The sequence below is a fragment of the Silene latifolia genome, chromosome 8 (assembly GCF_048544455.1).
Source record: "Silene latifolia isolate original U9 population chromosome 8, ASM4854445v1, whole genome shotgun sequence".
NCBI classification, from domain to species: Eukaryota; Viridiplantae; Streptophyta; class Magnoliopsida; order Caryophyllales; family Caryophyllaceae; genus Silene; species Silene latifolia.
This window is the reverse complement of record NC_133533.1, coordinates 2,159,595-2,230,927: the sequence shown is the minus strand read 5'-3', so window position 1 is coordinate 2,230,927 and position 71,333 is coordinate 2,159,595. Positions and strand designations below refer to the sequence as shown.

The 71,333-nt window shown below is 40.4% G+C and overlaps 6 protein-coding genes across 6 annotated transcripts in view; 1 reads left to right on the top strand and 5 right to left on the bottom strand.

Moving 5' to 3' along the window:
• Window positions 1–28,558: 28,558 nt before the first annotated feature.
• LOC141597511 (putative cysteine-rich receptor-like protein kinase 20) lies at window positions 28,559–31,528 on the bottom strand. The gene is made up of 7 exons (XM_074417979.1): window positions 30,814–31,528; window positions 30,465–30,584; window positions 30,154–30,275; window positions 29,686–29,896; window positions 29,364–29,601; window positions 29,113–29,263; window positions 28,559–28,998 (listed from the first exon to the last, which is right to left on the bottom strand). Exons 1-7 carry the CDS (start codon window positions 31,526–31,528, stop codon window positions 28,702–28,704), a joined length of 1,854 nt encoding a protein of 617 aa, XP_074274080.1. The 3' UTR covers window positions 28,559–28,701.
• A 1,968-nt stretch (window positions 31,529–33,496) lies between these two features.
• LOC141597510 (putative cysteine-rich receptor-like protein kinase 20) lies at window positions 33,497–36,330 on the bottom strand. Its single transcript, XM_074417978.1, has 7 exons — window positions 35,604–36,330; window positions 35,255–35,374; window positions 34,944–35,065; window positions 34,504–34,714; window positions 34,160–34,397; window positions 33,908–34,058; window positions 33,497–33,793 (listed from the first exon to the last, which is right to left on the bottom strand). Exons 1-7 carry the CDS (start codon window positions 36,328–36,330, stop codon window positions 33,497–33,499), a joined length of 1,866 nt encoding a protein of 621 aa, XP_074274079.1.
• Window positions 36,331–36,524: 194 nt separating this feature from the next.
• Window positions 36,525–42,254, bottom strand: LOC141597509 (cysteine-rich receptor-like protein kinase 19). Its single transcript, XM_074417976.1, has 10 exons — window positions 42,113–42,254; window positions 39,463–40,305; window positions 39,222–39,347; window positions 38,962–39,083; window positions 38,593–38,803; window positions 38,263–38,500; window positions 38,028–38,178; window positions 37,633–37,923; window positions 37,540–37,546; window positions 36,525–36,571 (listed from the first exon to the last, which is right to left on the bottom strand). Exons 1-10 carry the CDS (start codon window positions 42,252–42,254, stop codon window positions 36,525–36,527), a joined length of 2,178 nt encoding a protein of 725 aa, XP_074274077.1.
• A 4,427-nt stretch (window positions 42,255–46,681) lies between these two features.
• LOC141597508 (putative cysteine-rich receptor-like protein kinase 20) lies at window positions 46,682–49,626 on the bottom strand. The gene is made up of 7 exons (XM_074417975.1): window positions 48,915–49,626; window positions 48,678–48,803; window positions 47,994–48,115; window positions 47,650–47,860; window positions 47,311–47,548; window positions 47,080–47,230; window positions 46,682–46,981 (listed from the first exon to the last, which is right to left on the bottom strand). Exons 1-7 carry the CDS (start codon window positions 49,624–49,626, stop codon window positions 46,682–46,684), a joined length of 1,860 nt encoding a protein of 619 aa, XP_074274076.1.
• A 1,473-nt stretch (window positions 49,627–51,099) lies between these two features.
• Window positions 51,100–54,697, top strand: LOC141597506 (cysteine-rich receptor-like protein kinase 25). The gene is made up of 7 exons (XM_074417974.1): window positions 51,100–51,835; window positions 52,134–52,244; window positions 52,368–52,489; window positions 52,567–52,777; window positions 52,862–53,099; window positions 53,637–53,787; window positions 54,187–54,697. Exons 1-7 carry the CDS (start codon window positions 51,100–51,102, stop codon window positions 54,484–54,486), a joined length of 1,869 nt encoding a protein of 622 aa, XP_074274075.1. The 3' UTR covers window positions 54,487–54,697.
• A 16,388-nt stretch (window positions 54,698–71,085) lies between these two features.
• Window positions 71,086–71,333, bottom strand: part of LOC141597505 (cysteine-rich receptor-like protein kinase 10) — a 5,125-nt gene continuing 4,877 nt past the window's right edge. Inside the window, exon 6 of the mRNA XM_074417973.1 lies at window positions 71,086–71,254. Coding sequence (XP_074274074.1) covers window positions 71,086–71,254 — 169 coding nt within the window. The remainder of the gene's footprint in view (window positions 71,255–71,333) is intronic.

Below are 71,333 nucleotides of genomic sequence, written 5' to 3'. Positions count from 1 at the left end.
TTCCTGAAATGAGCTCGGACGCGTGATTGAAAAACAGGAAGAAAAAGCAACCAGGTCCGGTACGACCGTACGACCTTCCGAACGGCTGAAATTGAAGTGTATAACACAGTTTTTCGGGATTCCGGGGACCCGGAACAAAATTCTCCGGAAATCACATAGAAAGTTCCTCGGGTCAGATTAAGCGGCCACGCAAAGTTTGAGCACCAACGAAAGACATTTGGGGGTGCCGGTGTGCCACAAACCAAAGATTCGCCGAAACTCGGATTATCGTGAAAAATGTGTTAAAGCTCGTTATTTGAGGCTGAAATCGAACAGGTTGATTCCTGAAATGAGGTCGGACGCGTGATTGAAAAACAGGAAGAAAAAGAAACCAAGTCCGGTACGACCTTCCGAACGGCTGAAATTGAAGTGTATAATACACGGTTTTTCGGGATTCCGGGGACCCGGAACAAAATTCTCCGGAAATCACATAGAAAGTTCCTCGGGTCAGATTAAGCGGCCGACGCAGAGTTTGAGCACCAACAGAAGACATTTGGGGGTGCGGTGTGCCAAACCAAAGATTAGCCGAAACTCGGATTATCGTGAAAAATGTGTTAAAGCTCGTTATTTGAGGCTGAAATCGAACAGTTTGACTCCTCAAATCGAACAGGTTGATTCCTGAAATGAGCTTGGACGCGTGATTGAAAAACAGGAAGAAAAAGAAACCAGGTCCGGTACGACCTTCCGAATGGATGAAATTGAAGTGTATAATACACGGTTTTTCAAGATTCCGGGGACCCGGAACAAAATTCTCCGGAAATCACATAGAAAGTTCCTCGGGTCAGATTAAGCGGCCACGCAAAGTTTGAGCACCAACAGAAGACATTTGGGGGTGCCGGTGTGCCACAAACCAGCATTCGCCGAAACTCGGATTATCGTGAAAAATATGTTAAAGCTCGTTATTTGAGGCTGAAATCGAACAGTTTGACTCCCGAAATCGAACAGGTTGATTCCTGAAATGAGATCGGACGCGTGATTGAAAAACAAGGAGAAAAAGAAACAGGGTCCGGTACGACCTTCCGAACGGCTGAAATTAAAGTATAATACACGGTTTTTCGGAATTCCGGGGTCCCGGAACAAAATTCTCCGGAAATCACAGAGAAAGTTCCTCGGGTCAGATAAAGCGGCCACGCAATGTTTGAGCACCAACAGAAGACATTTGGGGGTGCCGGTGTGCCACAAACCAGCATTAGCCGAAACTCGGATTATCGTGAAAAATGTGTTAAAACTCGTTATTTGAGGCTTAAATCGAAGAGTTTGACTCCTCAAATCGAACAGGTTGATTCCTGAAATCGAACAGGTTGATTCCTGAAATGAGGTCGGACGCGTGATTGAAAAACAGGAAGAAAAAGAAACCAGGTCCGGTACGACCTTCCGAACAGCTGATATTGAAGTGTATATAATACACGGTTTTTCGGGATTCCGGGGACCCGGAACAAAATTCTCCGGAAATCACATAGAAAGTTTCTCGGGTCAGATTAAGCGGCCACGCAAAGTTTGAGCACCAACAGAAGAGATTTGGGGGTGCCGGTGTGCCACAAACCAGCATTAGCCGAAACTCGGATTATCGTGAAAAATGTGTTAATGCTCGTTATTTGAGGCTGAAATCGAACAGTTTGACTCCTCAAATCGAACAGGTTGATCCCTGAAATGAGCTCGGACGCGTGATTGAAAAATAGGGTGAAAAAGAAACAGGGTCCGGTACGACCTTCCGAACGGCTGAAATTGAAGTGTAATACACGGTTTTTCGGGATTCCGGGGTTCCGGAACAAAATTCTCCATAAATCACAGAGAAAGTTCCTCGGGTCAGATAAAGCGGCCACGCAAATTTTGATCACGAACGGAAGACATTTGGGGGTGCCGGTGTGCCACAAACCAGCATTCGCCGAAACTCGGATTATCGTGAAAAATGTGTTAAAGCTCGTTATTTGAGGCTGAAATCGAACAGGTTGATTCCTGAAATCGAACAGGTTGATTCCTGAAATGAGCTCGGCCGCGTGATTGAAAAACAGGAAGAAAAACAAACCAGGTCCGGTACGACCTTCCGAACGGATGAAATTGAAGTGTATAAAACACGGTTTTTCGGGATTCCGGGGACCCGGAACAAAATTCTCCGGAATCACATAGAAAGTTCCTCGGGTCAGATTAAGCGGCCACGCAAAGTTTGAGCACCAACAGAAGACATTTGGGGGTGCCGGTGTGCCACAAACCAGCATTCGCCGAAACTCGGATTATCGTGAAAAATATGTTAAAGCTCGTTATTTGAGGCTGAAATCGAACAGCTTGACTCCTGAAATCGAAGAGGTTGATTACTGAAATGAGCTCGGACGCGTGATTGAAAAACAGGGAGAAAAAGAAACAGGGTCCGGTACGACCTTCCGAACGGCTGAAATTGAAGTGTATAATACACGGTTTTTCGGAATTCCGGGGTCCCGGAACAAAATTCTACGGAAATCACAATGAAAGTTCCTCGGGTCAGATAAAGCGGACACGCAATGTTTGAGCACTAACGGAAGACATTTGAGGGTGCCGGTGTGCCAAAAACCAGCATTCGCCGAAACTCGGATTATCGTGAAAAATGTGTTAAAGCTCGTTATTTGAGGCTGAAATCGAACAGGTTGATTCCTGAAATCGAACAGGTTGATTCCTGAAATGAGCTCGGACGCGTGATTGAAAAACAGGGAGAAAAAGAAACCAGGTCCGGTACGACCTTCCGAACGGTTGAAATTGAAGTGTAAATACACGGTTTTTCGGGATTCCGGGTACCCGGAACAAAATTCTCCGGAAATCACATAGAAAGTTCCTCGGGTCAGATAAAGCGGCCACGCAAAGTTTGAGCACCAACGGAAGACATTTGGGGGTGCGGTGTGCCACAAACCAAAGATTCCGAAATTCGGATTATCGTGAAAAATGTGTTAAAGCTCGTTATTTGAGGCTGAAATCGAACAAGTTGATTCCTGATATAGAACAGGGTGATTCCTAAAATGAGGTCGGACGCGTGATTGAAAGCAGGGAGAAAAAGAAACAGGTCGTGCACGACCTTCCGAACGGCTGAAATTGAAGTGTATAATACACGGTTTTTCGGGATTTCGGGGTCCCGAAACAAAATTCTCCGAAAATCACATAGAAAGTTCCTCGGGTCAGATAAAGCGGCCACGCAAAGTTTGAGCACCAACAGAGGACATTTGGAGTTGCCGGTGTGCCACAAACCAGCATTAGCCGAAACTCGGATTATCGTGAAAAATGTGTTAAAGCTCGTTATTTGAGGCTGAAATCGAAGAGTTTGACTCCTCAAATCGAATAGGTTGATTCCTGAATTGAGCTCGGACGCGTGATTGAAAAACAGGGAGAAAAAAGAAACTGGGCCCGGTACGACCTTCCGAACGGCTGAAATTGAAGTGTATAATACACGGTTTTTCGGGATTCCGGGGTCCCGGAACAAAATTCTCCGGAAATCACAGAGAAAGTTCCTCGAGTCAGATAAAGCGTCCACGCAAAGTTTGAGCAGCAACGAAAGACATTTGGGGGTGCCGATGTGCCACAAACCAGCATTCGCCGAAACTCGGATTATCGTGAAAAATGTGTTAAAGTTCGTTATTTGAGGCTGAAATCAAACAGGTTAATTCCTGAAATGAGCTCGGACGCGTGATTGAAAAACGGGGAGAAAAAAAACAGGGTTGCACGACCTTCCGAACAGTTTGAAATTGAAGTGTATAATACACGGTTTTTCGGGATTTCGGGGTCCCGGAACAAAATTCTCCGGAAATCACATAGAAAGTTCCTTGGGTAAGATAAAGCGGCCCCGCAAAGTTTGAGCACCAACGAAAGACATTTGGAGGTGCCGGTGTGCCACAAACCGGCATTCGCCGAAACTCGGATTATCATGAAAAATGTGTTAGAGCTCGTTATTTGAGGCTGAAATCGAACAGGTTGATTTCTGAAATCGAACAGGTTGATTCCTGAAATGAGCTCGGGCGCGTGATTAAAAACAGGGAGAAAAAGAAACCAGGTCCGGCACGACCTTCCGAACGGCTGAAATTGAAGTGTATAATACACGGGTTTTCGGGATTCCGGGGTCCCGGAACAAAATCCTCCGGAAATCACATAGAAAGTTCATCGGGTCAAATAAACCGGCCACGCAAAGTTTGAGCACCAACGGAAGACATTTGGGGGTGCCGGTGTGCCACAAACCAGCATTCGCCGAAACTCGGATTATCGTGAAAAATGTGTTAAAGCTCGTTATTTGAGGCTGAAATCGAACAAGTTGATTCCTGAAATAGAACAGGGTGATTCCTGAAATGAGCTCGGACGCGTGATTGATAAACAGGGGGAAAAAGAAACAGGGTCCGGTACGACCTTCCGAACGGCTGAAATTGAAGTGTATAATACACGGTTTTTCGGGATTCCGGGGTTTCGAAACAAAATTCTCCGGAAATCACATAGAAAGTTCCTCGGGTCAGATAAAGCGGCCACGCAAAGTTTGAGCACCAACAGAAGACATTTGGGGGTGCCGGTGTGCCACAAACCAGCATTCGCCGAAACTCGGATTATCGTGAAAAATGTGTTAAAGCTCGTTATTTGAGGCTGAAATCGAACAGTTTGACTCCTGAAATCGAACAGGTTGATTCCTGAAATGAGCTCGGACGCGTGATTGAAAAACAGGGAGAAAAAGAAACAGGATCCAGTACAACCTTCCGAACGGCTAAAATTGAAGTGTATAATACACGGTTTTTAGGAATTCCGGGGTTCCGAAACAAAATTCTCCGGAAATCACATAGAAAGGTCGTCGGATCAGATAAAGCGGCCACGCAAAGTTTGAGCACCAACAGAAGACATTTGGGGGTGCCGGTGTGCCACAAACCAGCATTCGCCGAAACTCGGATTATCGTGAAAAATGTGTTAAAGCTCGTTATTTGAGGCTGAAATCGAACAGTTTGATACCTCAAAACGAACAGGTTGATTCCTGAAATGAGCTCGGACGCGTGATTGAAAAACAGGGAGAAAAAAAACAGGGTCCGGTACGACCTTCCGAACGGCTGAAATTGAAGTGTAATACACGGTTTTTCGGGATTCCGGGGTTCCGAAACAAAATTCTCCGGAAATCACATAGAATGTTTCTCGGGTCATACAAAGCGGCCACGCAATGTTTGAGCATCAACGGAAGACATTTGGGGGTGCCGGTGTGCCACAAACCAGCATTCGCCGAAACTCGGATTATCGTGAAAAATGTGTTAAAGCTCGTTATTTGAGGCTGAAATCGAACAAGTTGATTCCTGATATAGAACAGGGTGATTCCTAAAATGAGGCCGGACGCGTGATTGAAAGCAGGGAGAAAAAGAAACAGGGTCAGGTACGACCTTCCGAACGGCTGAAATTGAAGTGTATAATACACGGTTTTTCGGGATTTCGGGGTCCCGAAACAAAATTCTCCGAAAATCACATAGAAAGTTCCTCGGGTCAGATAAAGCGGCCACGCAAAGTTTGAGCACCAACAGAGGACATTTGGAGTTGCCGGTGTGCCACAAACCAGCATTAGCCGAAACTCGGATTATCGTGAAAAATGTGTTAAAGCTCGTTATTTGAGGCTGAAATCGAAGAGTTTGACTCCTCAAATCGAATAGGTTGATTCCTGAAATGAGCTCGGACGCGTGATTGAAAAACAGGGAGAAAAAAGAACCGGGCTGGGCGACGACCTTCCGAACGGCTGAAATTGAAGTGTATAATACACGGTTTTTCGGGATTCCGGGGTCCCGGAACAAAATTCTCCGGAAATCACAGAGAAAGTTCCTCGAGTCAGATAAAGCGGCCACGCAAAGTTTGAGCAGCAACGAAAGACATTTGGGGGTGCCGATGTGCCACAAACCAGCATTCGCCGAAACTCGGATTATCGTGAAAAATGTGTTAAAGTTCGTTATTTGAGGCTGAAATCGAACAGGTTAATTCCTAAAAGGAGCTCGGACGCGTGATTGAAAAACAGGGAGAAAAAGAAACAGGGTTCGGTACGACCTTCCGAACGGCTGAAATTGAAGTGTATAATACACGGTTTTTCGGGATTTCGGGGTCCCGGAACAAAATTCTCCGGAAATCACATAGAAAGTTCCTTGGGTAAGATAAAGCGGCCCCGCAAAGTTTGAGCACCAACGAAAGACATTTGGAGGTGCCGGTGTGCCACAAACCGGCATTCGCCGAAACTCGGATTATCATGAAAAATGTGTTAGAGCTCGTTATTTGAGGCTGAAATCGAACAGGTTGATTTCTGAAATCGAACAGGTTGATTCCTGAAATGAGCTCGGGCGCGTGATTAAAAACAGGGAGAAAAAGAAACCAGGTCCGGCACGACCTTCCGAACGGCTGAAATTGAAGTGTATAATACACGGGTTTTCGGGATTCCGGGGTCCCGGAACAAAATCCTCCGGAAATCACATAGAAAGTTCATCGGGTCAAATAAACCGGCCACGCAAAGTTTGAGCACCAACGGAAGACATTTGGGGGTGCCGGTGTGCCACAAACCAGCATTCGCCGAAACTCGGATTATCGTGAAAAATGTGTTAAAGCTCGTTATTTGAGGCTGAAATCGAACAAGTTGATTCCTGAAATAGAACAGGGTGATTCCTGAAATGAGCTCGGACGCGTGATTGATAAACAGGGGGAAAAAGAAACAGGGTCCGGTACGACCTTCCGAACGGCTGAAATTGAAGTGTATAATACACGGTTTTTCGGGATTCCGGGGTTTCGAAACAAAATTCTCCGGAAATCACATAGAAAGTTCCTCGGGTCGATAAAGCGGCCACGCAAAGTTTGAGCACCAACGGAAGACATTTGGGGGTGCGGTGTGCCACAAACCAAGATTCGCCGAAACTCGGATTATCGTGAAAAATGTGTTAAAGCTCGTTATTTGAGGCTGAAATCGAACAGTTTGACTCCTGAAATCGAACAGGTTGATTCTGAAATGAGCTCGGACGCGTGATTGAAAAACAGGGAGAAAAAGAAACAGGATCGATCAACCTTCCGAATTTGAAATTGAAGTGTATAATACACGGTTTTAGGAATTCAGGGGTTCCGAAACAAAATTCTCCGGAAATCACATAGAAAGGTCGTCGGATCAGATAAAGCGGCCATGCAAAGTTTGAGCACCAACAGAAGACATTTGGGGGTGCCGGTGTGCCACAAACCAGCATTCGCCGAAACTCGGATTATCGTGAAAAATGTGTTAAAGCTCGTTATTTGAGGCTGAAATCGAACAGTTTGATACCTTAAAACGAACAGGTTGATTCCTGAAATGAGCTCGGACGCGTGATTGAAAAACAGGGAGAAAAAAAAAAGGGGTCGACCGACCGAACTATTTGAAATTGAAGTGTAATACACGGTTTTTCGGGATTCCGGGGTTCCGAAACAAAATTCTCCGGAAATCACATAGAAAGTTTCTCGGGTCATACAAAGCGGCCACGCAATGTTTGAGCATCAACGGAAGACATTTGGGGGTGCCGGTGTGCCACAAACCAGCATTCGCCGAAACTCGGATTATCGTGAAAAATGTGTTAAAGCTCGTTATTTGAGGCAGAAATCGAACAGGTTGATTCCTCAAATCGAACAGGGTGATTCTTGAAATGAGCTCGGATGCGTGATTGAAAAACAGGGAGAAAAAGAAACAGGGTCCGGTACGACCTTGCGAACGGCTGAAATTGAAGTGTATAATACACGGTTTTTCGGGAATCCAGGGTCCCGATACAAAATTCTCCGGAAATCACATAGAAAGTTTCTCGGGTCATACAAAGCGACCACGCAATGTTTGAGCATCAACGGAAGACATTTGGGGGTGCCGGTGTGCCACAAACCAGCATTCGCCGAAACTCGAATTATCGTGAAAAATGTGTTAAAGCTCGTTATTTGAGGCTGGAATCAAACAGGTTGATTCCTGAAATTGAACAGGTTGATTCCTGAAATGAGCTCGGACGCGTGATTGAAAAACAGGGAGAAAAAGAAATAGGGTTCGGTACGACCTTCCGAACGGCTGAAATTGAAGTGTATAATACAAGGTTTTTCGGGATTCCGGAACTAAATTCTCCGAAAATCACATAGAAAGTTTCTCGGGCAGATAAAGCGGCCACGCAAAGTTTGAGCACCAACGGAAGACATTTGAGGGTGCCGGTGTGCCACAAACCAGCATTCGCCGAAACTCGGATTATCGTGAAAAATGTGTTAAAACACGTTATTTGAGGCTGAAATCGAACAGGTTGATTCCTGAAATCGAACAGGTTGATTCCTGAAATCGAACAGGTTGATTCATGAAATGAGCTTGGACGCTTGATTGAAAAACAGGGAGAAAAAGAAACAGGGTCCGGTACGACCTTCCGAACGGCTGAAATTGAAGTGTAAACACGGTTTTTCGGGATTCCGGGAACAAAATTCTCCGGAAATCACATAGAAAGTTCCTCGGGCAGATAAAGCGGCCAGGCAATGTTTGAGCACCAACAGAAGACATTTGAGGGTGCCGGTGTGCCATAAACCAGCATTCGCCGAAACTCGGATTAACGTGAAAATTGTGTTAAAGCTCGTTATTTGAGGCTGAAATCGACCAGGTTGATTCCTGAAATCGAACAGGTTGATTCATGAAATGAGCTCGAACATGTGATTGAAAAACAAGGAGAAAAAGAAACAGGGTCCGGTACGACCTTCCGAACGGCTGAAATTGAAGTGTATACACGGTTTTTCGGGATTCCAGGGTCCCGGAACAAAATTCTCCGGAAATCACATAGAAAGTTCCTCGGGTCAGATAAAGCGGCCACACAAAGTTTGAACACTAACGGAAGAAATTTGGGGGTGCGGTGTACAAATCGAGAATTCGCCGAAACTCGGATTATCGTGAAAAATGTGTTAAAGCTCGTTATTTGAGGCTGAAATCGAACAGGTTGATTCCTGAAATCGAACAGGTTGATTCCTGAAATGAGCTCGGACGCGTGATTGAAAAACAGGGAGAAAAAGAAACAGGGTCCGGTACGACCTTCCGAACGGCTGAAATTGAAGTGTATAATACACGGTTTTTCGGGATTCCGGTGTCCCGGAAAAAAATTCTCCGGAAATCACATTGAAAGTTACCCGGGTCAGATAAAGAGGCCACACAATGTCTGAGCACCAACGGAAGACATTTGGGGGTGCCGGTGTGCCACAAACCAGCATTAGCCGAAACTCGGATTATCGTGAAAAATGTGTTAAAGCTCGTTATTTGAGGCTGAAATCGAACAGGTTGATTCCTGAAATCGAATAGGTTGATTCCTGAAATGAGCTCGGCCGCGTGATTGAAAAACAGGGAGAAAAAGAAACAGAGTCCGGTACGACCTTCCGAACGGCTGAAATTGAAGTGTATAATACAAGGTTTTTCGGGATTCCGGAACTAAATTCACCGGAAATCACATAGAAAGTTCCTCGGGCAGATAAAGCGGCCATGCAAAGTTTGAGCACTAACGGAAGAAATTTGGGGGTGCCGGTGTGCCACAAATCAGCATTCGCCGAAACTCGGATTATCGTGAAAAATGTGTTAAAGCTCGTTATTTGAGGCTGAAATCGAACAGTTTGACTCCTCAAAACGAACAGGTTGATTCCTGAAATGAGCTCGGACGCGTGATTGAAAAACAGGGAGAAAAAGAAACAGGGTCCGGTACGACCTTCCGAACGGCTGAAATTGAAGTGTAATACACGGTTTTTCGGGATTCCGGGGTTCCGAAACAAAATTTTCCGGAAATCACATAGAAAGTTTCTCGGGTCATATAAAGCGGCCACGCAATGTTTGAGCATCAACGGAAGACATTTGGGGGTGCCGGTGTGCCACAAACCAGCATTCGCCGAAACTCGGATTATCGTGAAAAATGTGTTAAAGCTCGTTATTTGAGGCAGAAATCGAACAGGTTGATTCCTCAAATCGAACAGGGTGATCTCTGAAATGAGCTCGGATACGTGATTGAAAAACAGGGAGAAAAACAAACAGGGTCCGGTACGACCTTGCGAACGGCTGAAATTGAAGTGTATAATACACGGTTTTTCGGGAATCCGGGGTCCCGATACAAAATTTTCCGGAAATCATATAGAAATTTCCTCGGGTTAGATAAAGCGGCCACGCAATGTTTGAGCACCAACGGAAGACATTTGGGGGTGCCGGTGTTCCACAAACCAGCATTCGCCGAAAATCGGATTATCGTGAAAAATGTGTTAAAGCTCGTTATTTGAGGCTTGAATCAAACAGGTTGATTCCTGAAATCGAACAGGTTGATTCCTGAAATGAGCTCGAACGCGTGATTGAAAAACAGGGAGAAAAAGAAATAGGGTCCGGTACGACCTTCCGAACGGCTGAAATTGAAGTGTATAATACAAGGTTTTTCGGGATTCCGGAACTAAATTTACCGGAAATCACATAGAAAGTTCCTCGGGCAGATAAAGCGGCCACGCAAAGTTTGAGCACCAACGGAAGACATTTGAGGGTGCCGGTATGCCACAAACCAGCATTCGCCGAAACTCGGATTATCGTGAAAAATGTGTTCAAACTCGTTATTTGAGGCTGAAATCGAACAGGTTGATTCTTGAAATCGAACAGGTTGATTCATGAAATGAGGTTGGACCCTTGATTGAAAAACAGGGAGAAAAAGAAACAGGGTCCGGTACGACCTTCCGAACGGCTGAAATTGAAGTGTAAACACGGTTTTTCGGGATTCCGGGGTCCGGGAACAAAATTCTCCGGAAATCACATAGAAATTTCCTCGAGCAGATAAAGCGGCCAGGCAATGTTTGAGCACCAACAGAAGACATTTGAGGGTGCCGGTGTGCCATAAACCAGCATTCGCCGAAACTCGGATTATCGTGAAAATTGTGTTAAAGCTCGTTATTTGAGGCTGAAATCGAACAGGTTGATTCCTGAAATCGAACAGGTTGATTCATGAAATGAGCTCGAACATGTGATTGAAAAACAAGGAGAAAAAGAAACAGGGTCCGGTACGACCTTCCGAACGGCTGAAATTGAAGTGTATAATACACGGTTTTTCGGGATTCCGGTGTCCCGGAACAAAATTCTCCGGAAATCACATAGAAAGTTACCCGGGTCAGATAAAGAGGCCACGCAATGTTTGAGCACCAACGGAAGACATTTGGGGGTGTCGGTGTGCTACAAACCAGCATTCGCCGAAATTCGGATTATCGTGAAAAATGTGTTAAAGCTCGTTATTTGAGGCTGAAATCGAACAGGTTGATTCCTGAAATAGAATAGGTTGATTTCAGAAATGAGCTCGGACGTGTGATTGAAAAACAGAGAGAAAAAGAAACAGAGTCCGGCACGACCTTCCGAACGGCTGAAATTGAAGTGTATAATACAAGGTTTTCGGGATTCCGGAACTAAATTCTCCGGAAATCACATAGAAAGTTCCTCGGGTCAGATAAAGCGGCCACACAAAGTTTGAGCACTAACGGAAGGAATTTGGGGGTGCCGGTGTGCCATAAATCAGCATTCGCCGAAACTCGGATTATCGTGAAAAATGTGTTAAAGCTCGTTATTCGAGGCTGAAATCGAACAGGTTGATTTCTGAAATCGAACAGGTTGATTCCGTAAATGAGCTCGGACGCGTGATTGAAAAACAGGGAGAAAAAGAAACAGGGTTCGGTACGACCTTCCGAACGGCTGAAATTGATGTGTATAATACACGGTTTTTCGGGATTCCGGAGTCCCGGAATAAAATTCTCCGAAAATCATATAGAAAGTCCTTTAGGTCAGATAAAGCGGCCACACAAAGTTTGAGTACCAACGAAAGATATTTGAAGTCTTGGCGTGCCACATACCAAAGATTCGCGAAACTCGGATTATCGTGAAAATGTGTTAAAGCTCGTTATTTGAGGTTGAAATCGAACAGGTTGATTCTGAAATCGAACAGGTTGATTCTTGAAATGAGCTCGGACGCGTGATTGAAATACTGAGGAGAAAAAGAAAAGCGGTCGATGACGACCTTCCGAACGGCTGAAATTGAAGTGTATAATACACGGTTTTTCGGGATTCCGAGATCCCGGAACAAAATTCTCCGGAAATCACATAGAAATTTCCTCGAATCAGATAAAGCGGCCACGCAAAGTTTGAGCACCAACGGAAGACATTTGGGGTGCTTGGCGTGCCAAACCAAAGATTCGCTAAACTGGATTATCTTGAAAAATGTGTTAAAACTCGTTATTTGAGGCTGAAATCGAACAGGTGGATTCCTGAAATCGAACAGGTTGATTCCTGAAATGTGCTCGGACGCGTGATTGAAACCAGGGAGAAAAAGAAGCAGGGTTCGGTAGGACCTTCCAAACGGCTGAAATTGAAGTGTATAATATACGGTTTTTCTGGATTCCGGAACTAAATTCTCCGGAAATCACATAGAAAGTTCCTCAGGAAGATAAAGCGGCCACGCAAAGTTTGAGCACCAACGGAAGACATTTGAGGGTGCCGGTGTGCCACAAACCAGCATTCGCCGAAACTCGGATTATCGTGAAAATGTGTTAAATCTCGTTATTTGAGGCTGAAATCGAACAGGTTGATTCCTGAAATCGAACAGGTTGATTCCATAAATGAGCTCGGACGCGTGATTGAAAAACAGGGAAAAAAAGAAACAGGATCCGGCACGACCTTCCGAACGGCTGAAATTGAAGTGCATAATACGCGGTTTTTCGGAATTCCGGGGTCCGGGAACAAAATTCTATGGAAATCACATAGAAAGTTCCTCGGGCAGATAAAGCGGCCACGCAAAGTTTGAGTACCAACAGAAGATATTTCGGGGTGCCGGCGTGCCACAAACCAGCATTCGCCGAAACTCGGATTATCGTTAAAAATGTGTTAAAGCTCGTTATTTGAGGCTTAAATCGAAGAGGTTCATTTCTGAAATGAGCTTGGAGGCGTGATTGAAAAACAAAGAGAACAAGAAACAAGGTCCGGTACAACCTTCAGAACGGCTGAAATTGAAGTGTATAAATACACGGTTTTTCGGGATTCCGGTGTCCCGGAACAAAATTCTCCGGAAATCACATAGAAAGTTCCCCGGGTCAGATAAAGCGGCCACGCAAATTTTGAGCACCAACGGAAGACATTTGTGGGTACCGGTGTGCCACAAACCAGCATTCGCCGAAACTCGTATTATCGTGAAAAATTTGTTAAAGCTCATTATTTGAGGCTGAAATCGAACATGTTGATTCCTGAAAATCGAATAGGTTGATTACTGTAATGAGCTCGGACGCGTGATTGAAAAATAGGGAGAAAAAGAAACATGGTCCGGTACGACCTTCCGAACGGCTGAAGTTGAAGTGTATAATACACCGTTTTTCGGGATTCCGAAGTCCCGGAACAAAATTCTCCGGAAATCACATATTGCGCATCAACGGAAGACATTTGGGGGTGCCGGTGTGCCACAAACCAGCATTCGCCGACTCGGTTATCTTGAAAAATGTGTTAAAACTCGTTATTTGAGGCTGAAATCAAACAGGTTGATTACTGAAATCGAACAGGTTGATTCCTGAAATGAGCTCGGACGCGTAATTGAAAAACAGGTAGAAAAAGAAATAGGGTCCGGTACGACCTTCCGAACGGCTGAAATTGAAGTGTATAATACACGGTTTTTCGGGATTCCGAGGTCCCGGAACAAAATTCTCCGGAAATCACATATTGCGCACCAACGGAAGACATTTGGGGGTGTCGGTGTGCCACAAACCAGCATTCGCCGAAACTCGGATTATCTTGAAAAATGTGTTAATGCTCGTTATTTGAGGCTGAAATCAATCAGGTTCATTTCTGAAATGAGCTTGGAGGCGTGATTGAAAAACAAAGAGAAAAAGAAACAAGGTCCGGTACAACCTTCTGAACGGCCGAAATTGAAGTGTATAATACACGGTTTTTCGGGATTCCGGTGTCCCGGAACAAAATTCTCCGGAAATCACATAGAAAGTTGCCTGGGTCAGATAAAGCGGCCACACAAAGTTTGAGCACCAACGGAAGACATTTGGGGGTGCCGGTGTGCCACAAACCAGCATTCGCCGAAACTCGGATTATCGTGAAAAATGTGTTAAAGCTCGTTATTTGAGGCTGAAATCGAACAGGTTGATTCCTGAAATGAGCTCGGACGCGTGATTGAAAAACAGGGAGAAACAGAAACAGGGTTCGGTACGACCTTCCGAACGGCTAAAATTGAAGTGTATAATACACGGTTTTTCGGAATTCCGAGGTCCCGGAACAAAATTCTCCGGAAATCACATATTGCGCACCGACGGAAGACATTTGGGGGTGCCGGTGTGCCACAAACCAGCATTCACCGACACTCGGATTATCGTGAAAAATGTGTTAAAGCTCGTTATTTGAGGCTGAAATCGAACAGGTTCATTTCTGAAATGAGCTTGGAGGCGTGATTGAAAAACAAAGAGAAAAAGAAACAAGGTCCGGTACAACCTTCTGAACGGCTGAAATTGATGTGTATAAATACACGGTTTTTCGGGATTCCGAGGTCCCGGGAAAATATTCTCCGGAAATCACATATTGCGCACCAACGGAAGACATTTGGGGCTGCCGGTGTGCCACAAACCAGCATTCGCCGAAACTCGGATTATCTTGAAAAATGTGTTAAAGCTCGTTATTTGAGGCTGAAATTGAACAGGTTGATTCCTGAAATCGAACAGGTTGATTCCTGAAATGAGCTCGGACGCGTGACTGAAAAACAGAAAGAAAAAGAAACAGGGTCCGGTACGACCTTCCGAACGGCTGAAATTGAAGTGTATAATACACGGTTTTTCGGGATTCCGAGGTCCCGGAACAAAATTCTCCGGAAATCACATAGAAATTTCCTCGAGTCAGATAAAGCGGCCATGCAAAGTTTGAGCACCAAAGGAAGACATTTGGGGGTGCCGGTGTGCCACAAACCAGCATTCGCCGAAACTGGATTATCTTGAAAATTGTGTTAAAACTCGTTATTTGAGGCTGAAATCGAACAGGTTGATTACTGAAATCGAACAGGTTGATTGCTGAAATGAGCTCGGACGCGTGATTGAAAACTAGGGAGAAAAAGAAACAGGGTTCGGTACGACCTTCCAAACGGCTTAAATTGAAGTGTATAATACACGGTTTTTCGGGATTCCGGAACTAAATTCTCCGGAAATCACATAGAAAGTTCCTCGGGCAGATAAAGCGGCCACGCAAAGTTTGAGCACCAACGGAAGATATTTGAGGGTGCCGGTGTGCAACAAACCAGCATTTGCCGAAACCCGGATTATCGTGAAAAATGTGTTAAAGCTCGTTATTTGATACTAAAATGGAACAGGTTGATTGCTGAAATCGAACAAGTTAATTCCTGAAATAAGCTCGGACACGTGATTGAAAAACTGGGAGAAAAAGAAACAGGGTCCGGTATGACCTTCCGAACGGCTGAAATTGAAGTGATACACGGTTTTTCGGGATTCAAGGGTCCGGGAACAAAATTCTCCGGAAATCACATAGAAAGTTCCTCGGGCAGATAAAGCGGCCACGCAAAGTTTGAGCACCAACGAAAGACATTTGAGGGTGCCGGTGTGCCACAAACCAGCATTCGTCGAAACTCGGATTATCGTGAAAAATGTGTTAAAGCTCGTTATTTGAGGCTGAAATCGAACAGGTTGATTCCTGAAATCGAACAAGTTGATTCCTGAAATGAGCTCGGACGCGTGATTGAAAAACACGGAGAAAAAGAAACAGGGTTCGGTATGACCTTCCGAACGGCTGAAATTGAAGTGATACACGGTTTTTCGGGATTCCGGGGTCCGGGAACAAAATTCTCCGGAAATAACATAGAAAGTTCCTCGGGAAGATAAAGCGGCCCCACAAAGTTTGAGCACCAACGAAAGACATTTGAGGGTGCTGGTGTGCCACAAACCAGCATTCGCCGAAACTCGGATTATCGTGAAAAATGTGTTAAAGCTCGTTATTAGCGGCTTAAATCGAACAGGTTGATTCCTGAAATCGAACAAGTTGATTCATGAAATGAGCTCGAACACGTGATTGAAAAACAGGGAGAAAAAGAAACAGGGTCCGGTACGACCTTCCGAACAGCTGAAATTGAAGTGTATACACGGTTTTTCGGGATTCCAGGGTCCCGGAACAAAATTCTCCGGAAATCACATAGATAGTTCCTCGGGTCAGATAAAGCGGCCACGCAAGTTTGAGCACCAACGGAAGACATTTGGGGGTGCCGGTGTGCCACAAACCAGCATTCGCCGAAACTCGGATTATCGTGAAAAATGTGTTAAAGCTCGTTATTTGAGGCTGAAATCGAACAGGTTCATTCCTGAAATGAGCTTGGAGGCGTGATTGAAAAACAAAGAGAAAAATAAACAAGGTCCGGTAAAACCTTCCGAACGGCTGAAATTGAAGTGTATAATACCCGGTTTTTCGGGATTCAGGTGTCCCGGAACAAAATTCTCCGGAAATCACATAGAAAGTTACCGGGTCAGATAAAGCGGCCACGCAAAGTTTGAGCACCAACGGAAGACATTTTTGGGGGTGCGGTGTGCCACAAACCAAAGATTCGCCGAAACTCGGATTATCGTGAAAAATTTGTTAAAGCTCGTTATTTGAGGTGAAATCGAACAGGTTGATTCCCGATATCGAACAGGTTGATTTTGAAATGAGCTCGGACGTGTGATTGAAAAACAGGAGAAAAAGAAACAGTCCGTGCGACCTTCCGAACTAGGTGAAATGAAGTGTATAATACACGGTTTTTCGGGATTCCGAGGTCCCGGAACAAAATTCTCCGGAAATCACATATTGCGCACCGACGGAAGACATTTGGGGGTACCGGTGTGCCACAAACCAGCATTCGCCGAAACTCGGATTATCTTGAAAAATGTGTTAAAGCTCGTTATTTGAGGCTGAAATCGAACAGGTTGATTCCTGAAATTGAACAGGTTGATTCCTTAAATGAGCTCGGACGCGTGATTGAAAAACAGGGAGAAAAAGAAACAGGGTCCGGTACGACCTTCCAAAAGACTGAAATTGAAGTGTATAATACACGGTTTTTCGAGATTCCGGAACAAAATTCTCCGAAAATCACATAGAAAGTTTCTCGGGCAGATAAAGCGGCCACGCAAAGTTTGAGCACCAACGGAAGACATTTGAGGGTGCCGGTGTCCCACAAACCAGCATTCGCCGTAACTCGGATTATCGTGAAGAATGTGTTAAAGCTCGTTATTTGAGGCTGAAATCGAACAAGTTGATTCCTAAAATGAGCTCGGACGCGTGATTGAAAAACAGGGAGAAAATAAAACAGGTCCGGTACTGTAACACTACGGATTTCCTTTGGAGCCTACTCGACCGAGTAGAGCCTACTCGGCCGAGTAGTGCTCTTTGTGTGAGTTATTTCGGTTCTTCCGAGGAACACTCGGCCGAGTATAGTGAATACTCGACCGAGTGTAGTCCACTCGGCCGAGTGTCGTCACACTCGACCGAGTGTCCGGTTTGGCGAAGTTATATTTCGACGGTTTGATTAAGGAATGATTAGGGTATTTTATAATTCCGCGTCAGTTTCTAATATCACTTTTCACAGCGTTAACATTTCTACGTACCCTAATCCTACCCAAATCATTCCCTAATCATCCCTTTGAGCATTTCGTAGCATCTTTGTGGCGTTAATTTGCGGTGATTCTTGCGTAAAGGTTCTTGTTGCACTGTTGGTAAGTACATCTTTGTAATTATTGTATCGTTTAGGGTTGCTATACATTTATATGGAAGGGGATGTTGGGAATTGTTCAAAGTGTAATTGTGTTGTATGATCTTTGTATAGGAGAAGACTTCGTAGAGGAGCCTTTTTGATTGTCCGTCTTGCATCTCTTTGTGATTGCTAAGGTAGGGTTTCCCTACTCGATTCTTTGTGCTTTACATGACATATTGTTGTATTTATCGTTGTCTATTGATCATCGTTATATGGAGATTGTTGTGACAGTGTTGGTGTGAGGGGATTGAGATGACAGTAATGTCATGTGATTGTGATTGTGGTGGAGTCACTTGCGGGAGTGGCTTCACACCCTAGTTCGCCCTCCGTGGAACCCGCCACGGGAGGGGATGTGCACATTAAGGGACAGGGGTTATTGTCGCTCGTTGAGGAGCTGGACTAGGTGGGATCGGCTGCGGTCACCCACTGGCGGCGAGGATTACCTGTTGCGATGGGTAATCTGGCAGGGCTACACACTTTAGTGTGTAGTCGGTTACTATGTGAAACGGGGTGATTGGGAGTTGACGATGATCAGACGAGTATTGCGTTTGTTTGTTTTGTTGTTGCATAATACTGACCCCGTTGTTGTTTGTGTAATCTGCGGTGATCCATTCGGGGATGGTGAGCAGGCTTGACAGGTTTTGCTAGTGAGAGCTTGGGGATTTCGTTGGGAGAATTGCCACCACGAGTCATAGCTTCACTGTCTGAGTCTTAGCGAGTTTTCTTTTATTAGTAAGACTTTGGAGTTGTATTTCATTAAAGATTTGATTTCGGATATTGTAAACCTTGCATTTTACATTACTTTAATAAATGTGCTCAGTTCAGACGCTTTTGATATGTACTAACCTCGGGTAACCGAGACGGTAACGCACCTTCATGGTAGGGTGGTCCTAGTAAGGCACCTTGGTATGAGGGGGTGTTACAAAGTGGTATCAGAGCCGAAGATTCCGGCACCTAAACAAAATGAACTAATGAACCTTGGGAGTCTAAATAAAATGAACCCGGGGAGAGTTGTCTGGAGCTACCGCAAAGACTCGGGAGACGTCCCGGAGTCGCAACTTGGCCCTCACTAACTCAAACCGGTAACATGGGGAAAAGTGGTGAGAGTAGGTTTTGCATGTACATGTATGTGATGATGAAGGCTAGTAAAAGTTGATAGTTGAATATATATATGTGTTAAAGTTGTGAAGGTGATGAAGGGAGAAATGATGGAAGAAATGGATTGTAAATGATTGTTATGTTAGAAATCGAATAAGCATGAATAGTATGCTGATATGTTTACAATGTGGCATTAAAATTTTGATATATGCACTGCATGTTGATATGTTTATAACATGGCTTTTGCTTTCTTACGTATTGTTACGAGAATACTGATCATGATAGAGGGATCGTAAAGTGTTAACCTGTAAATAGTGTTACTCGGCCGAGCATGATAGGCACTCGACCGAGTATTGAGTACTCGGCCGAGCATACGGGAACTCGACCGAGTGTTGTTTGAAGGAAAGTAGCAATCGCATGTTTATAGTGACTCGGACCGAGCATGGGGGTACACTCGACCGAGTATGGTCCACTCGGCCGAGTGTTGCTATACTCGACCGAGTGCTTCTTTTTGTGTTTTGATGTTTGTCTCTGGAGTCGATACTCGACCGAGTATCTGAGAGGATACTCGACCGAGTGATCTTTACTCGACCGAGCATGATTTATACTCGGCCGAGTGTTCTTATGGCGGAGGGATGTTATATTTTGAGCATGTGTTTACGTTTCTTTCATTCTTACCAGCTCAAAATGCCGCCCAAAAGAACTCCCGCGCAGATCCAAGCTTCGGAGATGTCTGTTGATGAGGTTGCTCGCATGATTGAGCAACAAGAGGCTCTCCTTGAAGCTCTCAAAAATGTGGGAAAAGGAAACGAGAGAAATGTGGATGCAACCCGACTTAGCATCAACATCGCTCGTTTCCACCCTCCCACGTATGACGGGGTAGGCGAACCAAAGCTGCTCGAGAAGTGGCACCGTGAGATTGAAGCTCTCATGGAAATGGTTAAGTGCCCCGAGGATATGATTGTTGAACAGGTTGTATACTACCTAAGAGGAGAAGCTGAGTTTGGTGGCGAACGTCAAGGATGATGCTAGAGCTTACTACCGAGGAGGAAGGGGCGATCCGTGGTCCAGGTTGAAGAGTGCTATGAGGGAACGTTTGTGCGGAGCATATCCGACACAAGATGAGATCGACTTTGAATCTTTCACTATGTCTGAGGAGATGACGGTCACTGATTACTATCATCGGTTTATGGAGCTTTCTCGTTATGTGGAAGATTTGCAGCTCGGACAGAGAGGTTTGGCTCTCCGATTTGAGAGGGGTTTGTCTGCTAAGATCGTGAGTCGTATGCCGGCTGGGGTTGCTACTGACCTCAAGGAAGTGTATCTGAGAGCGGGTCAAGCTGAGAGAATGGTGGATCTCTCAAGGGAGATTGAGGAGAGGACTGCTACCGAAAAGAGGAAGGCTGATAGTGGGAACAACAATCAGCCAACCAACAAGAAAGGGAATTTCAATCATGCCAAGGCTTTCTCTAGTGGAGCTGGTTTCTCGGGAGGTTCTCGTGGTTGGGGAAAGAACGGAGGTCGGGCTGTGAGTGACAACACCAACCTTACGTGTTTCAACTGTGGTGGTATAGGCCACAAAAGGCGGGAATGCACGAGCTACAAGCCCGGCAATGGTTCAGGAGCTCGATCAGGAAATTTCTCTCAGGGGCCGACTCAGAGTTTTGCTAGTAGCCGACCGGGAGGTTCATGGGGCAACAGAGGTGGACAGGGTAACCAGGGCGGTTACAACCGCGGTGGTGGTGGATCTTATCGCCGAGAATAACGAGTGTCACCCAGATTCGGCGGCTAAGCCAAGTACCTCCAATGCTTGATTCGGGGTGGAGTACGAGAAGAATAGTGGGAAGCTCTTCATGATGGATAAGCGGGAAGCACAGGATGATGCTCATGTAGTTACCAGTACCTTCCTTGTTAATAATGTACCGTCTTTTGTTTTGTTTGATTAAAGGGGCTACACATTCTTTTGTGTCTAAGAGTCATGCGGTGTCTATGGGTTTGGGCAAGTTTGAGGTTGTAAAAGATGATGTGTTCATACCTTCGGGGAGTCGTGTCGTGTCTCAAGTTATATAAGGGTATATCTATGGTGATTGGAGGGGTAGATTTACCAAGATAAACCCGTTAGAGTTTCCTAAGGATGGGTTTGAGGTGATTGTCGGGATGGGTGGGTGGGTAGGTATGATGCCGGGATAGATTGTAGACAGAAGAGAGTGTCTTTAAAGAGTCCCAAGGGTGTTAAAGTGTCCTATAGAGGGTTTATGGTAAAGCCTAAGTGTAGGTTTATAGCAGTTATGACTTTAAAGTCATGTTTAAGGAAGAAGTGTCCCTTAATCCTTTGTCATGTGAGAGATCATCGAGTAGAGCCGCCGACAACTTCGAGAGATTTCCGTGGTGAAGGAATTTGAAGATGTATTTCTGACGAGATACCGAGTTTGCCTCCCAAGAGGGATGTCGATTTCAGCGTGGAGCTTAAGCCGGGAACGGGTCCTATATCTAAAGCACCTTATCGTATGGCACCTAAAGAGTTGGTTGAGTTGAAGAAGCGATTACATGAGTTGTTAGACAAGGGTTATATCGGGCCTAGCGTGTCACCGTGGGGAGCTCCAGTTCTTTTCGTAAAGAAGAAAGATGGGAGTATGAGATTGTGCATTGACTACAGGGAGCTCAATCGGGTTCTGATGAAGAACAAGTATCCGTTGCCGAGGATTGATGATTTGTTCGATCGGCTTAGTGGAGCGGTGTGTTCTCTAAGATTGATCCGAGGTCGGGGTATCATCGGTGAGGATAGCAGGACGAAGATATTCCTAAAACAGCGTTCCGATCTCGCTATGGTCACTACGAGTATGTAGTGATGCCTTTTGGGTTGACCAATGCGCCCAGCGACTTTTATGGATTTGATGAACCGGATCTTCACACCGTTTTTGGATAAGTTTGTGGTTGTTTTCATCGACGATATCCTAGTATATTCCAAGACTAAAGAAGAGCACGAAGAGCACTTGAGGATAGTTTTGCAGACTTTGAGGGAAAATCAGCTCTATGCCAAGTTATCCAAGTGTGAGTTCTGGTTAGAGGAAGTGGCTTTTCTAGGCCATGTAATATCCAAGAAGGGGGTATCTGTGGATCCTAGTAAGATTGAGGCCGTTACCAAGTGGGAATCGCCGAAGAATGTTGCTGAGATTCGGAGTTTCTTAGGTCTTGCCGGCTACTACAGGAGATTTGTGAAAGATTTCTCTACCATAGCACAGCCTATGACATCCTTGATGAGGAAAGAAGTCAGATTTGTTTGGGATGAGAGTTGTGAAACGGCGTTTCAGACCCTAAAAGAACGCTTGACCACAGCTCCTATCCTAGCCTTACCAGAGGGTTGTGAGAACTTTGAGGTCTATACCGACGCTTCAAAGAACGGTCTTGGTTGTGTCTTGATGCAGGGAGGGAGAGTGATAGCTTATGCTTCGAGGCAGCTGAAGCAATATGAGGAAAACTACCCTACTCATGATTTGGAGTCAAAAGGTGCGTTGTGTTCGCACTTAAGATTTGGAGGCACTACCTTTACGGCGCAACTTTTAAGGTGTTCTCTGATCATAAGAGTCTAAAGTATATCTACACTCAGAAGGAGCTTAACATGCGACAGAGGCGGTGGATGGAGCTGATTGGAGATTATGATATGGAGATCATCTATCACGAGGGTAAAGCTAATGTTGTCGCAGATGCTTTGAGTAGGAAGAGCGTTCATTCGCTATGCACAGACTATGTCCTTCTTGAAGTTGAGAGATGAGATGTCTAGATTGGGGATCTTTATGATTCGAGAGGGGAATACCATCGGGATTTGACGATCGAGCGAGTTGTATGAAAACATCAAAGGTAAGCAAGAGCTTGATCCTAAGATCCAGGAGTGGAAGTCAACGGTGGAGAGCGGAGCAAACATCTAGGTTCTCTATACATCCGGATGGGAGTGTTCGTTTTGATGGGAGATGGTGTGTTCTGACGATGCGAGTTAAGGAGAATGATCTTGTCCGAGGCTCATTGCACTCCTTATTCAGTTCACCCGGGTGGTGACAAGCTTTGAGAGACCTTAAGAAGACTTTTTGGTGGCCGAACATGAAGAGGGAGGTAGCTGAGTTTGTGGCTAGATGTTTGACTTGCCAAAGGGTCAAAGGTGAACAAAGGAGACCTCAAGGTAAGATTCAGTCCCCGACGAGTGCCGAGTGGAAATGGGAGTCGATCTCCATGGACTTCATTGTGGGGTTACCTAGGTCACGTGCAAGGTAACAACATGATTTGGGTGATTGTTGATCGGTTAACCAAGTCAGCCCATTTTGTTCCAATGAAAGATACTTGGTCTAAGATGCGGTGGCTTTGGGCTACAGAAAGCATGTGGTTCGGTTACATGGAATTCCGAAAGATATTGTTTCCGATCGTGATGCGAGGTTCATATCAAAGTTTTGGCAAGAACTGCAAGAGTTGATGGGCACAACGCTGAAGATGAGTACTGACTTTTCATCCCGCAACCGATGGTCGACAGAACGGACCATCAAGACCTTAGAAGACATGCTAAGGGCATGTGTTATGGACTTTGGAGGCAGTTGGGAAGACAGACTTGATTTGATCGAGTTTTCATACAATAATAGCCATCATACAAGCATTGGGATGGCACCATTTGAAGCTTTGTATGGCCGGAAATGCCGAAGTCCAGTTTGTTGGGATGATAGTTCGAGACAAAGTGGTTCTAGGGCCACGTTGGTTCAGGATATGGTTGAGCAAATCCAGTTGATTCGCCAAAAGATGAGAGTAGCTCAAGATCGTCAAAAGAGCTACGCCGACTTGCACCGCAGGGACATTGAGTTCGCGGTAGGTGACAAGGTGCTTTTGAAAGTGTCACCTATGCGAGGTGTTATGAGGTTTGGGAAGAAGGGTAAGCTAAGCCAGAAGTTTATAGGCCCTTATGAGATTCTGGACCGTGTTGGCGAGGTAGCCTACAGGTTAGCTTTACCACCAGCTTTGGATAGAGTGCACAATGTTTTTCATGTGTCTCAACTCCGGAAATATGTGAGTGACCCGTCACACATTCTCGAAATGGAGAACATCGAACTTGATGAATCCTTGTCATATGCCAAAATTCCAAAAGAGATTCTTGATCGCAAGGTTCGTAAAACCCGGACGGGTGAGACGGTCTTACTCAAAGTTCTGTGGTCTAATCATAATGTGGAGGAAGCCACATGGGAACCCGAGGAAGCTATGCGAGACCGTTTTCCTAACCTTTTTGATCAGGTATGTTTGGTTACGGGGACGTAACCGTTGTCTTTTAAGGGGGTAGGAGATGGTCGCGATAGTGTTTTGTGTTTTCGTTGCTTTGTTTGACTCGTGTCGGGAGATGTGTTTGGGGTAACTTGTAGTGATGCTTGTGTAGTTCCTTGGAGTTGTCTCATGTGTTTGTTAGAGTCTTGTGTCGTGGTGTTGTGTTTGTGTGTAGTTGAGTGTGAACTTCGGGACGAAGTTCTTTTTAGGGGGAAAGATTGTAACACTACGGATTTCCTTTGGAGCCTACTCGACCGAGTAGAGCCTACTCGGCCGAGTAGTGCTCTTTGTGTGAGTTATTTCGGTTCTGCCGAGGAACACTCGGCCGAGTATAGTGAATACTCGACCGAGTGTAGTCCACTCGGCCGAGTGTCGTCACACTCGACCGAGTGTCGGTTTTGGCGGTTATATTTCGACGGTTTGATTAAGGAATGATTAGGGTATTTTATAATTCCGCGTCAGTTTCTAATATCACTTTTCACAGCGTTAACATTTCTACGTACCCTAATCCTACCCAAATCATTCCCTAATCATCCCTTTGAGCATTTCGTAGCATCTTTGTGGCGTTAATTTGCGGTGATTCTTGCGTAAAGGTTCTTGTTGTTGCACTTGTTGGTAAGTACATCTTTGTAATTATTGTATCGTTTAGGGTTGCTATACATTTATATGGAAGGGGATGTTGGGAATTGTTCAAAGTGTAATTGTGTTGTATGATCTTTGTATAGGAGAAGACTTCGTAGAGGAGCCTTTTTGATTGTCCAAATCGCTTCTTCTTTGTGATTGCTAAGGTAGGGTTTCCCTACTCGATTCTTTGTGCTTTACATGACATATTGTTGTATTTATCGTTGTCTATTGATCATCGTTATATGGAGATTGTTGTGACAGTGTTGGTGTGAGGGGATTGAGATGACAGTAATGTCATGTGATTGTGATTGTGGTGGAGTCACTTGCGGGAGTGGCTTCACACCCTAGTTCGCCCTCCGTGGAACCCGCCACGGGAGGGGATGTGCACATTAAGGGACAGGGGTTATTGTCGCTCGTTGAGGAGCTGGACTAGGTGGGATCGGCTGCGGTCACCCACTGGCGGCGAGGATTACCTGTTGCGATGGGTAATCTGGCAGGGCTACACACTTTAGTGTGTAGTCGGTTACTATGTGAAACAGGGTGATTGGGAGTTGACGATGATCAGACGAGTATTGCGTTTGTTTGTTTTGTTGTTGCATAATACTGACCCCGTTGTTGTTTGTGTAATCTGCGGTGATCCATTCGGGGATGGTGAGCAGGCTTGACAAGTTTTGCTAGTGAGAGCTTGGGGATTTCGTTGGGAGAATTGCCACCACGAGTCATAGCTTCACTGTCTGAGTCTTAGCGAGTTTTCTTTTATTAGTAAGACTTTGGAGTTGTATTTCATTAGACAGTATTTGATTTCGGATATTGTAAACCTTGCATTTTACATTACTTTAATAAATGTGCTCAGTTCAGACGCTTTTGATATGTACTAACCTTGGGTAACCGAGACGGTAACGCACCTTCATGGTAGGGTGGTCCTAGTAAGGCACCTTGGTATGAGGGGGTGTTACAGGTACGACCTTCCGAACGGCTGAAATTGAAGTGTATTCACGGTTTTTCGGGATTCCGGAGTCCCGGAACAAAATTCTCCGGAAATCACACAGAAAGTTTCTCGGGTCAGATAAAGCGGCCACGCAAAATTTGAGCACCAACGGAAGACATTTGAGGGTGCCGGTGTGCCACAAACCAGCATTCGCCGAAACTCGGATTATCGTGAAAAATGTGTTAAAGCTCGTTATTTGAGGCTGAAATCGAACAGGTTGATTCCTAAAATGAGCTCGGACGCGTGATTGAAAAACAGGGAGAAAAAGAAACAAGTCCGGTACGACCTTCCGAACGGCTGAAATTGAAGTGTATTCACGGTTTTTCGGGATTCCGGGGTCCCGGAACAAAATTCTCCGAAAATCACACAGAAAGTTTCTCGGGTCAGATAAAGCGGCCACGCAAAGTTTGAGCACCAACGGAAGACCGGTGTGCCACAAACCAACATTCAAACTCATATTATCGTGAAAAATGTGTTAAAGTTCGTTATTTGAGGCTGAAATCGAACAGGTTGATTCCTGAAATCGAACAGGTTGATTCCTGAAATGAGCTTGGACGCGTGATTGAAAAACAGGGAGAAAAAGAAACAGGGTCCGGTACGACCTTCCGAACGGCTGAAATTGAAGTGTATAATACACAGTTTTTCGGGACTCCGGAGTCCCGGAATATAACAAGTATTCATCTATTTTTAAGAACTACTCGTTTTTGTAAGAGATAAGTTTATCGCGTACCGGCTCCCTTAAATGTTATTTGTTGTTTCTCAAAATTTGTATGACTGCTTTATCTGACCCGAGGAACCATCCGTATGATTTACAAACATTTTTGTTCCAGGTACTGAAAGCTCAAAAACCGTGTATTATACACTTAAATTTGAGCCGTTTGGGAGGTCGTACCAGGTCATGTTTCTTTTCTTACTAGTTTTTCTACCACGTGTCTGAGGTCGATTGATGAGTTACCGTATTCGATTTCAGGCTTCGGTATTTGATTTCACCCCTAAATAACAAATATTCATCTATTTTAAAGGACTACCCGATTTTCGTACGAGACTAGTTTATCGCGTTCGGAACCCTCAAATGTTGTTTTTTGGTTCTCAAAATTTGCGTGACTGCTTTATCTGAACCGAGGAACCGTTCGTATGATTTACGGATATTTTTGTTTCGGGTCTTGAAAGCTCGAAAACCGTGTATTATACACTTATATTTGAGTCGTTTAGGAGGTCGTACCGAGTCAAGTTTATTTTTCTCTGAGTTTTTCTACCACGTGTCCGAGGTTGCTTCATGAGTTACCGTATTCAATTTTAGCCTTAAATAACAAGTATTCATCAATTTTTAATGAGTACTCGATTTTCGTTCGATAATCGTTTATCGCGTACCGGCACCCTCAAATGTTATCTGTTTCTTTTCAAAATTTATGTGGCCGCTTCATCTGATCGAGAAAGCGCCCGCATGATTTACGGATATTTTTGATCCGGGACCCTACAATCCCGAAAACCGTGTATGATACACTTCAATTTGAGACATTCTAAAGTCGTATAGTTTTATGTTGCTTTTTCTCCCCTTATTTCTACCATGTTTCTGAGGTCGTTTCATGTGTTACCGTATTCGATTCTGCCCTAAATAACAAGTATTTATTTAATTTTAAGGAGTTCTCGCTTTTCGTGCGAGACTCGTTTATCGCTTACCGACATCCTCAAATAGTCAAATGGCCTATGTTGCTTCTAGACCTAGAAAATGGATCAAATAGGCCGGGGTTGGGCTGAGATAGTTCGGGTCGGGTCTTTCACTACTTCCGGGTTAATTCAGATCGTGTTGGGTCATTTCGGTTTTCAGGTTTATTGGTCGGGTCTGCTTCGGGTTACGTGAATTGGGTTATTTCGGGTTGGCTCATTTTCGCGTCAATGTATAAGAGAGGAAAAGCCATTTCAAGTCCTTTCTGTTCAAATAAAGTTATGTTTTATCGGGTCATTTTCGGGTTGGGTGGTTTCGGATCGGGTCATTTTCGGGTCAAGTTAGTTATAGGTCAAGAAAGTTCGGGTCAGGTCGGGTCACATTCGGGTGATGTAGTACGGGTCAATTTTGGGTCTCAGGTCAACCTTTTCTGGTGGGGTCAATCGGGTGAGATTGCTTTTAACAAGTCTACCCATGGGTAGGTTTGCACTTTTTTCCTTTCCCAGAATAACTTTAACGGCTTGTATTTCCTAGTTATGAGTTCATAAAGTCGCGATTTTTTTTTCTGAATCGTAGTTCTCGGAAAGATAAATCATTTTAGGAAATTTTTTTTTTTTGATTGGGTGATAGAACGTTCTAATCAGTCAAAGGTTCTTAAACGAATAAATTTGACTAGTGGTAACACCAGTCTAAGATATCAGAAAAAAGCGATTTTTTTCAAACTCAAGATCTCGTAAAAGACTATCAACTTAGGAAAAAAATCGTATCTTTCTAATACCGTATCTAAGAGATATAACCAGTCAAATGTTTTTTTTTTTTTTGACAAAAATAGGATGTTTGAGGGAAAAATACAAATCTCTTGAATTCAAGAATACCATGAGTATTATCCCTAAATGAAATTCATCTATGACCAATTGACCATAGTCAAGATCTGAATTCGTATCAAATTTAGCATTTAAAAAGTCATCTCCTTGCTCGACACCTCTAGTCGACCTATTTGGGGACTTTGGGGGTGTCATACGGTTCTCGATCCAACCTACTTTATCTCATCGGGGACGAGAGTTTTTACGACACTTGATAATTTTTTGTGTGGTATTGTTAGATAAATAGCTGTGAAATTATAGTGCTTCTCTCATCAGATAATAGAAATTTCATAGTTACATAGTTATAATACATATGACAAGATTTCAATCATGTACAAAAAATAGTCGTTTATAAACATTCAAATTAGCTCGTAAATTTGTCAATGCGACTCCTCAGTGAAGTTATCTAACATTGACATCAGTAAAGACCCCTGTGAAAACCGCGTTACTATTATCCAAGTGTTTGGACATGTTTCTCTGGTATGGAAGAGCTGGAGGGGCTTCCGGAGGAGGAAGAGCAATTGATTCGTTGCTCATCATGGAAAAAATTGATGCCATTGTCGGCCTTCTAGCAGCGTCTTCTTGGATGCTCAATAGACCAATGTGGATGTATCTGGTAACCTCAGTTGTTGAACACGCTTCTTTAATATTTGGATCCGCCAGTTCCGTGATAGAGCCTTCATTCCATAGCCTCCATGCCTGTGTATTTAAACAAGCAACTTTCATTACCAAATGCATATTCTGTTGTTACTTGCTCGGACTCAAGTATGTGTTGGTTTATCGTGGACTAATTACTCGAATATATAAGCTTACATAATTTAGTAGGTTTTCATCATCATCCTCAATAATTGAGACACTATTTCTGCGTCCACTGACGACCTCCAAAAGTATGACACCAAAACTGAAAACGTCAGACTTGACAGAGAAGTGCCCTCTTGCTGCATACTCTGGCGCCATATATCCGCTGCATCTCGTCAATTATAAGTCGCATCCATTACAAATGTCAAAGTAAGTCTTGGCATTTATAAAGTGCATAGGTTAAGTTTGCAGGGAACTGAACTTACAATGTTCCTGCAACTCGGCTGGTATTTCCTTGAGTCTGGTCATTTCCAAACAGTTTCGCCATCCCAAAATCTGCAATTTTTGGGTTCATATCAGCATCTAATAAAATGTTGCCAGGTTTGAGATCCCGATGGATAATCCTAAACCGAGAATCTTCATGGAGATAAACAAGTCCGCGTGCAATTCCCATCATCACTTTTTTTCGTGTTTCCCAATTCAAGAAGGCCCCCCTATTTGAATTTGCAGTTTTAAACCCGAAACATTAAGCAGTCAAAAGTCCAATGAAATTTCTTTCAACTTGCCAAATTTAACTAAGTATTATACCAAATAGATATCGATCAAGACTCTTATTTGGCACAAACTCATAAACAAGTAGCTTTTCCTCTCCTTCCAAGCAAAACCCGAAGAGTTTGACAAGATTTTTGTGCTGCAACTTTGCGACCAAGCTTGCTTCACTCTTGAACTCCCTGATCCCTTGTCCCGACTGACTAGCAAGCCTCTTAACTGCTATTGCCTGTCCATCTGGAAGTGTTCCCTGAAATTCAGTAATTTGGTAAACGCCACAGCGATACCCCATTACTAAACTATATACACTCCGATATATAGTGATATAACAGTAGGCAGATGTAAATCACAGCAAAAAGTTCATTATGATTTATGAGTCCTATGTAATTTATCCGTCATGGTACTGCAAGTGCATTTTAGATTTTAAGGCGATATCAACCATATTTTTGAACTGATACCCATTTTTATTTTATAGCATCCATCAAACACAGAGTAACTGGTACATACCATGTAAACAACTCCGAATCCACCTTGACCAATTTTATTAGCTGGTGCGAAGTTGTCTGCAGCAGCTTTGATTGTGGTATACTGCAAATGAAGGTTCTCCATGCTCTCCATTTCATCCAATCCTGGAAACCAAACCAATCCGAAAATGTAGGCAATAGAATGACAAGTTAATGGTACGTTAAGTCGGAAATATGAAAAATTAATAGACGGAATTTCACTCCACTAAGAATAATATCTAGCTGCAAATAGCCAAATGCTCTACTTTGAATCAGATTCCAAATACATGTATAAATCTAAAGAAGTTGCATTACCAGTGGGCTTTGCTCTTCTCTTGGCTTTCCTCATGTACATGTACAACTGCAAGATCAAAGATATCCCGGCTATAGCTGCAACTGTAGTTAGAGCAATCGAACAGGAACTGAATCTTTTCCCTACATTTACGATTAAATTCAGTTTAAAGCTAAGCTGCTGAGTGCTCATGTTTAAATTCACAAGAATATGATGTCTGACACTCTAATACGCACCCAATGCCCAACACTTCTAGCGAAGTCTTGGTAACGTAGGTCGTAAAATGCCTAGAACATGAATCAATACGATGGGAGCATAATAAAAATGATTTATTCTTTAAGAATGGAGAAAATTTCAAGGGTCTTGTGTTACCTTCAACAAAATTCAGATAAAAGTACGTTAAGCGGCAACTTGGTAAAACAACCGTGCTTATTTGTACGCCGTTCATCTTAAACTTGTTTAAACCCGTCTGCAGGCACTTCTTACAGTCTGACCGCCTTAAATCAGGAGTACACTCAACATATGCTACAAGTCCAATGTAATCTTGTACATGAACAACTCCATTTGCAAAAGCCAGTTGCGAATCATCCACAGTGACCGAATTAGAAAGATCGGTCAATGTGCTTCTTAATTCCTGGTCAAACTGTTTATAATCTGACGGCCCATACTCAAAGATCCGGTAAACTGAATCATCTTCAATAGAGAATATGGACCGATTTGAATAACGTAACATGCAATCACCATACCAAATTATCGCTTCTACATCATTTGGACACTTCTGCTGGATCTGTCCCGCTGCAATTGTTATGCAGTTACTGCAAACCTGTGCCTTGTAGCCTCCATTGCAGAGGAAAATACCTTCAATTTTGTTCAGTCCTGACCCAATAGAAGAATTGTAGAATTTCCTCGTAGCTGCTTCCGAGGTGAGATTGGACAGTAGAAGATTAAGGTTGGTTTGATAAGTATTTCCCTCATCAGAGCTTACCCCCTCTGAACAATACTGGCCAATGATACCAACTTGGTCTTCAGAAATAACCCGTTTGAAACAAAAGATTACAAGGTAGAGCAGAATACTATTTTTCGACATATGATTGAACATTCCTATAAATTGACTCAATCAGAGAAAACTAATTTGACAGAATGCTAACTTTCAATGATACAGAGATATAGCAGAATGCTAATTTTCGACATACAAGTCTGAACAGTACTTGCTGAGGCAAGTCACCTCTTCTTTAGATACAAGTTCGAAGCAAAAGATTTAGAGGTCAAAGCATCTGCATAGAAGAACTAAAGATAATTATGTAATCAGATCAGTTATTCAACCCTGACAGTAAGAAAATAACATAAAATTGCAGAGTCATGCATATAATGAATTTTTTAATCCTTTGAATTTTCCTGGATAGCTTAGTACAGTATTTTTAAATTTTTTTTTTTAAACAAAGATAGGATGAAAAGATATAAACTTGACCAATACAACATATTCAGCAATCAGTAAAATTTCTGATGTGTATGAGAATGATTGTATGACAGATTGACAGCAACAGTTTAACCAAGAGAACACGAAATCGATTTTTGTAAAACGAGATTAAGTCACAGAAACTAAAGAACATGTTAACCCAATTATTTCACCCCTAGTTGCATTATAGGAACTAGTAAGGATGACAATGCTGCGAGATTCTGTAGGAGGGTACTTAGGTTTTTTTTTTTGGTATAGAGTATTCTCTGCGTAATTTCCATGATTCAGACAGTTCAAATTTAAATGCAACAGTTAGACCATTTTGGTTGCAACTTAGCTAAACACATTTGCAGACATGGATTTACGACATGAGAAGCACCTAGGACAACAAAATTTGATAAGCAAAGACATACTCGGCCGTCTGAAGAATTATGCCGCAAGAAAGCCTTCCATTCCGTTCACCTGATTTAGCTTCATTCATTGCATTAATATCTCCTTACCTAAATTCCTGCAAAATTACCAGGGCAAGCAGTTTCTATTCGCAACTAGCGATATACTTCATCTGTCTCAACTGATTCTTCTCCGTCCTCACAAATGAATAAAAAACGTAAAGAATCTGACGAGATAGAGGGAGTTTTATTATAGTTCGCTGCAGCACATCTGTCTCAACCGAAAGTTAAGCTGGTTGAAAATGTAAATAGAAGTTGGCAGCTTTATGTCAATAAACAAGAAAGTTAAGCTGGTTGAAAATGCCGTTATCAGCCAATTTAGCTGGCAAAATCACGAGTTCGGAAACTCATGACTCGGGTTCGAATCACGTCAGTATCAAAACTACCATTACGCATGCCATTAAGATAGCTTAATTGGTCTTAAAAGTAATTGCTCTTTACATTAATTAATTAATATATTCTGTAATTTACCTAAAATCAGAAAATCAAATCAATTGCAGAAATTAGGGTTTAAGGAATTGGGGATTCAGGTAAAACCAAGAAGTGTAAACAATTACAAGACAAATAGACAATTAATCATTAAGGCAATAACACAATTAATCAGAGATTATCATAGATGAATCGAATTTTTTAGTAATCTAGGTTTAAAAATATTGGGATTTGGGGAAGAACAAAGGCCACAGAATTACCCAGATTTATGGGGTAGGGCTGGAAAATAATCAACACAAGTAATCATAAGTCATTTATTCTAGCAAGTTGTCGGTTTTGTGTAAAACCGTTATACGATTGACTTAAATGAACATAACTACATAAGTCATAAACTATTTTAGCAAGGTTTCTGTTTTGTGTTAGACGGTTTTATGATTGACTTTAGAATTACAATGTCATAACATTCATCTCAATTATCGTTAGTAATAAATGAAATTCGTAAGTTATTGATTATTAATATTAATATTAATATGATCTTATATAAAATTTTTGGAATGGTTGATCTATTTCATGTTTTTTTTACGCTACTTCAATTTAGTTCAATTCAAATAGTTTTAAGTCCAAGAGACTACGTAAGAGAACTATCAATATAGTTGATGTGCAATTTTCCTCATGAATAGTTTAACACCAAAATCTGCCAATGCGACACACTCAGTGCAAGTTATCTAACATTGACATCGGAAAAGACCCCTGTGAAAACCGCATTACTATTATCCGAGTGTTTGGACAGGTTTCTCCGGTATGGAAAAGCTGGAGGGGCTTCCGGAGGAGGAAGAACAATTGATTCGTTGCTCATCATGGAAACAATTGATGCCATTGCCGGCCTTCTAGCAGCGTCTTCTTGGATGCTCAATAGTCCAATGTGGATGTATCTTGTGAGCTCGGTGGTTGAACACAGTTCTTTAATATTTGGATCCGGCAATTCTGCTGTAGAGCCTTCATTCCATAGCCTCCATGCCTGTGTATTTAAACAAGCAACTTTCATTACCAAATGCATATTCTATTGTTACTTGCTCGGACTCAAGTATGTGTTGGTTTATCGTGGGCTAATTACTCAAAGATATAAACTTACATAATTCAGTAGGTTTTCATCACCGTCTTCAATAACTAAGACACTATTCCTGCGTCCACTGATGACTTCCAAAAGTATGACACCAAAACTAAAAACGTCAGACTTGACAGAGAAGTGCCCTGTTGCTGCATACTCAGGCGCCATATATCCGCTGCATCACGTCAATTATAAGTCGCATTCATTAACAAATGTCATAGTAAGTCATGGCATTTATATAGTGCATAGGTTAACCTTGCAAAGAGCTGAACTTACAATGTTCCTGCAACTCTGCTAGTATTTCCTTGAGTCTGATCATTTCCAAACAGTTTTGCCATCCCGAAATCTGCAATTTTGGGGTTCATATCAGCATCTAATAAAATGTTGCCAGGTTTGAGATCCCGATGGATAATCCTAAACCGAGAATCTTCATGGAGATAAACAAGTCCGCGTGCAATTCCCATCATGACTTTCTTTCGTGTTTCCCAATTCAAGAAGGCCCCCCTCTTTGAATCTGCAGTTTTAAACCCAAAACATTAAGCAGTCAAAAGTCCAATTAAATTTCTTTCAAGCTGTCACACTAAAAAATTATCAAAATTTAATGAAATGAAGTATGATACCATATAGATAGCGATCAAGACTCTTATTTGGCACAAACTCATAAACAAGTAGCTTTTCCTCTCCTTCCAAGCAAAACCCGAAGAGTTTGACAAGATTTTTGTGCTGCAACTTTGCGACCAAGCTTGCTTCACTCTTGAACTCCCTGATCCCTTGTCCCGACTGACTAGCAAGCCTCTTAACTGCTATTGCCTGTCCATCTGGAAGTGTTCCCTGAAATTCAGTAATATGGTAAACGCCACAGCGATACCCCATTACTAAACTATACACTCCGATATATAGTGATATAACAGTAGGCTGATGTAAATCACAGCAAAAAGTTCATTATGATTTATGAGTCCTATGTAATTTATCCGTCATGGTACTGCAAGTGCATTTTAGATTTTAAGGCGATATCAACCATATTTTTGAACTGATTAAACACAGAGTAACTGGTACATACCATGTAAACAACTCCGAATCCACCTTGACCAATTTTGTTAGCTGGTGCGAAGTTGTCTGCAGCAGCTTTGATTGTGGTATACTGCAAATGAAGGTTCTCCATGCTCTCCATTTCATCCAATCCTGGAAACCAAACCAATCCGAAAATGTAGGCAATAGAATGACAAGTTAATGGTAAGTTAAGTCGGAAATATGAAAAATTAATAGACGGAATTTCACTCCACTAAGAATAATATCTAGCTGCAAATAGCCAAATGCTCTACATTGAATCAGATTCCAAATACATGTATAAATCTAAAGAAGTTGCATTACCAGTGGGCTTTGCTCTTCTCTTGGCTTTCCTCATGTACATGTACAAATGCAAGATCAAAGATATCCCGGCTATAGCTGCAACTGTAGTTAGAGCAATCGAAGAGGAGCTGAATCTTTTCCCTACATTTAAGATTAAATTCAGTTTAAAGCTAAGCTGCTGAGTGCTCATGTTTAAATTCACAAGAATATGATGTCTAACACTCTAATACGCACCCAATGCCCAACACTTCTAGCGAAGTCTTGGTAACGTAGGTCGTAAAATGCCTAGAACATGAATCAATATGATGGGAGCATAATAAAAATGATTTATTCTTTAAGAATGGAGAAAATTTCAAGGGTCTTGTGTTACCTTCACCAAAATTCAGATAAAAGTACGTTAAGCGGCAACTTGGTAAAACAACCGTGCTTATTTGTACGCCGTTCATCTTAAACTTGTTTAAACCCGTCTGCAGGCACTTCTTACAGTCTGACCGCCTTAAATCAGGAGTACACTCAACATATGCTACAAGTCCAATGTATTCTTGTACAAAAACAACTCCATTTGCAAAAGCCAGTTGCGAATCATCCACAGTGACCGAATTAGAAAGATCGATCAGCGTGCTTGCCAATTCCTGGTCAAACTGTTTATAATCTGACGGCCCATACTCAAAGATCCGGTAAACTGAATCATCTTCAATTGAGAGTATGGACCTATTTGAATAACGTAACATGCATTGGCCATACCAAATTATCGCTTCCACATCATTCGGACAATTCTGCTGGATCTGTCCCGCTGCAATTGTTATGCAGTTACTGCAAACCTGTGCCTTGTAGGCTCCATTGCAGAGGTAAATACCTTCAATTTTGTTCTTTCCCGACCCTATAGAAGAGTTGTAGAATTTCTTCGTAGCTGCTTCCGAGGTGAAATTGGACAGTAGAAGATTAAGGTTGGTTTGATAAGTATTTCCTTCATCAGAGCTTACCCCCTCTGAACAATACTGGCCAATGATACCAATTTTGTCTTCAGAAATAACGCGTTTGAAACAAAAGATCAAAAGATAGAGCAGAATAGTATTTTTCAACTTATGAATAAACATTCTTATTAATTGACTCAATAAGAGACAACTTGACAGAAAGCTTGTTTTCAATGATTCAGAGGTATAGCAGAATGCTAATTTTCGACATACGAGTCTGAACAGTACTTGCTGAGGCAAGTCACCTTGTTTTCAGATACGAGTTCGAAGCAAATAATTGAGCTTTATGAAGAGGTGAAAATAATTCTGTAATCAAATCAATTAAGTGCAGTCAAAAGTACAGAAGATGCAATAGCATTCAACCCTGACAATAAAAATAACATAAAATTGTTTTATTTAGTTATTTGGTCAATTCTTTGAACTTTCCTGGATAGCTTACTGCTGTATTTTTTATTAGCATATCAGCAATCAGTAAAATTTCTGATGTGTATGAGTATGATGGTATGACAGCAGCAGTTTGACCTACAGAACATTAAATCGATTTTTATAAAATGAGATTTAAATTACAGAAACTTAAGATAGATCCATACATGTTAACTAGTAAAGGATGATCAATGATCATTGGATGCTATTACTTGAACAATTCAAAAATAAACATCAGGAATAGAATGATCAATGATCATTGGATGCTATTACTTGAACTTAATTGATGTTTAAATGTAATTGCTCTTTACATTACTTGATTATGTATATTCTTAATTCGGAAAATTAAATCATTTGCAGAAGTACTAAATTAGGGTTTAAGGAATTGGGGATTCAGGTTAAACCAAGAAGTGGAAACAATTACAGGACAAATGGACAATTAATATTAAGGAAACAATACAATTAATTAGAGATTATCATAGATGAATTGGACTTTTTAGTAATCTAGGTTAGAGAAACTGGGATTTGGGGAAGAACAAAGGCCAAAGAATTACCCAGATTTATGGGGTCGGAGTAGAAAATAATCAACAACGTACTCATATAGTCATATGTCATAAACTATTCTAAGCAAGGTTTCGGTTTTGTGTAAGACGGTTGTATACTTGTATAGCTAATTTATGAATTCTGATGTCTAGGATAACCTATTCATCTCATTTATGGCTAGTAAAAAATGAAATTCATAAAGTTATTAATATATAAAGGAGTTACTTATATAAATTTTTTGGAATAATTGATTTAGGATATGGTTTACTTACTCGGACTTCAATTCAGTTCAGATAGTTTTAGTTCAAAAGAATATGTAAAAGAAAGTTTCCAGATCAATATAGTTCATGTTACAATTTTCATTACGAGTAATCTGAAATGTAAAGTTCAGGTTACATAAGTTACATAGGTTCATTAGTAAAAACCTCGGTTGTGACACTCTCGATCAGGTTACCTTACATTGACATCAGTAAAAATCTCAGCTGTAAAAACCGCGTTACTATTATCCAAGCGTTTGGACAAGTTTCTCCGGTATGGAAAAGCTGATGAGGCTTTAGGAGAAGGAAGAGCAATTGATTCGTTGCTCATCATGGACAAGATTGATGCCATTGTCGGCCTTCTACTTGCGTCTTCTTGGATGCTCAATAATCCGATGTGAATGTATCTGGTCACCTCAGTGGTTGAACACAATTCTTTAATATTTGGATCGACAAATTCTGTGATAGAGCCTTCGTTCCATAATCTCCATGCCTGTTTATCAAGCGATATTTAAAACCATCCTTTTGTTATGTGATGACTGAGATGAGGAGGTAGGGTGAAGATCATGGACTAATTATTTGAAGATTAAAGCTTACGTAATTTAGCAGGTTTTCATCATCGTCTTGAATAATTGAGACACTATTCCTGCGTCCACTGACGACTTCCAAAAGAATGACACCAAAACTGAAAACATCAGACTTGACAGAGAACTGCCCGGTTGTTGCATACTCTGGCGCCATGTATCCGCTGCATCATGTCATTTACAAGTCGCATCATCAACAAAAGTCATTGTAAGCAATGGAATTTATTAGTGCAGAGAACTGAATTTACAATGTTCCTGCAACTCTGCTAGTATTTCCTTGAGTTTGGTCACTTCCAAACAGTTTCGCCATCCCAAAATCTGCAATTTTCGGGTTCATATCAGCATCTAACAAAATATTGCTAGGTTTGAGATCTCGATGGATAATCTTGAACCGAGAATCTTCATGGAGATATACAAGTCCGCGTGCAATTCCCATTAGGACCTTCTTTCGTGTTTCCCAATTCAAACAGGCTCCCCTCTTTGCATCTGCAGTTTTAAACCCGAAAGCCAAAATCAGTAAATTAGTTTTGAAGTTGCCACAATATCAAAAAGAGAAAAATTCAAAGACTCGAAAGTACCAAATAGATAGCGATCGAGACTTTTATTAGGCACAAACTCATAAACAAGTAGTTTTTCTTCTCCTTCCAAGCAAAATCCGAAGAGTTTGACAAGATTTTTGTGCTGCAATTTTGCAACTAAGCATGCTTCACTCTTGAACTCCCTGATCCCTTGTCCTGACTGACTAGCTAGTCTCTTCACTGCTATCGCCTGTCCATCTGGAAGCATTCCCTGAAATTAACGACAATTCCGCCAATGGCTAAACTCTATGCCCTTCATTCATGATAGAAATATATAAATTGCCTCAACCCGAGTTTTAACATCCAGGCTCTTCATGATACAAACATAGAGGTAAGATAGTGTATAATCTGAGCCCTTTACGTACATACCATGTAAACAACTCCGAATCCACCTTGGCCGATTTTATTAGCTGGCGCGAAGTTGTCTGCAGCAGTTTTGATAGTATTATACTGCAAGTGAAGGTTTTCCATGATCTCCATTTCATCCAATCCTGGAGGCAGTGGAATAAAAAAAAAAAAAAGGTAATTTCTCGGAATTATGAAAAATCAGAGTTGCATTCGACTAACAATAATACTCCAAATTAAACGAGTTTCCAAACACATGAATGAATGCAATAAAGTTGCTTTACCAGTGGGCTTTCCTCTTGCCTTGACTTTCCGTAAGTACATGTACAAATTCAAGATCAAAGATGTCCCGGCTATAGCTGCAACTGTAATTAGAGCAATCGAAGAGGAGCTGAATCCTTTGCCTACATCTTAGATTAAATGAATAAAAGATCAATCGACTATAACGTAAAAACAGTATGATGGGAACATAAGAAAAATGAATATGTTTAGAAGTGAAGAAAATTTCAAGGAGTACAGTGTCACCTGGATCGAAATCCACATAGAAGTACGCTATCCGACAACTTGGCTGAACAATTGTTCTTAGTTGAACGCCGTTCATCTTAAGCCTGTTTAAACCAGTCTGCAGGCATTTCTTGCAGTCTGAGCGCTTTAAATCAGGAGTACACTCAACATAAGCTATAAGTGTAATATACTTATCAACATACACAACCCCATTTGCAAAAGCCAATTCCGAATCATCTACCATGACAGTATTAGAAAGGTCGATCAACGTGCTTGATAATTGCTGATCATATTGTTTATAATCTGTCGGCCCATACTCAAAGATCTGGTAAATTGAATCATCTTCAATGGATAATATGGACCGATTTGAATAACGTAACATGCATTGGCCATACCAAATCATCGCTTCCACATCATTTGGACACTTCTGCTGGATTTGTCCCGCTGCAACTGTGATGCAGTTAGTGCAAACCTGTGTCGTGTAGGCCCCATTGCAGAGGAAGATTCCTTCAACTTTGTTCTGTCCCGATCCTATAGAAGAGTTGTAGAATTTCTTGGTAGCTGCTTCCGAGGTTAGATTGGACAGTAGCAGATTAAGGTTGTTTTGGTAAGTATTTCGCGGATCATTGCTTACTCCCTCTGAACAATATTGGGTGAGGATAGTCACTTGGTCTTCAGAAATAACGCGTTTGAAGCAAACGATTAAGAGGTAGAGCAGAATTCTAATTTTCGACATATTATTCTGTTCCGCTGAGGTAAATAACTCGGTCTTCACAGAAAAAACGATTTGAAGATAAAGATTGAAGTGCAGAGGGGAAAATGAATATGTAGTCAAAAGCACAAAAGATGCAATGTATTCAACCCCTGACAATAAAAATAACATAAAATTGCAGTGTCATGTTTAACATGAATTGTTTTATCACAAGTTCTTGGTTTAAGACGGGTGTATCCATCTTAAGCTTAAGACAGATCAAGAAGTATGAATAAGACAAAAACAGAATGTATGACAAAATGCAAAAGATTTGTCGTATATGCTCAAGTGGTATAATATTTGACCCGTTTTAATGTTAAGACGAATACCTTCGTCTGAGAAACGGTTGTTTTATTTAGCTTAGTTATTTGGTCAATTCTTTGAACTTTTCTGGATAACTTAGTACTGTATTTTTTATAACAAATGATGATGACTTGCTATAAAGTTGACTAATACAATATATAAATTAAGTTAGAGAACATGAAACCAATTTTTATGACAGCAGCAGTTTGAGTTAGAGAACATGAAACCAATTTTTATAAAATAAAGTACAGTATGAACGAAATGAAGAACGATTCAACAAGAAAGATGGATTAATTAATCGACAAGACGAATTTATATTCAAAGACATACTTACCCATCTGTTTGAAGTTGTAAGAAACAAAAAAGGGTTGCCATTCGCAACTAGCAAGATATACTTCATCCGTCTCAACTAATTCTTTACTTTTGATTAAATACTGATCAGTCCTCACAAATGAACAAAAAACGTAAAGAATCCGAGTAGACAGAGGGAGTATAAAACAACCACACAAATGAACGGCTAAGTTTTATTACAGTTTATTTTATTTTATCGTTAGTAACAAATGAAATTCATAATTATTTATTACTATGGTTTTATATAAAGTTTTTAGAATAACTCGTACCTTTTCAGACTGTTTAAGTCCAAAAGAATAGGTAAAAGAACATTCTTTGATCAATATAATTCATGTTACAATTTCGTTGCGACTTGCTAGTAAACTATAATATAGAGTTTGAGCTACATAAGTTACATCGGTCTGAACTCTGTAATAGGAATATTTATAATAGTTGGGCCTCAACCATCACCTTAAGGTTTTGGTTGAGATAGTTCATCTATCACTCTGAAGTTTGAATAGTACTTGCAGAGGCAAGTCACTTTGTTTTCAGATATGAGTTCGGAGTGAATAGTACTTGCAGAGGCAAGTCACTTTGTTTTCAGATATGAGTTCGGAGCAAATAATTGAGCTTTATGTATAGACATTGCAATTAGTTGACTTACTTAGATCATCTGCTTTGAAGATGCAATGTATTCAAACTCTAACAATAAAAATAACATAAAATTGCAGTGTCATGTATAAACATGAATTGTTTTATTCAGCTATAAATTTGACTAATACAATATATCAGCAATCAGTAAACTTTCTGATGTGTATGAGAATGATTGTATGACAACAGCAAATTGACTAATACAATGTGTCATTTTGTCAGTAAGAACGGTTTTTCTCACGTGTGCTTCATGGTACACGTTAAAAACCTATACAGTATAATATTTACATGTAGTTAGTATAGAGTTACTCATATTAACAATATCTCAGAAGATAATATTGACAAATCACAAAATCAATCCAATCCCACATAATTTTCAATCAAGCTGTCATATCTTTGTAAATATAGCATCAGTATTATTCTGTCAATCAATTAGCTCATTGTATAGGCTCCTCTCCCTTTTTAGATGTACATGCTACTCCTATATATACTGTAAAACATTCAATCATTAATACACAATTCATTCTTCACAAACCTACTGTCTTATATGGTATCATCGAGTCTTCAGCGATCCAACCCGCTACGACCTAAACGCAACTCCTTCAAACGTCAAAAACACCTACTGCCTCACCCAACCTCTGCCATGACTAACACCCAAACTGATTCCATCATCCCCAACCCCCACGACGCCACAAAACCCCTCACGGCCCCAAACCTTCACCATGTCGTGAAACTCAACAACCTCAACTACACCACATGGAGGTTCCAACTCACCCATATACTGTTTGGTCTAAGCCTTTTAGGCTTTGTTGATGGCTCCGAAACAGCACCTGCTGCAACCGTCTTGGATGCCGCCAAACAGGAGACTCCAAACCCTGCTCATCTGTCTTGGTTAAAACAAGACGGATTAATACTCGGTGCTCTTATGGGCACCATAACCTCTGCTCTACAATCTTTGATTGTACGGGCTAAAACCGCGAAGGAAGCCTGGGACATTCTTGCCCAGACTTATGCCAACCCGTCGCGTATTCACATTCAACAAATTAAAACCAAATTTGATTCGATATCCAAAACCACGGATCAAACAATAACCGAGTATATACACTCGATAAAAGCATGCGTGGATCAACTTGCTCTTATGGGCAAAATCCTTGATCCCGAAGACGTAATTTCGAGAGTCCTTAATGGCCTCGATTATGAACTTTATAAACCTGTTATCGACACCATTCGAGCCCGTGACACACCTATACCATTTGAGGCGCTCCATGAAAAACTATTGCAACAGGAATTACTTATCCAACACAACCCACCCATTAACCATTACCAACCTTCTGCTAACCCTGCGTTCAAAAATACCAGCCACCATCGATACAATCAACGCTCCTCTTCCACCCACAACAACCAATCTCAACCTCCTGCTCCACCAAACAACCAATCAAACCCCCGTCCTTTCAAAGGTCGGTGCCAATGGTGCCGAGAAACAGGCCATGTAATCGCTCATTGCCCTATTTTTCGCAAACTTTTTCCACATATCACCTTCCCTGCTCCACCTCCAAACCGTTATCACCAACTCTATCCCCAAGCACACACCGCGGCTGTCAACAATGGCTACTCGGCTCCCAACCCAAACTACTTACTCGACAGTGGTGCAAGTCACCATGTGACACACGATTTGGACACACTCGCCTTCCACTCCCCCTACTCCGGCCTAGATGAGCTTCTGATCGGCGACGGTTCCGGCCTACCAATCGCCAACACAGGTACTATTAATTTAGACGGACTCAATTTAAATAACGTTCTTCATGTTCCTAAAATATCGCGGAATATCATTTCTATATCTCAGTTATGCCGCGACAACAAAGCATATGTAATTTTCTCACATAATTGTTTCTTTGTTAAGGCGATGGCAACGGGAACGACGCTCCTCCAGGGCCGCGTTAGAGACGGGATCTATGAGTGGTGTCCTACAAAACCGAGAACTTACCATGCTACAAAAGGACCTGCTCCATTGTCTTTACATCATAAACTAGGTCACCCTTCATATGATGTAATTAAGACCCTTAATAAAAATTTTAATTTTTCTACTGTTGATTTTGTCCACTGTGAATCGTGCAACATTGTCAAAAGCAAGAAACTGCCGTTTTCGAACCACCGAATCACTGCAACTCATGTTCTCTGACCTTTGGACAAGTCCAGTACCGTCATTCGATCACTTTAAGTATTATATTATATTCGTCGATCATTTTAGTAAATATATATGGATGTACCCACTTAAACGAAAATCCGATACAAACCAAGTATTTATTCAATTTAAAGCAATCGTAGAAAAGTATTTTAACAAACCAATTAAACATTTTTTTTCCGACAATGGAGGCGAGTACGTTAAATTAAATACAACCCTTCTTAACAATGGTATCTCGCACTCCACATCACCTCCGCATACTCCCGAGCATAACGGATATGCCGAAAGACGACACCGTCACATAGTAGAAACGGGCCTAGCCCTCCTTAAACACGCCAAACTACCCACCAAGTACTGGCCATTTGCCTTTAGCACCGCCACTTATCTTATAAATCGCCTTCCCACTCGGTCTCTACAAGGAAAGTCACCTTACTTTATGCTTCACAATAAACAACCGGACTATCACAACCTACACAACTTCGGTTGTCTATGCTATCCGTGGTTACGACCCTACGCCAAACACAAATTAGAAGATCGTTCCATTCCCTGCGTCTTTGTAGGCTATTCCACTACACAAAGTGCCTTTCATTGCCTCGACCCAAAGACTCACCGTATTTACACCTCTCGTCATGTCAAATTTTATGACGACATCTATCCTTTCGCCACCATATCGACGGCCACCCTCCCCTCTCCAACCACTGAAGAATGGACCACCTTCTCCCTCCACATTCTTCCTCCCCCCCCTACCCCATCACCAACGGCTTCTTCACCCGAGCAACCCGAAATTCCTCGCTCAAAACACCCCATTAACACGGTCTACTCTCGTCGACCTACTCCAACCTCCACACCCTCTGTTACCTCCACCTCGACAGAAACCATCCCGCCTAACTCCACTACCACATCGACACCAGCCGCCCCAATCATTAATCCCACATCTACCACCACTACAACCGTTTCCAGCACGTCTCGCCCTAAGACCAAACCACCTCCACCACCCAAAACTATCACAACCCGCCTTGACAACAACATTCGCATACCAAACCCAAAATATGCCAAGCTCGCCCTCAAATCGACACTCCCCACAACCCTTCCTAACACTATTAAACAGGCACTCGTCCTCCCTCATTGGCGACAAGCAATGCAGGAAGAGTACGATGCTCTAACCCGCAACAACACATGGACCTTAGTTCCACGCTCATCTGCCCAAAATATTGTTGGTTGTAAATGGGTGTATAGGAACAAATTTAATCCCGATGGAACCCTTAAGCAACATAAGGCACGCCTCGTTGCAAAAGGCTTTCATCAACGACCCGGCATTGACTACACTGAAACCTTTAGTCCAGTGATAAAACCCACCACAGTCCGTCTAATTCTCTCCCTAGCTGTTACTAAAAATTGGCCCCTCAGACAACTCGACGTCAATAATGCTTTTCTACAAGGCACCCTTACCGACAGTGTTTTTATGACTCAACCACCTGGGTTTATTAACCAAACTAATCCCGATTTTGTCTGCAAATTAAATAAAGCAATCTACGGTCTAAAACAAGCCCCTCGGGCTTGGTACACAGAACTTAAAACCTACCTCACTACTGTTGGTTTCACTCAATCTATCTCCGATCCATCGCTCTTCATTCTACAAACACCTACACTCACACTTTACATGCTCATTTATGTGGATGACATTATAATTACAGGACCAAACTCGTCGCATCTACAGACCTTCATTACTAAACTCTCCACTCGATTCTCACTGAAAGACCTCGGGCCTTTATCCTACTTTCTGGGAGTTGAAGTTACCCCGAATGCACTCGGAATCCACTTGAGTCAGTCCAAGTATATTCAAGACCTTCTTACGAAATATAACATGGCTGATGCAAAACCAAACACCACACCCATGGCTACCTCACCACCTCTTATCAGGGAAGACCAATATCCTATTCACGAGCAGTCCACCTATCGGGCCATAGTGGGAAGCCTCCAATATTTGTCTCTCACTCGACCTGACATTGCCTTTTCCGTCAACCGTCTCGCACAATTTCTTCATCATCCCACCTCGAATCATTGGATGGCACTTAAACGTCTCCTTCGATATCTTCAAGGAACTCAAACTCATGGAATCCAATTATACAAGGATACACCACTTTGCCTTCATGCCTACTGTGATGCCGATTTCGGCGGTGACAAAGATAACTATCTATCAACAACAGGCTACATTACTTATCTTGGACGCAACCCCATTGCCTGGTCCTCCAAGAAACAAAAAGGAATTGCGCTCTCTACAACAGAAGCTGAGTTTCGAGCTATTGCATCTGTCACCACGGAAACATTGTGGCTTCGCAACCTCCTCTCCGAGCTAAACATACAAGTTCTCAAATCTCCTGCCATATTTTGTGACAACATCTCCGCTACACTCTATGCAAAGAACCCAGTCTTTCACTCGCGAATGAAGCACATGGCCATATCCTTCCACTACGTCAAGCAACAACTCCAGCTCGGTCAGATACGTATCTCTCACATCGCCAGTAAGGACCAACTCGCAGACATCCTCACCAAGCCGCTGCACAAACAACAATTCCATGAATTACGAGACAAGCTTGGTCTTATCACAAGAACGTCCAACTTGAGGGGGCGTATTAACAATATCTCAGAAGATAATATTGACAAATCACAAAATCAATCCAATCCCACATAATTTTCAATCAAGCTGTCATATCTTTGTAAATATAGCATCAGTATTATTCTGTCAATCAATTAGCTCATTGTATAGGCTCCTCTCCCTTTTTAGATGTACATGCTACTCCTATATATACTGTAAAACATTCAATCATTAATACACAATTCATTCTTCACAAACCTACTGTCTTATAACTCATAAGCGTTTTTATTTGGATAACTCGTGAAACTGTAGTGCTTCTCTGGTAAAAAAATAGTTAGACATGACTATGTTCCTTGTACGAATAATAATCGTGTTTCTAACATTCGTATTAACACCTAAATCTGCCAGTGTGATGACTGCGTGCGAGTTACCTAACATTGACATCAGTAAAAATCTCTTCTGTGAAAACTGCGTTACTGTAATCCGAATCTTTGGATAAGTTTCTTCTGTATGGAAAAGCCGGAGGGGCTTTTGGAGGAGGAAGAGCAATCGATTCACTCCTCATCATGGACATGATCATTGCCATTGTAGGCCTTTTGGCTGCGTCTTGTTGGATGCTCAATAGTCCAATGTGGATGTATCTGGTGACTTCACTGGTTGAAGACACTTCTTTAATATTCGGATCCACCAATTCTTCGATAGAGCCTTCGTTCCATAACCTCCATGCCTGTTTGTTTATCAATCGGTATTAAAAACCATCCTTATGTGAAGTGACGAGGGGGTAGGGGGTGATCATGGACTAATTACTCGAAGATTAAAGCTTACGTAATTTAGTAGGTTTTCATCATCGTCTTGAATAAGTAAGACACTATTCCTGCGTCCACTCACGACCTCCAGAAGTATGACACCAAAACTGAAAACGTCAGACTTCACTGAGAAGTGTCCTGTTGCTGCATATTCAGGTGCCATGTATCCGCTGTATCGTATCATTTATAAATTACATTCATTAATAATGTCATAGTCAGTACAGGTTAATGCTGCCGGTATTAAACTTACAATGTTCCTGCAACTCTGCTAGTATTTCCTTGAGTCTGGTCATTTCCAAACAGTTTCGCCATCCCGAAATCTGCAATTTTCGGGTTCATATCAGCATCCAACAAAATATTGCTAGGTTTGAGATCCCTATGGATAATCCTAAACCGAGAATCTTCATGGAGATAAACAAGTCCGCGTGCAATTCCCATCACGACTTTCTTTCGTGTTTCCCAGTTCAAACAAGCTCCCCTCTTTGCATCTGCAGTTTTAAAACAAAATTCATAACCTGTCCAAAATCCAATAACTTAATTTTGAAGTTGCCACAAAATTTTTAAGAACAAAATTTAATGACGAAAGTACCAAATAGATAGCGATCAAGACTCTTATTCGGTACAAACTCATATACAAGTAATTTTTCCTCTCCTTCCAAGCAAAATCCAAAGAGTTTGACAAGATTTTTGTGTTGCAACTTTGCGACCAGGCTAGCTTCACTTTTGAACTCCCTGATCCCTTGTCCCGACTGACTAGCAAGCCTCTTAACTGCTATCGCCTGTCCATCTGGAAGTGTTCCCTGAAATTTACAGCAGTTCGCGAATGGCTAAACTGTATGCACTTCATTTTATTGTGATATGACTCGGCCAATGAAAATCGCAACAAAAATTTCATTTCAAGGCAATGTACAATCTGATCCCTTACATACATACCATGTAAACGACTCCGAATCCTCCTTGACCAATTTTATTAGCTGGCGCAAAATTGTCTGCAGCAGCTTTGATTGTGTTATACTGCAAGTGTAGGTTCTCCATGCTCTCCATTTCATCCAATCCTGTAAAACACACCAGCATTATAAATTGGAAAATTTCTTAGGTACACCCGGTGTACAAGATTATTGTACACCCTAGCCAATGATAAACTTATTGGCTAGAGTGTACAGTGACGTGGTACACCGGGTGTACCTAAGAACATAATAAATTGAACTAAACTCGACTCGAGCCCACACCACTATTAAAAAGTCCGGTCCGGTCCCCGGTCCACACTTTTTTAAGATTCCGGTTTCCGGTCTAGTCCGGTCTTGTTTTCTGGTCCGGACCGGAAAGACCGGAATTATTTTTATTTTATTTTTTTCCTTAAAATATTAATTAAAAATACATTAAAAATCTACCGTCTACCTAATCCGGTCCAACCGGTCCGGATTTATGGACCGGAATTTGGAAAAATGGATATGTAAAATTAATTCCGGTCCATCCGGTCCGGAATTTTTATAATCCGGTCTGGTTTCGGTCCGAGATTTTTGACGATTTCGGTTCCGGTCCGGTTTTGGACCCGTGCCCAGTACTCCAAATTAAATCCGATTCCAAAGACGTATAAATTTAAAGAAGCTGCATTACCAGTAGGCTTTCCCCTTGCCTTGACCTTCCTGAAGCACATATACACATTCGAGACCAAAGATGTCGCTGCTATAGCTACGACTGCAGTTACAACAATCCAAGCTAAGCTGAATCCTTTTCCTACACCTAAGAGTAAATAAATTCAGATCAGTATTCTACCGCTGAGGCCATAAAACGACTAGAATTTGAATCAATTGAATATTACATAGAAAATAGAACAACTGAATATTGTGTTACCTGCACCGAGATCCACATAGAAGTACGCTATCCGACAACTTGGTTGAACAATTGTTTTTAATTGAATTCCATTCATCTGCAACCTGTTTAAACCGGTCTGCAGGCATTTCTTGCAGTCTGACTGTTTTATATCAGGTGTACACTCGACATACGTGACAAGTCCGATTAATTCTTCTATATAAACAACCCCATTCGCAGAAGCCAATTCCGTATCATCCACTTTAACAGTATTAGAAAGATCGATCAACGTGCTTACTAATTCCTGATCAAACCGTTTATAATCCAACGGCCCATACTCGAAGATCCTGTAAACTGAATCATCTTCAATAGAGAAAATGGACCGATTTGAATAACGTAACATACATTGTCCATACCAGATTATCGCTTCCACATTGTTCGGACATTTCTGCTGGATTTGCCCTGCTGCAACTGTTATACATTTACTGCAGACTTGTGTCGTGTAACCTCCGTTACAGAGGAAAATACCTTCAATTTTATTCCTTCCTTCCCCAATAGAAGAGTTATAGAATTTTTTCGTTTCTGCTTCCGCTGTCAGATTTGACAGTAGATCATTAAGGTTGGTTTGATCATGACGTATTCTCTCCGAACAATACTCGCTGAAGTAAGTAACTTGGTCTTCCGAAACAGCGAGTTTGATGCAAACAATAGACAGGCAGAGAAGAAACAATATCTGAGTTTTATAAATCGACATTGCCATCAATTGGTTCGCCTACTGCCTACAGCATCTGCAATTCAGAAGAACAAAATATGCAATGTTTATTCAACTCTGACCGAAAAAAATAGAAAAAAATCGGAATGTCGTGGTTAACATGATCTGTTTTATTTTAATCATTTGCTCAATTCGTTGAACTTTCCAAGACAGTTTAATAATACTGTATTTTTTTTAACAGATAAGAAGATGACAAGCAACAAAGTTGACTAACTCAACATATCAGCAATCAGCAATTAGCAAATTTTGTGATGTGTATGAGTATGACAGCAGCAATTAGAAAATGAAATGAATTATTATTAAAATGAGATTAAGCCACATAGAAACTAAAGAGAGGTCCCGGAGCTTACTCGAACAGTTGAACATGACCTGTTCAACCATACCTACTCACTCTCATTCAATATATCAGCAGGAGTTTGACCTGTTCTATAGGCTCGTACTTCTGTATCCTTGAGATTTACGGAAACTTAATAAAGATCCGTACAAGTGTGCACCATTTTGTCAGTAAAATAAACAAAATGGGTATGACAGTGTACCATTTGCGCGTTAATCACTCGGTTTGCTCCAAACATCCGCTCACTCTCATTCAACAGATTCTTTACGTTTCATTAAATTAACTTATTCTATTTTTTTTAAAGTAATAAAAACGTAAAGAACCTGTTGAATGAATGTAAGGGAGTACCTTATTTGCAAAAACCCGACTACGTCCCTATACTTCCGTTTCATCCATCCTCCATTTGAATATGGCCAGTTTAACCAGTCATTGTCGAAGACCTTTCTCGACCTCTTTCGTAAAGTAACTACAGGGGATTCATCAGTATTTCCTTCAGAACAATCATTTGTCGATATGCCCCATTTGAATAAGAGCCTCGATCGACTTTTGTTTGGTTAGTTTTAATAAAATTCACTTCATATAGATCATTCTACTTTAGCTGAACTAATAAAGGCCTTTAACCATTGTATGATCATGATTTACAAATGTGAGACGACAAGAGTCGTTGGATTGGGAAACTCGTTATAACTCATTATCACGAATCACCCGTCTCATATGTATTTCAAATTAACTCTTTACTTTGTAGCACCTATATTATGCATGTAAGAGGAGTGATACTAAAACTTAGTACCATCCAATGACGTCTTGTCACTAAACCGAGTAACTCAATATCACGAATCACCCGTCTCATATTATAATTTCACATTAACAAGTCTTTGCGCGGGTTTGAAAAATTCAATCCGATTTTTTTTCCTAAAATAAAGGATGACATGCTAAGATGTTCACATAAGTTATCCCTAAATACATTTAAAAACATCAAATTTGACTTGGAATCTCAAAAAAAAATTAATGTTATTCTCAATGACAGAAAATCATAATTAAACTATACTTTGTTGATGATGAGTCGTCAGTCGCGAGATTAATGATATTTGGAGTCGTCTGTTTACCAAACACAATCAACAATGAAACAAACCAAACTCACAATTCTGTGCACCTCAATTTATTTATTTACATTTATTGGTGCTCAAAATCAAACTTACCTAGTGAACTATTGTTCAGATTATGGCCACTACGACGAGGGAAGCGAGTTCCAGACCAACCTCGATATCTTGACTTTGGAACTCACCTCGAAAGCTAACACGACCAAGTTCTATAACTTCACCGCGGTAGGAACTTCCAAAAGTAGTACAGTTTACGGTCTATTCCTCTGTAATAATTTCGTCTCTAATGAAGATTGTCACGACTGTGTCTCGACAGCTGTGTCAGAGATTCAACAAAAATGTTCGTTCAGTAAGTACTATATCGTCTGGTATGGAGTGTGTATGGTTCGGTATTCAAATGATCCTATATTCTCCGTCGAGGATAATTCGATATACTACAGTTTCATGTTGCCTCCGGCGAATTACAGTCAGTTTGACCAATTATTGTCGAAGACGTTTATCGACCTCTTTAGTAATGTAACTACTGGGAATTATTCTTTGGTATTACCATCAGCTCAATCATTTGTCGACGTTGCTAAAAGCATAACGTTGAATTCATACGTCGATTGTACTCCGGATCTAAGCCAAATCGATTGCAACAGTTGTTTAAAGACTGCCCTTGGAAGGCTTCCTATGCTTGGTGCCACTGCAGGGATTCTATTGCAACCGAATTGTCGATTGATGTACGGTTTCAATGATACTAGGCCTCCTGCACCGGAAATTACCAGCAAAAAGGGTAAATCTTTATTCTCGATTTAAATTTTAAGTTTGTATAAGTTTACCTTGACTTTTGTATTATGTTTCACTCTCCCTTTTTGTTTTCATTTTTCCTTTTTTTTTTTTTTTTTTTTTTTTTTTTTTTTTTTTCGCATTTTGAGGTGTGCGTTCACCCATGGACGCTTCTAAAGGATGATTCATATCAGCCGACCCCAAATCATTTTGGGAATAAGGCTTTGATGTTGTTGTTGTTTATGTTTTGTGTGACGGACTGACGATTGATCAAATTACAGCATCATGTAAGGAGCAGAACATCGGACTAGGGGTCGTGTCAGCTGTTGCAGCAGCGTCTCTTGTCTTGATCGCTTTTGACTTTATCAAGAGACGAAATAGATATCGAAAACCAACTGGTAAACTCTCTCTTTGACCTACGATTACATATGGCAGTCGTCAGTCGGTCTATTACTTCCAATTGTATAACGGTCTCACAATAATCTATTGTAAAACCGTCTCAGGAGACTTGCTCTTTACAGGATGGGACAATATTGAAAGCAGGGAAAACTTGAATTTTGATATTGTTACGATTAAAGCAGCCACCGACAACTTTTCCTCATCTAATGAACTCGGTCGTGGTGGATTTGGTGTCGTTTATAAGGTATGGTTACTTGGTTAGCAATCATCAAATTTATTACGCGAAATTCAAGTTATTACTAATGATAATTACGTCTGTAGGGGACGCTTCCAGATGGACAAACAGTGGCAGTTAAAAGGCTTTCAAATGCTTCGAGACAAGGCATGAGGGAGTTCAAGACCGAAGCTTGTTTGGCTGCAAAACTTCAACACAAAAATCTTGTCAAAGTTTACGGATATTGTTTGGAAGAGGACGAGATGTTGCTTGTTTATGAATATGTACCTAATATGAGCCTTGATCGATTTTTATTCGGTTAGTTTTACAAATTTACTTTCGTCTAATGAATACTTGTATGTGCTTGTTCGACATGACTACCTGAATGATTTTAATTTACAGATGTGAAACAACGCGAACTTCTAAGTTGGGAGGCTCGTTACAGAATCATAGTAGGAATTGCTCGAGGCCTATCGTACCTTCACGAAGACTCAGATCCAAAGATAATTCATCGAGATCTTAAACCAAGCAATATTTTGTTAAACGCAGTAATGAATCCAAAAATCGCAGATTTTGGCTTGGCAAAGATGTTTGGTGAAGATCAATCTCAAGGCGATACCAGCAGAATTGCTGGAACATTGTAAGAATATGCATTCGTTGCATTTTAGGGATATTCTCTCGTGTACCCCTTAACTTTTTCATTTTTCTAAGATGTATCCCTCTTTTCTTGCCAAAAAAAACTTTGACCGTCAATAACTCTTGGCTACAAGTTCAGAATACGATAATTTTTTTTCCAAATTGACTGTCTTTAAGAGGTCTTCGGTTTGAAAAAGAATTCACCGACGTCTCAACTCGTAGTCGGGAATTATGATTGGTTATTCGTTAACAAAGCTTTGACCAACCATAACTGCCGGCTACGTGTTCAAAAAACAGTGAATTTTTTTTTTCAAATTCAAGGCCTTGACGAGATAATTGGTTTGAAAAAAAAATACCGTTTTCTGAACTCGTAACAAAGAATTATTGTCCGTCAAAGTTTTTTTGTGAAAAACGAGGGGTACACCTTATAAAACGAAAAAGTTCAGGGGTACACGAGAGAATATCCCTACATTTTATTATACCATCTCATCTCGTACAAGATTACAGCATAAATTTACGGTTTGGTACAAATGTGGTGCAGTGGTTATATGGCTCCTGAATATGTAATAGCAGGAAAGTTCTCTAATAAGTCGGATATTTTTAGCTACGGTGTCATTCTTTTGGAGATCATTAGCGGAAAAAGAAACAATTTTTCCGAGCCAAATTCACCAGATGAAAACCTTCTTAACTACGTAAGCTCAAATGCTTTACATTCTTTTTTTATTGGGATATTCTCTCGTGTGCCCCTAAACTTTTTCGTTTTCTAAGGTGTACTCCTCGTTTTTCACAAAAAACTTTGACCAACAATAATTGTCTGTTATGAGTTTAGAAAACGACAATTTTTTTTTCAAACCAATTATCTCGTCAAGGCCTTGAATTTGAAAAAAGTTTCACCTCTTTATTAACTCGTAGCCGGTAGTTATGGTTGGTCAAAGCTTTTCTAACGAATAAACTTTGACGGGGTATAATTCTCGACTCCGAGTTGAGACGTCGGTGAATTCTTTTTCAAACTGAAGAGTTTTAATTAGAGCAACTCGTTATCAGTTTGATCTATTGCTCAAGAGACGGTACTAATGCAAAGTACTTCTTAGGCATGGAGACTTTGGAACGAGGGGGATCCGTTAATGTTGATAGATTCGATGATTAAGACTGATTTCCCGAAAAATGAAGCAGAAAGATGCATACAAGTTGGGTTGATGTGCATTCAAGACGATCCATCTAAAAGGCCGAACATTGATTCCGTCCTTCTCATGCTTCACACACAGCCGATAACTGTCCTGTCCCCTGGATCACCCCCTGCTTTTCCTTACAACCGAGCTAAGCAAAATGTTTCTCTTGAAGGCAGTCAATGTCTCTTGAGCGACACATCTACCGAATTGATTCCTCGCTGAGACAAGGAACGAAAACCCAAGTTCTTACGATTGGCAAGAAGCCAAGATTTACGATGTTTGGGGCCCTGAGTTTTTGAAGTTTCAATTCGAGACTCATTCTACGAAATTCAAAACTTATCCGTGTTTTAGTTTTACCATAATTTATTGTAAGACGGTTTAATTTGTGTGATTTAGCGATGTTAAAAAATAAATGCATGTATATAATTGAGCCGTCTTGTAAGTTAATCGGTCGATTTCTATTTTATACTATAATTTGACCAAATCAAAGATCATCTATTACATTGTTATGAAGATTTATACACCAAAAATAAAATTAATTGTATAACAAATTTGAAGACAATAAAACTGAAGTAATTTTTAATCTTGTTGGTCAATGCGCTTCGTTACAAAACTAAAAGATAGTTACGAAATCAATCAAATCATTACATATTTTCAATCGTTCATGACTTTACCAACTAAGCTAGTTGATATATGCGATATAGAGTATATCGTATAACTATGAAGAAAGCACATCATTTGTTACACGTGAGAGTTGGTAACACCATCAGTTTCATCATCTTTCACCTCAGTTGCTGCAATGACAAAAGACACATCAACTAAAGTCCTTTCCGTCTTATTTATTTGTTTACCTTTTTTTTTTTATCATTGTGCATTGTGAGAGGTATTTTTATCGGAGGTAAAAAAATGATTAAGACGAGACTTGTGAGGAAAATGAATTTTAAAAATACTCAGTAACTTTTACCTTTAGATTCGTCTTTGTAGCAACCTAAGCAGCTAAAAATGCCGTACAAGCAACTGCAGAAACAAAAGAAAACAACCGCAACCACAGCCAAAGCTACAATGCCTCCAATTATGATGAGCGGTAACCATATAATCACATGTTTTGAACCGTCTGCACAAGAGATTAGCGATGGTCACGTTCGAGATATGTCAAAATATTGACATATTCCGATTAGGGGATTTGATATACCATAATCAATTTTTTTGGCCTTGTCGTAGTTTGCCTACTTTTTCTTTATCCGGAAAATCAAAGAAATGAAACATTACGGGCCAATCCGGCCCGACCCGGTCTCATGGGCCGACTTTCATCAGCCCGTGTGCCAGCTCGACACGGCCCGCTCGTTCCGTCGAGCCGGGCTAGTGTCGCATATTCATTGGCCCAGTCTGGGCCAAACACAAAATTTAAAAGCATAGGTGGGCTGTGCTCGGGCTGTAGAAAGCCAACCCAACATTGGCCCGACCCAGCCTGATCCCTTACCCTTGTTGTGCTAGTGCTGCAAACCCTTAGCTCGGTTCGCCCCCTGGCCCGGCCCACTGAGCACCTCTACGGCTCTACCTATAGGAATTGGAAAACGAAAAGGACGTAGTAGCACCAGATGTTAGAGAGTACGATACCATCATATTCACATTAAATTATTTTATTATTTTATAATTATTAAAATATTTCACGTGAGCATGATCGTATTGAAACTCAGTACAACTCGATGGTGTTTCAAATGAGTATGGGAAATTCACCTTTATCACGGACGACAATTTGAGCCGATACTTGAGAGGATAATAGGAAGAACAATAAAACAATGAGTTTGATACACATTTTTATGTTGTAGGAACACAATTGAGTAAATTGAGTGTATGTACGTGAATGAGTTGTATTTCGTACCTTTTGCATTAGTGATATTAACAATATATATACAAGTATATATCTATTTGTTGTACTAACAAAATATTATTTACAATAATGTACAAATTAATATATATTCCTAGGATAGATTTAAAAATTTGTACAACCTCAGAGATTGTATGGTGCCGTCTTCAACGTTGACTTTGTCGAGTCCTGCTTATGTAAGGCTGTAAGGGTATTAAACTAATTATCTTGACCACAAGTTTATTTCAGACAGGTGATATCCGTTTTATATTATAACTAATAAAATATAACCATTTTATAATGAAAAATTAACATCATTTTTTATTAGAAAAGGGACAATTTTAGCTATAACTTTTTATCCGTATATATACAACCTACATTGTAGGTTGTATAGTACTGTTTTTCGACGTTGACTTTTTCAAGTCCGGCTTATGTAGGGACTATACAGCTAATTAACATGGTTTAGTTAGCATGTTATTGAAGATTCGTTTTGCTGTCTTTAATATTTTAGTTACGGATAAATGTTAGATTATTCATTAGTTATTCAGTTAGTCTTCTATGAGACCGTTTTTATGGCATATAACGAGCTATTTGTACGTTAAGAAGAAGGATCGATTCATATCCCGGCCCAACGGTCAGGCACAAGAATTTCGTGAATTTGTTCGGAAAAACCAGGGATGTTATTTATAAACTAGTAAAAGAATACATAATATTTTTTAATCAAAGATTCGGAATATTGGGAAAAACCCAAAATTTCCATTAATCTCAGAACAATAAGATTACAAATTCTAATATTTTTGCATCATCTTGGAGTTATACACAATTATTCATTTATGATTTTCACTATATGGTAAGTGAATCATTGTTGTTCGACATAGTTGTATCACTCGCGACTCCAATGGTAAAAAAGTGAGGTGCATTGGGTAAAGGCAGAGTAACGGACTCTCCGTTCAGTGCTGCCACAACTGACGTCATTCTTGGCCTTTGATTCGCGTCATCTTGGATGCAAAGAAGAGCAATTAAGACACACAATTTCACTTCTTCTTCGGAAAACTTGTTACTTAATAACGGATCTACCAGCTTCAACGTCGCTTCTTCGTTCCAGAGTCTCCATGCCTATGTTATGTAATTTGCATCAGAATTGTGACAATATAAATGCGATATATCATATATGTGTGATCAGTTTTCTTACACAAATTCTTGTTTACAACCGTTGTAAATAAGAATAATTTACAACGGAGGTATAATTTCATCCAAACCAACACTTTTTTTCGGGGTGATGGTGCTTTCCACCCCTTCGTTGTAACTTACAACGGTTATAAGCAAGACTTATTGTCTTACAGTATCATACTTACGCGGTGTAGTAGTCCTTCTTCAGGCTGTTGACGGAGGAAGCCATTTCTTTGCCCGCTCACAATCTCTAAGACTATGACTCCAAAACTGTAAACATCCGATTTCACAGAGAACTGACCCGCCATTGCATATTCCGGAGCCATGTAGCCACTGAAATGAATGATCATCGTCAAGAAATTAAACATAAGCCTAACGAAAAATTGAGAATTATAATTTCATGATGAAGCTCGGTAAATAGTAGGAGGCCTTACTATGTTCCTGCAATTTTTCCGGTGTCACCTTGAGTTTGATCTAAATCAAAGAGCTTGGCAAGACCAAAATCAGCAATCTTTGCATTCATTGCATCATCCAGTAATATATTACTGGCTTTCATATCGCGGTGTATGATTTTTAGTCGAGAGTCTTCATGAAGATACAAAAGCCCCCTCGCAACTCCAGTTATGATTTTGAATCTCAATTCCCAATCCAAAGACGCCCGCTTTACTGGGTCTACAATGAATTTCTCAAATACAACGAATTAGAATGACAAGCAATTAAAGCTACTCCGTAATATATTGTGATTTAACAATATGTGAGAAGAAGGCAATACCATATAGGAAGCGGTCGAGACTTGAATTTGATAGGAATTCATATATAAGAATTTGTTCGTTTCTTGATATGCAGAATCCTAGTAATCTAACCAAGTTTCTATGTTGCAGCTGCGCAACTAAAAGAACTTCGTTCTTGAACTCTGAGGTGCCCTGTTCAGAGTTTCGAGAGAGTCTCTTAACCGCAATTTCTTCTCCGTTTGAAAGATTTCCCTGTTAGAAATCCATGATAACTAAAATTATATACTTCCGCTTAGACGGTTATCAATTGATCTAAGGAACAAAACTATCTAAATATCTTATAGACAAGTTCAACACATTTTAGTACCTTGTAGACTACGCCGAATCCACCTTGTCCAAGTTTGTTCTTATCGGAGAAATTGCTCGTTGCAGCTTTGATCGTTTTGAAATCAAATTGCAATGATTCCAAACTCTTGATATCATCCATATTATCTACGAAATAAAAGTCTTAGACTCTTAGTTTATACGACAAGTCGACAATCTCTTATCTATAAGGCTTTTGCAAATTAATTGCCAAGTAAAAGAAAATAAATGTATTGTTGATGTCTAATTATGATAAAAGTCCACCAACCATTTTGTGACTTCTCTGGCACTCCAAGTCGAATTTTCCTGGATAATTGTTGATGTCGTTTCTTTCGTTGACATAGCCATACACCGGCTACAAGTAGTACTAAACCAATCACTGCAGCTGAAGCAACTGCAGCGATCAATTTCACCTTCGATGATGTATTGTTCTTGTTCCGAGCTGCAAATGATATTCTAGTCAGGATGATTTAGAGTTTCTAAAACATTATTACGGTCTAACAATGACATTTACGAAACTCAGTTCCTCTTTTTAATTGACCGCGTGGAGGAAAGTAATATACTACCTTGATTTATAGGAGGAGCCATAGATATAGGAGGGGCCATAGTTGTAGGAGGGGCCATAGGCATATCGTCGCCCAACAAAAATGATTTGTTATCATATCTCAACTGACAACTCGGCAAGAACACCATCGCTCTTATACCTGCACTACAACAATCCATCACTTGTGAAAGCGCGCTTCTGAGACAGACATTACACCCTAAATCATCTATATCAGGGGTGCACTGCGCAAAGCAATACAACGTTTCAGTGGATGTTAGAGCGCTTTCACTTGTTGCAAAATGCGAATTATTTGAATTGAAAGCGGTATAATTGATCAGGATATCCATTGCAGAAGCAAGTACTGGAGCAAAGTGAGCATTGTTCGAGATAGTGCTTGTATTCCATTCTACTCGAGATGGAGAGGTAGTCACGTTGGTCGAGAAATTGGGATGAATTGAATACCTTAGCATACATTCTTGGTACCACAGGATAGCATCAACATAAGATGGACATACTTGTGACATAGTATTAGTTGCATCTCCGACACATAGCTCGCAATTGTCAAGGCTCAAGTCTTCTCGACATTGAAAGAGGCCGTATATATTGTACGGAGGATCTCCAGACACGGCCTTGTAGAACTTCGCTTTATAGGCTTTGGAGGTGAGGTTGACGATGAGGATTCCGAGGTTGATTTGTCGGGTTAAGAGACCGGAAACGTTAGTTTCGTTGTCGGTAGCTACACAACCTTTGTCAACATATGTTGATTGTGCATCAACTCCTAAGAGAAATTTGCAAGTTATTATTGATAATATGATGAAAATTAACAAAATCTTCATCATAGAAACTCATTAGAACATAATATGTGAGATTTTACAATTGTGTTTTATAAGGTCAACCCACATATTTGTACTCTTCATTATTTATAATCATTTTCATATCATCATTAACTATATATTTTTTTTATGATGAGAGAACCCGCAGTCGCTGTCTTTGGTGTTAGAGGTAAACCCTCAGGTATACGTAATAGTCTCCAAATCATGTTATTCACGTATACCAGGTAAGTCACCTGAAAGTGACAAGTTCGAAGTTTAGAAGGCATAGCTCAAACATAAATACTTCACAAGATTGCCCTTGAGCTGGCTTGATCATTAATTTTATATTACGTTCAAATTTGACAGCTTAATGAAAGGAATCTTTAAACTAAATAATTAAGTAAATATGGGTGCGTGGTATACATTGGCATAGAAGGACTGAGAACAACAGGAATGCATGTCATGTAAATACCATTGGAAAATGTCATTAGTGGACTTACTGACTATTCAACTTGCTAGATGTTATTGAGGGACAAAAATGGTCTTTCAATAAGTTATTAAGAGATCAATTTTGCATATCCTTTTATTTGTATTTTGTGACCATTTTGTTGTTGATCGTGACATAGTAATTTCGTACCTATTTACATAATAAATGTACTCGTTTTATCTTTAATCAGGATTTGTACCTATTTTATTAATATTAGTACCATTTTTTCTTAAAATTGTAAAATAATCTCTCAATAAATTGTGTAGGAAATTGCAAAGTTGGAGAGGTATGCTTTTGTCGAAGGCAGGGAGGGAAGTTTTGATAAAGGCCGTGGCCCAATTTAAAATGATTTTTAAATTAATAAAGATTTTAAATTCATTTTATTTATTTTAATTTGAATTTTTTTCTAATTTATTTTATTGAAAATAAAATAGTTTTGATTTGAAAATTTGTTTTGAAAGTTAAAATTGTTATATTAATCGTATTTGAAAAACTCGATTTTTACGACGATTTTATACATGATTTTAAGCTCGATTTTAACTCGGTTTTGGGCACAATTTTCGATGCAAAGTCGACCAAACCTTTGATCCATATCCCGACCTTTACCAAGACCCAATTTCAAGTCCCACACTCACCAATTCACGTCCAAAACAGCCACCCCAAACAGCCCGACACCCATAACACGTGTTCAGCTCAACCAACATTCGACCCTCCAAACCGGTTACCAATTCGACTCAAACCAAGCCCAAACTCTCGCCTCACCTAGCCCACATATCAAGATCTCAAACCAAGCCCTAACACCATGCAGAAACTCGTGTCCAACACTTCATAAACAGCCCGGAAGAAGCACAAGTCCAGCCCCTATGAACCATTAACCCTAAACCATACCCGACTATCCTGCTGGACAACCAAACATTAACCTATCTTTCCCACCAAGAAACACCCGTCAAACACCCTACACAAGCTCACGAAAGCTGCTGGACAGCAGCAGCGAAACAGAGCAGCCCGAGTGCTTGTTGCCCTTCGAAACCCTACTTTAACTCCCTATAAATACCTTCTACCTTCAATCATATTTATCCCCTAAGTTCTCCACACATCATACTACCATTAACAAGCATCAACACGAAAAACAGAGTGTGCAAACACTCTGTTTTCGCGATCTTTCTTGCGCAGACTAGTCCCCTTTTGACTCGATTTTAGTGCCTCTAATCTTAAAACGACCCCTTTTTGTTTGCACTTTCACAATCTAAGTTCTTTCTAGTTTCTAAAACATCTTTCCAATCGAATTTTCATCTTCATACGAGTGAGATATTCGAGTTTGAAAAACGCTGCGCAAAGCCTTCAAAAACACGTGTTTGATTCAACTTTCATCGACGACGGCCCCTCGAGACAAAATCTACGATCGATTACGACCTAATACGGTGTCAAATATACATGTAGGTTGAGGGTGCATCAAATCCTTCTTCTTTCCCTTTTTATTTCGTTTTTATTTCATTCTTTTTTTATCGTTTTATTTACGTATTGTTTATCGTCTAACATATTAACATCGAAACTAGTTTAGTCCGAGTATGAGTTAAAGTACCACCATTAACACCCGCGTTGACTCGAGTTTAAAAGGTCTTACTCGCTAGTGGCGATTGTCCTGACTCGTTTACATATTCTCGTGTTCAAGGGAAGACATTAATAAAGCAAACAATGACATTGTTGCACGCGTTTTGGCCTCTCTTTCGTTTTGCTCAATTCGACCAACCATATGACCGTTTGCATATTAACTCGATCTCTAATTGTTGACTTATAATTCAATTCGATGACTTTAGATTGATTTAATAACCTAATTAGACGACCAAACCGCTTAAGAAGATCCCTCTTGCACAGTTGTTGTATCCCTCTATCACCATATTACGACCAAACCGCTTATGCCAAACCTTAGTCTTCTTCTTGTGATTCACGGATGCACAACTTGCAAAATTAGTCAGCGTTTCACCTTGTAATACATACAAGGAATTTTGTTTGACACTTTTCAGCACCAAACTAGAACCCTTCGTGACACACAAAATCTCCCCTTTACTCTGGAACTCATATCCTAAATCACTTAATAAACCAAGTGATATAAGATTCCTCCCTAAAGCTGGAACATGTCTCACATTAGTTAAAGTACACTTCTTACCCTCAGCCGTCTTCACCTTGTTTGACCCCATACCCACTACCTCACAAGTAGCATTGTTACCAACAACAACGTGGCCCTCATTAAAGGACTCATAAGTATTAAACCAATGCTTGTGTGGACACATATGATAAGAACACCCCGAATCTAGAATCCAACGATCAATAGGACGAACGGAATCAACCACAAGTGCATAGTCCGCCTCAGAATCGTACTCCAAATTCTTACTTTGAACTACAGCCGCATTAGACTTAGCTTTCAACTTAGGACAACTAGGTCTTTTATGCCCGGGTTCTTTACATAGATAACAGATAACAGAATTATCAGCAGTATTGGTGTCTGGAATATTAGGCTTAGCCTTTTTCTTCCGAACTCTACCCTTTTTAGTATTATCAACAACTAAACCTGCCCCTGATCCGTTTTCTAAGTCAACAGTTGCTTTTTGTCGCAACTCCCTAGTGCAAAGTGCTGACTTCACTTCCTCCAGGGTCAATGTTTCTTTACCAAGAACAAAAGAATCCACAAAATTCGCATACGACGCAGGTAAAGAAACCAGCAGAATTAAAGCAGCATCTTCATCCTCAATCTTAACATCTATATTACGCAGATCTAGTAATATAGTATTATAATTGTCTAAATTATCACGAAGTGATATACCTATTTGCATCTTGAAAGAAAACAGACGTTGTTTCAACAACGACTTATTGGTGAGCGACTTTGTCATGTACAAACTCTCCAGTTTCAGCCATAACCCCATTGCAGTCGACTCATCGGCTACCTCAGTTAGGACATCGTCAGACAAACTCAACAAGATTGATGAATGAGCCCTCTCCTCCATTGTTAACAAGGCAGGATCTTCCGTCTCAGTCACCCTAGGTTCAGCACCTGCAGCCGAAGCTTCAGTTTTCATCACCTTCGTGGAGAAACCCGGCGTCAAGGGTTTCCAGATGCACCGCTCCTTTAGCAAAGCCCTCATCTTTATCTGCCATAGTGCAAAACTATTCCTTTAGCAAAGCCCTCATCTTTATCCCGTCGAACTTCTCAATCCTTATAGTGTCAGTTGCCATCTTCTCCTCCCTGGATCCAAAAAACCTAAGCTCTGGTGCCAATTGTTGTGCGGAAGCATGAATACCTCGTGTTGGGCCTCTGCTGCATCTGTGTCCACAACCCATAATAGTACAATATTGTCCGCTTTGGGCCAAGCCCTCACGGATTTACTCTTGGGCTCCTTCCCAAAAGGCCTCATACTATTATATTTTCTGGACACTTATAAAGATGATCTTCCATCTTTATCCTACCGATGTGGGACATGGGTTTGCACCCTAACAGTTATCATATTTCAACTGACAAATCGGAAGGAATATCATCGCTCTTATACTTGCAGTACAACAATCCATCACGAGACAATCATTGCACCTTCAATTATCAATGTCAGTGTTGCAATGAGCAAAGCAATACAACTTTCCAGAGGATGTTAGAACACTTTCGCTTGCTGCAAAATAGGAATGTGAATGGAAAGTTGTATAATTGATCAGGATATCCATTGCAGAAGCAAGTGCTGGAGCAAAGTGAGCTGTGTTGTGCAGTTTGAGCACATTGTCGCATCTATACCTCATATTCTCGTCGTTTTGTTTCAGGCGCATTGCATACCCAACTTCCTCCTTGTATTCAGTAATGACCGGCAAACCTAAGTCTCCATGTTGTACATTTACATCTTGCAAAACACACCATAAATATCTTATTCACCACTATGATGCAACAAAGAGAATCGTGACACAAATTCGCATCACTGGCAAAACTTTAGCATTCCACGGGCTTCAATACAAATGGCAAACCAAAACCAATCCAATTGCTCTTGGCGGGTAACCAGTTATTCGGTGATGACCCTTCAATGATTTATCCTAATAACAATCAAAGTGAAATCGACCAGTTGTTACACCTACTAATACTAAATTGAAATAGAATTTTTCGACAGTAAAGTTATGTATTGTAATTGAGAAAATATTTGATAAATAACAATTATTCAATGATAAAATTATGATAATTCAAAGTATTAGATTTTTGTATGATGTTTTTTTTTTTATCATTTTCTAAATATTCAAAGTGAAAAATAAGAAGTGCAAGCAAAAAAACTAGAAGGGATGAAATGATAAATTGAACTCACTATCATGGTTCATGGAATCATGGTACATTGGGCCAAACTAGTTTAGTGATGCTAAAGGCAGGTTAGCTTAATTGGGCTAAAAGTTATAGAGGCTGATCCACACAAACAACAAAGATAGACATCAATAACAAGCATATGTAGTAAAATAGAGGATGAAATTCAGAACGTACTTCTTGTCGGATTCTTTAAATGGTGATGAACAGAAGGTGGTGGAGGAACAGTAGAAGAAATCCTCGAAAACGGATAACTTTCATAATGCGCAATGCATGACGGATTTAGCATCCAACAACCCATTCTTCCGGAGCATATAACCGGGATGTCATCGGTTAAGATTTGTAGAGACGTCCGACAGTCGTAGGATTTCAAGTCAGGTGTACACTGGGCAATGGTGTACACCGTGACGTAGCTAGTAGGTAATGTCGTAAAACGGTACCCGAAATACATAATCTTCGAGCCAGAAATGACTCTATAGAATTCTTTGGACATGTTTTGAAGTAGGCTACCCGCCAAGTTCAGGTACGACATCTGATTAGTCACCATCTTACATTTGTTCCATTTGTAAATATTGTCATCTTCATCATCAATTGTCCCGACAAAAGAGTTGTTTGAATATCGAATTGTGCATGTTTCAAACCATGTGACTGCCGTCTTCGCTTCTCTACACTCTAAGAGCGAGTGCTTGATTGCGTTAGAAACACACGTACTACATTCAGTCGAACGTACGTTGCCGCGGCAAAAGTAAGCCCCGTGACCGTGAATCACCTCGCGGCCATGTCCAATCCCCGAGGTGTTTAGAGCGTAATAGTTTTTACTACTATGTATGGCTACCTTAGCCATAGCCGAGAGGAGCCCTTGTATGTCAACCGAGTAAGAATAGTTATGTTATGTATATCAGTATATGACCACGATTTACTAAATTATTACCACGAATTATTAGTATTTGGCATGAATATTGTTATGTTTATTAATGCTTTGTCACGATTATTGTTATTATATATTGTTGTTGTTCTTGTCTTTCTTTTTTTTTCCTCTTGTTTATTAAACTCCCACCATCCCGGTCATTTGTATATTAAAGTAAAATTTATTCAACCAAAAAAAGTTTTTTAAAATAGAAATTTCTATATTTTTATTTGCAAATTATAATTCAAATTATATTGAACGTATAGCGGGTAGCCTTGTTTTTTAAAGAATATGGTGCAAACTATAAACGCTGAAAAAATAAATGTTGATTTTGTTTCTAAAATTTATTCTAACAAACAAATCTCAAAATTTATTTAGTATTTGTAAACTTTGATGTAAGTAACTTTAACATACATTCCAATGAATTCCAAGGAAATAAGGATACATAATTTTATTTTCTAATAATATATTCTGTAGTATGTACTACCTCCTATTCTAAATAACCTTCCTCTTTCCCTTTTTTATCTATTCACAATACCTTCCCCTTTCCTTATTTTGTAAAATTTTATACTTATTTTAATCAACTCACCCCACAACAATACCACACCTCACCCCACAATAATAATTATTTTAATCATCTTACCTCACAACAATATAAAAACGCTTTTTTAGGTAACAAAGAAATGTTTAATAAAAACGTTTTTTCTCAAAAAAATATAAAATAAAATAAAAATTCACCTTTTTTTTAGAATTGTAAAACATAATTTTATTTATAAAAAATTCGGTCTTTTTTTAAAATAAAAACATGTAGCTAATTTTGGTTTTTACGGTATGAGGGATTGAATTTCTCAGGAGATTTTGATATGGGGCTAGCTTAATTTCACTTTTTGTAAAAGTTAAGGGGCCTAATCACCCCAATTTAAACTTAAGGGGTTGAATCTCACGATTAGCCTAAGTTAAGGGGCTAATTTACTACTTTTGCGGATGTTAATCTTATTACACATATATGCATGATTTGTATGGGTCTATGAGAACTTGATTCAAAACTCATCAATTATGCGTCCAGATAATTTTCCCTTTTTAACGAAGTCAAGTTCGAAAAATTGTGGCATTCTTGACTATGAAATTTCTACGAATTCGAAAGTATTGATCCTTTGATTTTTTTGACAGGTTCGAAAAACAACGACGGTCCTGTTCCGAGCAACGAATGACGAAACTGAGTCACTATTTGGCGGTCCGAAAAGCGACGACGTTCCCGCCTGACGAAGACCGATGAAGTTTGAATGTGTCTTCTCTCATGCTATCGATATTGTGCAAACCCATGGAAATTTTGATAAATTACCATGAGTTTAAGAGAGGATGTTAGAGAATATTACGGTATATTGCATTATACCGTAATCGGAATAATATAATATTATGAATAAATTTATTATTATGTAGCCTATAATAGTTGATACGATTTAAATCTCGAGAGTACTATAAATTTCGTGTCAATGTAATCATTCGAGATACGAACGAATTATCAATAACAATCCTCTCTATGAACTCTCCCCTCTCTATTTCTAATATGGTATCAGAGTCTCTCACTCTTGGGCCTAAATACACGATATTCTGCCGCCTGTCGGTGGGCCGATGATATACGAAGCCCACCGGCGGGATTACGTTACCGTTTATTCAATTCACTCGTAATATTATTTTCATCTTAAACAAAAACAAAAAACAAATGTTCGTTCGATTTTTGTTTTCATCGACTTCCATTGATTTGAAACCGTGAGATATGGAATTGCGTGACATTGTTTTATGCCATGTAGTTCCAATATGTTTTCAATTCACATCCTGCTAATACGGATCTTTTCGCACATTCTTTGATGAGGTGTTAATACCTTGTTTATGGGTTTGTGTAAAGATTTTTGAGTATTTTAGACAGATAATTTTCTCTCTCCCGTTCGACAAATTTATCAAGTTAGAAAAATTATGACGTTTCTGATCACGAAATTTTAAGGAGTTCGAAAAGATCGACGTTCTCGTTTCATTTGAATTTTGACAAGTCCAAAAACTACGACGTTCCCGTCCGACGATTTACAGGGTCGAAAAGATTGTCGTTCCTGTAGAAGATTTGAAGCTCCAAGATCGAAAATTGTAGATCGTCGGATTTTTCTTCTTTCCTAATCTGGCAAACCCATTGATATTTTGACAAATTATCATGGTTTGAGGGGGATGTTACGAGATATCGGGATATGTCGAGATATCGATGTTTTCATATTTAGGAAAACGGTATCAAGATATATCGTAGAGAATAATATTGATATTATATCCTATTGTGTTTCCGTTAATAGGAGGTCTTAAGTCTACTATATATAATACGTCATCCTATTGTATTGATTGAACTACGTACGAATATCAATAATACGTGCGATTCTTCCTCCCCCTCGATTTCTAATAGCTGCCACAACTGATGTCAGTCCGGACTAACTACCAGTTATAAGTTTCGGGTTCAAAATGAGTTCAAAACTTGTACTTCGGATTTTGGACCGGCTCAATTTTAGCATGTCTACTAAAAGTCTCCCCCTCCTTACTCCTTAGTGCATCTCCTCGTTTGCTTGTACATTGCTTGTCAATCGTGGATGAGTAGTGGACTTTGGCATTCGGACTAGGGGTGTTAACGAGCCGAGTCGAGTCCGAGCTTAGCCTTGCTCGGCTTGTGCTCATAAAGTAAAACTCGAGTTCAAGCCAATCTCGAGCTTGAAAAAATTGTGCTCGTTATCAAGCTTGCGAGCTTTAATGCGAGCTCGAGCCTATATATAATTGTTGAATTATCATTTTTTCTCTCTCGATATGTTTAATAACAAGGCTCGAAAGTTTTATATACAAATATTGGAAAATCAATAAGACATTTTTTATATGTGTGATACAAATAGATCAGATAATCATGACAAAATATTTTTATAAAATATGAGTAATATTTCATCTAATTACACAAGTTCGAGCCGCTCACGAGCTTTTCGAGCCGAGCCAACGTTTGCTCGGCTTGACTCGTTAAGCTCTCGAGCCGAGCCCGAGCCCGAGCCGAGCTCACACGAGCCGAGCTTTGATCGAGCCGAGCTCGAGTTGCTCGCGAGTTGTCCCGTCTCATTAACAGCCTTAATTCGGACCCGTTCAATTTTAGCATGTATTCTAGTATTTGTTTATTTGTGAAGTTGACTTTATCCCAAATTAATTTGAAGTTGGGTCATAGAGCATCAGATTTGCATCAATAAACTAGAAGAATTTTGTTTGGGATTAATTTTCGGTGTTGGAAATTCAAGACTTCGCTTGAGACTCGTGAAAAGTGAGATGTGGGCGGGAAATTGTGTCAAATAAGTGAGTTAACGGTTGTAGTTTCCTAGTCATTCAACTACTATTCTGGCGGAGTTTATGATGGAGGGTGCGGGACTAATTTAAATCATGCTGTTACGGCTATTGGATATGGCAGAGATGATGCATCGGGGAAGGATTATTGGTTGATTAAGAACCCGTGGGGTGAAACATGGGGTGAGAGTGGATATATGAGGCTTCTTAGAGACGATGAGAGTGTTTGTCCGATCAATCTCGACTGTTCTTTCCCTGTCATGGAGTAGTTAGGTGCATACACACAAGATTTGATCACTTGGCAGATGAAATATATCATAAATACAGCGTGCTAATAATTTAACCAAGATTCGATGTTGTCGGAGATGTTGCTCGTTGCAGCTTTGATTGTTCTGTAATCAAATTGCAATGATTCCAAACTCTTGCTAATAAATGTGTTACTCTATATGACAATCGTTGTCTAAAACGCTTCCGCAAATTGCTAATTGAAGAAATTAAATGTGTTCAACCTTACTCCCGTGTTACCAACACATACATACTACAATACAATCACTCCGGTGATAACTGATAACATAAAAGTTCATTTTTCAGTTCATAACTATGGTAAAAGTTCACCAACCAAAGCGATTTGTTATCATATGTCAGCCGACAAATCGGAAGGAATATCATCGATCTTATACTTGCAGTACAACAATCCATCAATAGTGAAAATGCTGTTCTCCGAGACAATCCATCAATAGTGTCGCTTCCTCCTTATATTCAGTAATGACCGGCAAAACTAAGTCTAAATGTTGTACATCTTCATCCTGCAAATCACAACATAAATATCTCATTCACTGATATGGTGCAACAAAGAGAATCACGACACAAATTCGCATCCCTGGCAAAAGTTAATCCTTCCACAGGCTTCAATACAAGGTGTCCTTATAACTCAAATGGCAAACCAAAACCAATCTAATTGATCTTGACTGGTAACCAGTTATTCGATGATGACCTGATTTATCTTAATAACGATCGAAATGAAATCGACCAGCTGTTTAACCTATTAATACTAAATTGAAACAGAATATTTCGACACTGAACCAATAAGGCGACAAACATAATAATTTATGTTCCAGCATAAAACGACAATTAGGCACTTGTTGACGACTAGAATGCAAATTAATACGACAAAAGCATAAAAAAAAAAGTTGGATATTCTTACTAACCTAGATGACTAATCTGATGCAGTTTGTATTTCAGGTACCAACAAACTCTCTTCTCTTAACGCAGCTAGTATTGATGCCATTGTTGGACCGGTGGTAGGCTCAGGAACGGTAGCAAAGCAAAGGGGAACATTCGGCACAGGCAAGCCAGTGGCGGTGTCTCCGTTCAACACGGCTACTATTGACATCATTGTAGGTCTTTGGTTTGGCTCTTCCTGCATGCATAGTAGAGCAATCTGTATGCATAATGCCACTTGCTCATGCGAATAGGTCAGTAACGAAGAATCTACCAAGTCCAACACTGCACCCTCCGTCCACAACCTCCATGCCTGTGATATTTTTTTATCATTTAGCACTCTCAAGATTTTAAATTTGGTCCGCAAATAATGTAAAAAAACACGGTTTTTCACATATTTACGACTTTTATTAATACAAGGATAACAAAAGTTTATAGAAATTGATTAAATTCTAACCACATCAATTGAAAGGAGATAACAATTCAATGCAATTTAGAGCAGTCAAGTTTGAATCATATTTAAGCTTGGTTAGTCAATTTTACCCTCAAAATGACGATACATAATAATAACAATGTTATTAAAAGAATAATATAAGACGAATTTTTTTGGTAATTTAAAGCAAATAAATTTGACAATGTAATTAAACATATATTTATTTAGAATAATTACTCGTCAAACTATATATTTTTTTCCAAAACCCGTTACCTACAAATAAAAAAAAAAAACAAAAAAAAGGCAAATAAAAATGGCTCAAATAAGACTAATTGGAAATTTGGCCCAACTTCCAACACTTTTGAAATGTGTGAGAGGCCCATGACTGTTTTATCCCTTAGCCTCCTAAAATTTCTATTTGTACAAATTTTGGCCCAACAATTCCTTTTTCTTTGTAATGAATGGGTCGCATGATTAGAAACTCAGAATTTTGGGCCAGGGTATATTTGAGGCCAGGGATAGAAAGTGGACTTAGAACCGTTACGATTAACCATATGTCTTAAAGCGATTTTAATGCAATAATCTCTACAAAATAAAAAAAAAAAGTTCTAACAAGACTAAGTAAGAATACTCACGCGGGGTATTAGACCTTCCTCGTCCGGTTGTTGGTCAGAGAAGCCGTTTCTTTGACCACTTACGATTTCTAGAATCACGATTCCTAGACTATATACATCGGACTTTGCTGAAATCTTGCCTTGTCTTGCGTACTCAGGAGCCATGTAGCCTCTGCAAACAATTAAAGAACTGTTAAATATTATAAATTAATCAAAACTAAGAAAAAATTTATCAAACCCTTAAAAATCTA

Bases quoted from the DNA above. Each gene is read 5' to 3' on its own strand.
- LOC141597506 (XM_074417974.1), top strand. From the start codon at position 51,100: ATGAAACAAACCAAACTCACAATTCTGTGCACCTCAATTTATTTATTT. The intron at 52,778-52,861 runs GTTAGTTTTACA...TTTAATTTACAG, and splicing joins CCTTGATCGATTTTTATTCG to ATGTGAAACAACGCGAACTT. The intron at 53,788-54,186 runs GTAAGCTCAAAT...AGTACTTCTTAG, and splicing joins ATGAAAACCTTCTTAACTAC to GCATGGAGACTTTGGAACGA.
- LOC141597508 (XM_074417975.1), bottom strand. From the start codon at position 49,626: ATGTCGATTTATAAAACTCAGATATTGTTTCTTCTCTGCCTGTCTATT. The intron at 47,231-47,310 runs GTAAGTTTAATA...GATACGATACAG, and splicing joins AGCAGAGTTGCAGGAACATT to CGGATACATGGCACCTGAAT. The intron at 46,982-47,079 runs GTAAGCTTTAAT...ATAAACAAACAG, and splicing joins ATGAAAACCTACTAAATTAC to GCATGGAGGTTATGGAACGA.
- LOC141597511 (XM_074417979.1), bottom strand. From the start codon at position 31,528: ATGTCGAAAAATAGTATTCTGCTCTACCTTGTAATCTTTTGTTTCAAA. The intron at 29,602-29,685 runs GTATAATACTTA...TTAAAACTGCAA, and splicing joins TCTTGATCGATATCTATTTG to ATTCAAATAGGGGGGCCTTC. The intron at 29,264-29,363 runs GTAAGTTCAGTT...GACGAGATGCAG, and splicing joins AGCCGAGTTGCAGGAACATT to CGGATATATGGCGCCAGAGT.
- LOC141597510 (XM_074417978.1), bottom strand. From the start codon at position 36,330: ATGTTTATTCATAAGTTGAAAAATACTATTCTGCTCTATCTTTTGATC. The intron at 35,066-35,254 runs GTAATGCAACTT...TTTGGTTTCCAG, and splicing joins GAGAAGAGCAAAGCCCACTG to GATTGGATGAAATGGAGAGC. The intron at 34,398-34,503 runs GTATCATACTTC...TTAAAACTGCAG, and splicing joins TCTTGATCGCTATCTATATG to ATTCAAAGAGGGGGGCCTTC.
- LOC141597509 (XM_074417976.1), bottom strand. From the start codon at position 42,254: ATGGGTGAGTTGGAACCTCCATGTGGTGTAGTTGAGGTTGTTGAGTTT. The intron at 38,501-38,592 runs GTACTTTCGAGT...TTAAAACTGCAG, and splicing joins TCTCGATCGCTATCTATTTG to ATGCAAAGAGGGGAGCCTGT. The intron at 37,924-38,027 runs GTAAGCTTTAAT...CTTGATAAACAG, and splicing joins ATGAAAACCTGCTAAATTAC to GCATGGAGATTATGGAACGA.